At 45.1% G+C, this 53,693-nt stretch overlaps 3 protein-coding genes across 4 annotated transcripts; all 3 read right to left on the bottom strand.

The window, feature by feature from the left end:
- Positions 1-7,686: 7,686 nt before the first annotated feature.
- Positions 7,687-13,738, bottom strand: LOC311116694 (E3 ubiquitin-protein ligase Mdm2-like; the record flags this gene model as incomplete). The annotated part of the gene is made up of 4 exons (XM_084191741.1): positions 13,447-13,738; positions 11,046-11,135; positions 10,851-10,925; positions 7,687-7,820 (listed from the first exon to the last, which is right to left on the bottom strand). Coding segments are annotated over exons 2-4 (287 nt in total), but the record flags the coding sequence as incomplete, so codon positions are not given.
- Positions 13,739-14,003: 265 nt separating this feature from the next.
- LOC311116693 (uncharacterized protein) lies at positions 14,004-15,586 on the bottom strand. Of its 2 annotated transcripts, none has more exons than XM_084191740.1 (3): positions 14,724-15,586; positions 14,421-14,486; positions 14,004-14,294 (listed from the first exon to the last, which is right to left on the bottom strand). In XM_084191740.1, the coding sequence occupies exons 1-3, from the start codon at positions 15,574-15,576 to the stop codon at positions 14,089-14,091; spliced, it is 1,125 nt and encodes a 374-aa protein (XP_084047866.1). In that variant the 5' UTR covers positions 15,577-15,586; the 3' UTR covers positions 14,004-14,088. The 2 variants fall into 2 exon arrangements, with proteins under 2 accessions (XP_084047866.1, XP_084047865.1); XM_084191739.1 differs by having other exon boundaries at positions 14,004-14,297.
- A 187-nt stretch (positions 15,587-15,773) lies between these two features.
- LOC311116696 (uncharacterized protein) lies at positions 15,774-17,218 on the bottom strand (the record flags this gene model as incomplete). The annotated part of the gene is made up of 5 exons (XM_084191742.1): positions 17,023-17,218; positions 16,785-16,881; positions 16,506-16,699; positions 16,109-16,360; positions 15,774-15,810 (listed from the first exon to the last, which is right to left on the bottom strand). Exons 2-5 carry the CDS (start codon positions 16,878-16,880, stop codon positions 15,774-15,776), a joined length of 579 nt encoding a protein of 192 aa, XP_084047868.1. The 5' UTR covers position 16,881; positions 17,023-17,218.
- Between the last annotated feature and the right edge of the window lie 36,475 nt (positions 17,219-53,693).

Consider the following 53,693-nt stretch of genomic DNA (forward strand, 5'->3'; position numbering starts at 1 on the left):
TCTCTCTGCCTCTCCTTTCCTCACTCCTCTCTCCTCTCTCTCTCTCTTTCCTCTCTCTCTCTCTCTCTCTTCTCTCTCTTTCCTCTCTCTCTCTCTCTTTCCTCTCTCTTTCTCTTTCCTCTCTCTCTCTCTCTCTCTCTCTCTCTCTCTCTCTCTCTCTCTCTCTCTCTCTCTCTCTCTCTCTCTCTCTCTCTCTCTCTCTCTCTCTCTCTCTCTCTCTCTCTCTCTCTCTCTCTCTCTCTCTCTCTCTCTCTCTCTCTCTCTCTCTCTCTCCTCTCTCTCTCTCTCTCTCTATCCCCTATCTCTCTCTCTATACTCTCTCTAAGACGTGTGGTAACTCCTTAAGCACCCTGTTTTGGGCCCATTATCATTCCGGACCACGATCTGAGATCTCTTCAAGTCACCATTGAACTCTCTGCCTCTGCTTTGCGTTGTAGAGAACAGGAGAGGAGTGGAGAAGGAGAGGGGTGGAGGAGGAGAGGAGTGGAGTGGAGGAGGAGAGGAGTGGAGAAGGAAAGGGGTGGAGGACGAGGGGAGTGGAGGAGGAGAGGAGTGGAGTGGAGGAGGAGAGGGGTGGAGGAGGAAAGGGGTGGAGGATGAGAGAGTGGAGGGAGGAGAGGAGTGGAGTGGAGGAGGGAGAGGGGGTGGAGGAGGAGAGGGGTGGAGGAGAGGAGTGGAGGAGGAGAGGAGTGGAGAAGGAAAGGGGTGGAGGACGAGAGGAGTGGAGGAGGAGAGGGCCAAGTGCCACTTGATGACAGAGAGAGGTGTTGGAGAGGATAGGGAGCCTAGAGGCTGCACTCTGAGCGCTCCACCACCCTGTTGTTGTTGAACCTGCCTCCTACCAATCCCCATCACCACAACTGACCGACTGACCGGGGCGGCCTGCTCTCAAAAAAGCTACTGATTAAAGACTGTCTGGTGTCAGGCGTAGCGCTCCACTGGAAAAGGCAGGCAGGGTGATTCCGTTTGTGTGCATATGTGTGTGTGTGTCCATCGGAAGAAGCAGGGAGACTTCCTGGTGATGCTGGGGAAGTCACAGCACAGGCCTCTACAAACCAAGCCCAGCCCTGTATCAGTAACCCAGCCCTGTATCAGTAACCCAGCCCTGTATCAGTAACCCAGCCCTGTATCAGTAACCCAGCCCTGTATCAGTAACCAGCCCTGTATCAGTAACCCAGCCCAGCCCTGTATCAGTAACCCAGCCCTGTATCAGTAACCCAGCCCTGTAACAGTACCCAGCCCTGTATCAGTAACCCAGCCCTGTATCAGTAACCCAGCCCTGTATCAGTAACCCAGCCCTGTATCAGTAGCCCAGCCCTGTATCAGTAACCCAGCCCTGTATCAGTAACCCAGCCCTGTATCAGTAACCCAGCCCTGTATCAGTAACCCAGCCCTGTATCAGTAACCCAGCCCTGTATCAGTAACCCAGCCCAGCCCTGTATCAGTAACCCAGCCCTGTATCAGTAACCCAGCCCTGTATCAGTAACCAGCCCTGTATCAGTAACCCAGCCCAGCCCTGTATCAGTAACCCAGCCCTGTATCAGTAACCCAGCCCTGTAACAGTACCCAGCCCTGTATCAGTAACCCAGCCCAGCCCTGTATCAGTAACCCAGCCCTGTATCAGTAACCCAGCCCTGTATCAGTAACCCAGCCCAGCCCTGTATCAGTAACCCAGCCCTGTATCAGTAACCCAGCCCTGTATCAGTAACCCAGCCCTGTATCAGTAACCCAGCCCTGTATCAGTAACCCAGCCCAGTATCAGTAACCCAGCCCAGCCCTATATCAGTAACCCAGCCCAGCCCTGTATCAGTAACCCAGCCCTGTATCAGTAAACCAGCCCTGTATCAGTAACCCAGCCCTGTATCAGTAACCCAGCCCTGTATCAGTAACCCAGCCCTGTATCAGTAAACCAGCCCTGTATCAGTAACCCAGCCCAGCCCTGTATCAGTAACCCAGCCCTGTATCAGTAACCCAGCCCTGTATCAGTAACCCAGCCCTGTATCAGTAACCCAGCCCTGTATCAGTAACCCAGCCCTGTATCAGTAACCCAGCCCAGCCCTGTATCAGTAACCCAGCCCTGTATCAGTAACCCAGCCCTGTATCAGTAACCCAGCCCTGTATCAGTAAACCAGCCCTGTATCAGTAACCCAGCCCAGCCCTGTATCAGTAACCCAGCCCTGTATCAGTAGCCCAGCCCTGTATCAGTAACCCAGCCCTGTATCAGTAACCCAGCCCTGTATCAGTAACCCAGCCCTGTATCAGTAACCCAGCCCTGTATCAGTAACCCAGCCCAGCCCTGTATCAGTAACCCAGCCCTGTATCAGTAAACCAGCCCTGTATCAGTAACCCAGCCCTGTATCAGTAACCCAGCCCTGTATCAGTAACCCAGCCCTGTATCAGTAAACCAGCCCTGTATCCGTAAACCAGCCCTGTATCAGTAACCCAGCCCTGTATCAGTAACCCAGCCCTGTATCAGTAACCCAGCCCTGTATCAGTAACCCAGCCCTGTATCAGTAACCCAGCCCTGTATCAGTAACCCAGCCCTGTATCAGTAACCCAGCCCTGTATCAGTAACCCAGCCCTGTATCAGTAACCCAGCCCTGTATCAGTAACCCAGCCCTGTATCAGTAACCCAGCCCTGTATCAGTAACCCAGCCCTGTATCAGTAACCCAGCCCTGTATCAGTAACCCAGCCCTGTATCAGTAAACCAGCCCTGTATCCGTAACCCAGCCCTGTATCAGTAACCCAGCCCTGTATCAGTAACCCAGACCTGTATCAGTAACCCAGCCCTGTATCAGTAACCCAGCCCTGTATCAGTAACCCAGCCCAGCCCTGTATCAGTAACCCAGCCCTGTATCAGTAACCCAGCCCAGCCCTGTATCAGTAACCCAGCCCAGCCCTGTATCAGTAACCCAGCCCTGTATCAGTAAACCAGCCCTGTATCAGTAACCCAGCCCTGTATCAGTAACCCAGCCCTGTATCAGTAACCCAGCCCTGTATCAGTAACCCAGCCCTGTATCAGTAACCCAGCCCTGTATCAGTAACCCAGCCCTGTATCAGTAACCCAGCCCTGTATCAGTAAACCAGCCCTGTATCCGTAACCCAGCCCTGTATCAGTAACCCAGCCCTGTATCAGTAACCCAGCCCTGTATCAGTAACCCAGCCCTGTATCAGTAACCCAGCCCAGCCCTGTATCAGTAACCCAGCCCTGTATCAGTAACCCAGCCCTGTATCAGTAACCCAGCCCAGCCCTGTATCAGTAACCCAGCCCTGTATCAGTAACCCAGCCCTGTATCAGTAACCCAGCCCTGTATCAGTAACCCAGCCCTGTATCAGTAACCCAGCCCTGTATCAGTAACCCAGCCCTGTATCAGTAAACCAGCCCTGTATCAGTAACCCAGCCCAGCCCTATATCAGTAACCCAGCCCAGCCCTGTATCAGTAACCCAGCCCTGTATCAGTAACCCAGCCCTGTATCAGTAAACCAGCCCTGTATCAGTAAACCAGCCCTGTATCAGTAAACCAGCCCTGTATCAGCAGCCCTGTATCAGTAACCCAGCCCTGTATCAGTAACCCAGCCCTGTATCAGTAACCCAGGCCAGCCCTGTATCAGTAACCCAGCCCTGTATCAGTAACCCAGCCCTGTATCAGTAACCCAGCCCTGTATCAGTAACCCAGCCCTGTATCAGTAACCCAGCCCTGTATCAGTAACCCAGCCCTGTATCAGTAAACCAGCCCTGTATCAGTAACCCAGCCCTGTATCAGTAACCCAGCCCAGCCCTGTATCAGTAACCCAGCCCTGTATCAGTAACCCAGCCCTGTATCAGTAACCCAGCCCAGCCCTGTATCAGCAGCCCTGTATCAGTAACCCAGCCCTGTATCAGTAACCCAGCCCAGCCCTGTATCAGTAACCCAGCCCAGCCCTGTATCAGTAACCCAGCCCTGTATCAGTAACCCAGCCCTGTATCAGTAACCCAGCCCTGTATCAGTAACCCAGCCCTGTATCAGTAACCCAGCCCAGCCCTGTATCAGTAACCCAGCCCTGTATCAGTAACCCAGCCCTGTATCAGTAACCCAGCCCTGTATCAGTAACCCAGCCCTGTATCAGTAACCCAGCCCTGTATCAGTAAACCAGCCCTGTATCAGTAACCCAGCCCTGTATCAGTAACCCAGCCCTGTATCAGTAACCCATCCCTGTATCAGTAACCCAGCCCTGTATCAGTAACCCAGCCCTGTATCAGTAACCCAGCCCTGTATCAGTAAACCAGCCCTGTATCAGTAACCCAGCCCTGTATCAGTAACCCATCCCTGTATCAGTAACCCAGCCCTGTATCAGTAACCCAGCCCTGTATCAGTAACCCAGCCCTGTATCAGTAAACCAGCCCTGTATCAGTAACCCAGCCCTGTATCAGTAACCCAGCCCTGTATCAGTAACCCAGCCCTGTATCAGTAACCCAGCCCAGCCCTGTATCAGTAACCCAGCCCTGTATCAGTAACCCAGCCCTGTATCAGTAACCCAGCCCTGTATCAGTAACCCAGCCCTGTATCAGTAACCCAGCCCTGTATCAGTAACCCAGCCCTGTATCAGTAACCCAGCCCTGTATCAGTAACCCAGCCCTGTATCAGTAAACCAGCCCTGTATCAGTAACCCAGCCCTGTATCAGTAACCCAGCCCTGTATCAGTAACCCAGCCCTGTATCAGTAACCCAGCCCAGCCCTGTATCAGTAACCCAGCCCTGTATCAGTAACCCAGCCCTGTATCAGTAACCCAGCCCTGTATCAGTAACCCAGCCCTGTATCAGTAAACCAGCCCTGTATCAGTAACCCAGCCCTGTATCAGTAACCCAGCCCTGTATCAGTAACCCAGCCCTGTATCAGTAACCCAGCCCTGTATCAGTAACCCAGCCCTGTATCAGTAACCCAGCCCTGTATCAGTACCCCAGCCCTGTATCAGTAACCCAGCCCTGTATCAGTAAACCAGCCCTGTATCAGTAAACCAGCCCTGTATCAGTAAACCAGCCCTGTATCAGTAACCCAGCCCTGTATCAGTAACCCAGTGTGTGTGTTATTGTGAGAGTGTCTGTGTGTGTGTTATTGTGAGAGTGTCTGTGTGTGTGTTATTGTGAGAGTGTCTGTGTGTGTGTTATTGTGAGAGTGTCTGTGTGTGTGTTATTGTGAGAGTGTCTGTGTGTGTGTGTTATTGTGAGAGTGTCTGTGTGTGTGTTATTGTGAGAGTGTCTGTGTGTGTGTTATTGTGAGAGTGTCTGTGTGTGTGTGTTATTGTGAGAGTGTCTGTGTGTGTGTGTTATTGTGAGAGTGTCTGTGTGTGTGTGTTATTGTGAGAGTGTCTGTGTGTGTGTGTTATTGTGAGAGTGTCTGTGTGTGTGTTATTGTGAGAGTGTCTGTGTGTGTGTGTTATTGTGAGAGTGTCTGTGTGTGTGTGTTATTGTGAGAGTGTCTGTGTGTGTGTTATTGTGAGAGTGTCTGTGTGTGTGTTATTGTGAGAGTGTCTGTGTGTGTGTTATTGTGAGAGTGTCTGTGTGTGTGTTATTGTGAGAGTGTCTGTGTGTGTGTGTTATTGTGAGAGTGTCTGTGTGTGTGTTATTGTGAGAGTGTCTGTGTGTGTGTTATTGTGAGAGTGTCTGTGTGTGTGTTATTGTGAGAGTGTCTGTGTGTGTGTTATTGTGAGAGTGTCTGTGTGTGTGTTATTGTGAGAGTGTCTGTGTGTGTGTTATTGTGAGAGTGTCTGTGTGTGTGTTATTGTGAGAGTGTCTGTGTGTGTGTGTTATTGTGAGAGTGTCTGTGTGTGTGTTATTGTGAGAGTGTCTGTGTGTGTGTTATTGTGAGAGTGTCTGTGTGTGTGTTATTGTGAGAGTGTCTGTGTGTGTGTTATTGTGAGAGTGTCTGTGTGTGTGTGTTATTGTGAGAGTGTCTGTGTGTGTGTGTTATTGTGAGAGTGTCTGTGTGTGTGTTATTGTGAGAGTGTCTGTGTGTGTGTGTTATTGTGAGAGTGTCTGTGTGTGTGTTATTGTGAGAGTGTCTGTGTGTGTGTTATTGTGAGAGTGTCTGTGTGTGTGTGTTATTGTGAGAGTGTCTGTGTGTGTGTGTTATTGTGAGAGTGTCTGTTTGTGTGTTATTGTGAGAGTGTCTGTGTGTGTGTTATTGTGAGAGTGTCTGTGTGTGTGTTATTGTGAGAGTGTCTGTGTGTGTGTTATTGTGAGAGTGTCTGTGTGTGTGTTATTGTGAGAGTGTCTGTGTGTGTGTTATTGTGAGAGTGTCTGTGTGTGTGTTATTGTGAGAGTGTCTGTGTGTGTGTTATTGTGAGAGTGTCTGTGTGTGTGTTATTGTGAGAGTGTCTGTGTGTGTGTTATTGTGAGAGTGTCTGTGTGTGTGTTATTGTGAGAGTGTCTGTGTGTGTGTGTTATTGTGAGAGTGTCTGTGTGTGTGTGTTATTGTGAGAGTGTCTGTGTGTTATTGTGAGAGTGTCTGTGTGTGTGTTATTGTGAGAGTGTCTGTGTGTGTGTTATTGTGAGTGTCTGTGTGTGTGTTATTGTGAGAGTGTCTGTGTGTGTGTTATTGTGAGAGTGTCTGTGTGTGTGTTATTGTGAGAGTGTCTGTGTGTGTGTTATTGTGAGAGTGTCTGTGTGTGTGTGTTATTGTGAGAGTGTCTGTGTGTGTGTTATTGTGAGAGTGTCTGTTTGTGTGTTATTGTGAGAGTGTCTGTGTGTGTGTTATTGTGAGAGTGTCTGTGTGTGTGTTATTGTGAGAGTGTCTGTGTGTGTGTTATTGTGAGAGTGTCTGTGTGTGTGTGTTATTGTGAGAGTGTCTGTGTGTGTGTTATTGTGAGAGTGTCTGTGTGTGTGTTATTGTGAGAGTGTCTGTGTGTGTGTTATTGTGAGAGTGTCTGTGTGTGTGTTATTGTGAGAGTGTCTGTGTGTGTGTTATTGTGAGAGTGTCTGTGTGTGTGTTATTGTGAGAGTGTCTGTGTGTGTGTGTTATTGTGAGAGTGTCTGTGTGTGTGTTATTGTGAGAGTGTCTGTGTGTGTGTGTTATTGTGAGAGTGTCTGTGTGTGTGTTATTGTGAGAGTGTCTGTGTGTGTGTTATTGTGAGAGTGTCTGTGTGTGTGTTATTGTGAGAGTGTCTGTGTGTGTGTTATTGTGAGAGTGTCTGTGTGTGTGTTATTGTGAGTGTCTGTGTGTGTGTTATTGTGAGAGTGTCTGTGTGTGTGTTATTGTGAGAGTGTCTGTGTGTTATTGTGAGAGTGTCTGTGTGTGTGTTATTGTGAGAGTGTCTGTGTGTGTGTTATTGTGAGAGTGTCTGTGTGTGTGTTATTGTGAGAGTGTCTGTGTGTGTGTTATTGTGAGAGTGTCTGTGTGTGTGTTATTGTGAGAGTGTCTGTGTGTGTGTTATTGTGAGAGTGTCTGTGTGTGTGTTATTGTGAGAGTGTCTGTGTGTGTGTTATTGTGAGAGTGTCTGTTTGTGTGTTATTGTGAGAGTGTCTGTGTGTGTGTTATTGTGAGATTGTCTGTGTGTGTGTTATTGTGAGAGTGTCTGTGTGTGTGTTATTGTGAGAGTGTCTGTGTGTGTGTTATTGTGAGAGTGTCTGTGTGTGTGTTATTGTGAGAGTGTCTGTGTGTGGCTCTTTGATGGAGAAGCTGTCCACTCCCTGCAGTGTGTCCCCTCACCGTGGCTCTTTAACAGAGAAGCTGTCCACTCCCAGTACAGCCCCCAGTGGGTCGTCAGCACAGTGCACTAGGTGTTGCTGCTTCATGTCATAAAGCTGCTTCTTCATGATGTACTGCCCCAGGTAGAATATCACCTGACAATAGACAGCACAGGGGTCAGAGGTCAACACCACAGCATAACACACAAGAGGAGAGAGAGCGTAACAGGGGTGCTGCCAGAGGTCAAGAGGAGAGAGAGCGTAACAGGGGTGCTGCCAGAGGTCAAGAGGAGAGAGAGCGTAACAGGGGTGCTGCCAGAGGTCAAGAGGAGAGAGAGCGTAACAGGGATGCTGCCAGAGGTCAAGAGGAGAGAGAGCGTAACAGGGGTGCTGCCAGAGGTCAAGAGGAGAGAGAGCGTAACAGGGGTGCTGCCAGAGGTCAAGAGGAGAGAGAGCGTAACAGGGGTGCTGCCAGAGGTCAAGAGGAGAGAGAGCGTAACAGGGGTGCTGCCAGAGGTCAAGAGGAGAGAGAGCGTAACAGGGGTGCTGCCAGAGGTCAAGAGGAGAGAGAGCGTAACAGGGGTGCTGCCAGAGGTCAAGAGGAGAGAGAGCGTAACAGGGGTGCTGCCAGAGGTCAAAAGGAGAGAGAGCGTAACAGGGGTGCTGCCAGAGGTCAAGAGGAGAGAGAGCGTAACAGGGGTGCTGCCAGAGGTCAAGAGGAGAGAGAGCGTAACAGGGGTGCTGCCAGAGGTCAAGAGTAGAAGTCTGGGAATGTCTCAGGATAAGACCGCACCATCAATAGTTCTGTCCCAGTCTAGTTGATACTCTCCATATACTGATCCAGGCAGTTCTGTCTCAGTCTAGTCGATACCCTCTCTCCATATACTGATCCAGCCAGTTCTGTCCCAGTCTAGTCGATACACCTCATCCCATACTGATCCAGGCAGTTCTGTCCCAGTCTAGTCGATACACCTCATCCCATACTGATCCAGACAGTTCTGTCCCAGTCTAGTCGATACCCTCCCTCCATATACTGATCCAGGCAGTTCTGTCCCAGTCTAGTTGATACACCTCATCCCATACTGATCCAGGCAGTTCTGTCTCAGTCTAGTCGATACCCTCTCTCCATATACTGATCCAGGCAGTTCTGTCCCAGTCTAGTCGATACACCTCATCCCATACTGATCCAGGCAGTTCTGTCCCAGTCTAGTCGATACACCTCATCCCATACTGATCCAGCCAGTTCTGTCCCAGTCTAGTTGATACCCTCCCTCCATATACTGATCCAGACAGTTCTGTCCCAGTCTAGTCGATACCCTCTCTCCATATACTGATCCAGGCAGTTCTGTCCCAGTCTAGTCGTTACTCTCCATATACTGATCCAGCCAGTTCTGTCCCAGTCTAGTTGATACACCTCATCCCATACTGATCCAGACAACTCAATAAGAGTATTCTGGGTCCCATTTTAGACAGGCAACTGATAAGACACATGATCACTGTACTGAGTAGAAATATATGACTCCATCCCATATACTTCTCTAGCTGACAGGAGGCTATTGTGATTGATCACTGCCACGAAGGCATCAGTTCCTTATCATAAAAGCAGATTACACAGACTGTAAACATATTCTCCAGCAATCAATGTGGACCAGTTAAACACTCAACACCCTATAAACTAAAGCATCAATGCAGCCTCTCAGTCTGAGATAACTGTCTCCCTGATGAACAACAGAGAGGAAGGAGTCCCAGACTAGTTTGACATTCCAGAGGTCCATTTGAACCCCAGTGAGTCAGAGAGGAAGGAGTCCCAGACTAGTTTGACATCCCAGAGGTCCATTTGAACCCCAGTGAGTCAGAGAGGAAGGAGTCCCAGACTAGTTTGACATTCCAGAGGTCCATTTGAACCCCAGTGAGTCAGAGAGGAAGGAGTCCCAGACTAGTTTGACATCCCAGAGGTCCATTTGAACCCCAGTGAGTCAGAGAGGAAGGAGTCCCAGACTAGTTTGACATTCCAGAGGTCCATTTGAACCCCAGTGAGTCAGAGAGGAAGGAGTCCCAGACTAGTTTGACATTCCAGAGGTCCATTTGAACCCCAGTGAGTCAGAGAGGAAGGAGTCCCAGACTAGTTTGACATCCCAGAGGTCCATTTGAACCCCAGTGAGTCAGAGGAAGGAGTCCCAGACTAGTTTGACATCCCAGAGGTCCATTTGAACCCCAGTGAGTCAGAGAGGAAGGAGTCCCAGACTAGTTTGACATCCCAGAGGTCCATTTGAACCCCAGTGAGTCAGAGAGGAAGGAGTCCCAGACTAGTTTGACATCCCAGAGGTCCATTTGAACCCCAGTGAGTCAGAGAGGAAGGAGTCCCAGACTAGTTTGACATTCCAGAGGTCCATTTGAACCCCAGTGAGTCAGAGAGGAAGTCAAGAGGTGACTGAATGTTCTAACATTCTAACTAAGATAAACACCAATCTCTCTCTCTGACTCAGACTTCCTCACAGACAGATAGACCCCCTGACAATTCTCCCCAAAGCTGTGTGACATGTCTTCAAAACCAAGGGGACCTGCTAGCCAATCATAGCTCACCATTTATGTTTAAAATAAGTAAATGACAGTGCATTTGTATTCTAGTTTAGCAGATGCTCTTATCTAGAGTGACAATCAGTTCATTCAACTAAAGTAGGTAAAACAGTATATCAACAGGAAAAACAACAGAACCAAGACAAAAGCCTTTATATTTTTTGAGAGCATCTACTGTATGTAGTACTTAGTTGATGAAAGCGACAACCAATAGTGAAACTAGTGTAAATCTAACTATGTGGAGAAGAATCCAGAGGCAACACCTACACAACTTCTATACCAGTAGTTTGGCTGCTAACAACACATGAAGAGTAACTATTCCTTCCTTAGAAATGAACTAATATCCACTATTCTAGGAGTAAACTAAGATATACTGCAATTGGAAATTCACAACATCAAATATTTAACTTAATTAAAATATGAGACTAGAAAATATTATGGAAACTGAAAAGTCTGGGATATAATGTCCATTGAGGGTCTTAACGGTTTTCATCTGTCTGCTTCACGCAAACAATAAGTTGATTAACTAAAGTTGAGCCAAAGACGTGTGGTTTCTATATCAGCAGGGTACAGGCAACAAAGACAGCCAGCTGTCAAGTCACTTCATACCTCTTTCATGGTGAAAACGTCTTTGTCTGCACCTGCCTGCTGTAATAAGATGTGCAGTTTCTCTTTTGGTCGTACCTGGGAAAAAATAGCACATAAAACAAAAACGTTATTTTAGATTCAATGTCATTGTAAACAAATATGATGTAAAATGTGTGATAGAGAGAGAGAGGGAGAGCTATTTAAGTTAATACTTACAAGTTTCTCATTGTCCAACGTATTTATTTGGGAACCAGTTATATGCCATTCTGACATTCTCTCACAATTCTCTGCCATTCTGTCTTTCACCTGGTGAAGAGTAGAGCAAAAAATACATTTAAAATGTCAAAGTTAACATGCAATGCCTTATAAAAGTATACAATTACATACACGTCAAGACAAGCTTTGGAAGACAGAAACAAGCTTACCTATCTAAATAAATAGAAGTACTAAAGAGTAGACGTCCCTTATATACACACACACACACATCTCTATAATACACCCTTCATATTCTGTACATAAAGTGCTTCAGCTCGGATGCTAGCAGTAGGAACCACTTCCCCGTCTCCCCGGGATTTAAATAGGCTCGGAAAGACATGTCAGGGCTAGCATTGCTCCGGCTGTTGACGCCGGTGTAGGGCTAGCAGTAGGAACCACTTCCCCGTCTCCCCGGGATTTAAATAGGCTCGGAAAGACATGTCAGGGCTAGCATTGCTCCGGCTGTTGACGCCGGTGTAGGGCTAGCAGTAGGAACCACTTCCCCGTCTCCCCGGGATTTAAATAGGCTCGGAAAGACATGTCAGGGCTAGCATTGCTCCGGCTGTTGACGCCGGTGTAGGGCTAGCAGTAGGAACCACTTCCCCGTCTCCCCGGGATTTAAATAGGCTCGGAAAGACATGTCAGGGCTAGCATTGCTCCGGCTGTTGACGCCGGTGTAGGGCTAGCAGTAGGAACCACTTCCCCGTCTCCCCGGGATTTAAATAGGCTCGGAAAGACATGTCAGGGCTAGCATTGCTCCGGCTGTTGACGCCGGTGTAGGGCTAGCAGTAGGAACCACTTCCCCGTCTCCCCGGGATTTAAATAGGCTCGGAAAGACATGTCAGGGCTAGCATTGCTCCGGCTGTTGACGCCGGTGTAGGGCTAGCAGTAGGAACCACTTCCCCGTCTCCCCGGGATTTAAATAGGCTCGGAAAGACATGTCAGGGCTAGCATTGCTCCGGCTGTTGACGCCGGTGTAGGGCTAGCAGTAGGAACCACTTCCCCGTCTCCCCGGGATTTAAATAGGCTCGGAAAGACATGTCAGGGCTAGCATTGCTCCGGCTGTTGACGCCGGTGTAGGGCTAGCAGTAGGAACCACTTCCCCGTCTCCCCGGGATTTAAATAGGCTCGGAAAGACATGTCAGGGCTAGCATTGCTCCGGCTGTTGACGCCGGTGTAGGGCTAGCAGTAGGAACCACTTCCCCGTCTCCCCGGGATTTAAATAGGCTCGGAAAGACATGTCAGGGCTAGCATTGCTCCGGCTGTTGACGCCGGTGTAGGGCTAGCAGTAGGAACCACTTCCCCGTCTCCCCGGGATTTAAATAGACTCGGAAAGACATGTCAGGGCTAGCATTGCTCCGGCTGTTGACGCCGGTGTAGGGCTAGCAGTAGGAATCACTTCCCCGTTTCCCCGGGATTTAAATAGGCTCGGAAAGACATGTCAGGGCTAGCATTGCTCCGGCTGTTGACGCCGGTGTAGGGCTGAAGCCAGATTACTAACCTCCCTTGACATGTCGAAGCATGACGAGCACACCGCTTTGAGTCACCCACCTAGCGGCCACCCTGCGTCTGTGCACCCCCCTCCACCCTTAGTGCCGAGTTGGATATGCCCGGCATGTCCCAGTTTACTACAGCTCCGCATTATGTAATAATCAGCTGTCAGACTGGAATGGTTGCTTTGTAGGTTCCTGGACTCTTATCTTCCATTTTGTTTTCGATCTTAAAAAATTAGTGTAGGAAATAGGGATTTGGTTAAAGAATCTGGCAATGTCTGTATATATATTTATTTTTTAAAGAAGTGAATGTCCAGGGTTTTCAATAACAAAATCTGGTCACTTATTTCCTTTCACATATTTCTTATTTTCATCCAAATTATTCCAACGGAAAAAATGGTATTTGGGTAAGAAAGGGCTATAAAAAACTGATGCAACTTAAATATATTAATTTAATGAGGGGATTTAATTAAATATTTTAGCACACATGCAGGCTTATAGCTTGACAAAACAGATGAAAAGGAACTGGCTTTTCTAGCTAGCTTGTAAACCAATTCAAGTTACACTAGCAATTTTATTTTCCAATGCATGTAACATTGGGTTAACCACAGTGTATTGATGTATTCTGAATCAAAGACATGTTTACCAATTATGCTAAACTTATTAGCTAGCTTGCCAACATAGCTAGCATCGTTAGCATCGCTAGCACGCTAACCCTTAGCTAGCACGCTAACCCTTAGCTAGCACGCTAACCCTTAGCTAGCACGCTAACCCTTAGCTAGCACGCTAACCCTTAGCTAGCAGTAAATAAGTATAGCGTAGAATCCCGTATTATCGGCATATTCAACAGCGTTTAAGAAATATATTACCTTCAACAGTGTTATCTTGTGATCAAGCCTTCAATGTTTTGTGATTATTGGTGTCGTAAAAATGTTAGCTAACGGGTTAGCAATTAGCAAGTTTGACATTTCATTGGAAATACTACTGTTGTCAGCTTTTGATAAGCTGTTTAGCAAAAAAATACGTCCCGTATTATCGGCATACGGCCCCCAGTTATTGGCCACCTTACTATTTTGTTCAATTACAAGATATATCCGTTTAATTTTGTTGAAAAAAGAGACACCAACCACGTACCCGAAGTGTTTACTAGATAGTTGACTAGTTGGCTAGTCTCCAGGTAAAAAATAATGACTTGCCTGTCAACTTTTCATTGCGTAGCCCGGTGCGCCCTCTTGTGGACTCATAAAAAATGGTTCTTCACCAACATATTCCGTGTTGTAACCAAATGAAATATGAGTATTAATAATTTACATCAAATACACTTTAATTTCAGTTATGTGCATTAACATAAAACAATGAAAACACTGTTGGAGTTTGTGTTGCAGAGGTGCACTTGGAAAGTAAAGGAAGAAATACACAAGATGGGTTCAATAAATATATATATTATATTTTAGACATTTATTTTTTTGAACAAATAAATAATTTCATATGAACACAAACAAAACAAACAATTAAATCTCGACCTCCATCCCTATATTGTCACAAAAATCACAATAAAAATCCAGCTCCACCGCTACCTCTGGATCCCACTGCACACACCTGCAGTGGAACCAGTGCTGGCAAAAGTCACAGCACACCCATGGCACCTCGGATCTACACTCCTGAGAGGAGCTTGCAGGCGGATCACGCTCCCCGCAGCGAGCACAGCAGGTGGTGTCTTCTTTTATAAAAAATTAAATAATAATACAAATTGATTAATATGGTTTTGTAAAATGTAGAAGTTCTTCAACAACAATAGTAATTGATACAACTGAGAGAGCGAGAAAAACAGATTATGAAGTACCTGAGAGTGGTGCCATGGGTGGTGTGACAGATGTGACCGGTGTAGCTTTTCTCTTCCTTTTCTGTGCTGCAGTTTGAGAAAAAGTGGTGTTAGAGAGCATGTTGCATGAAAACCCTTTTCAACTTTTTTACATCAATGCCTCTGGAGGAAGCTGCAGAGGTTTTGGAGGAGGCGGAGATGACTTGAGGGCTGGTGCTATTTACTGTAGATATATAAAGATATATATATATATTTTTTTTACATTGCTGTTTTATAAAACAGATAACAAACAGTCATTTTTTCGTAATTTTAACATGGGTTTACCTGTGGAGGTGGTGGTATTCAAATTTCGGGGGGCAGGGACATCAGACGAGGCTGCTATGGTGGTGTGACCAGGGGAGACGGAGGAGGCAGTTGGTCCAGAGGAGGCCGTGTTGGTGGTGACAGACATGGGGGGTGGTGTGCATCGTGGTGGTGGTGGACAAAACCGCCGACGATGGCTTGGAGGAGCTGGTGTTTGTAATGGTGGGGTTGAGGGGCCGACGATGGTGTGGCCGGGGGAGTAGGCATGTGGCCTTCTTCTGCAGCTGGGGACTCCGGCGGCTCCTACAGGTGTTGCACACTGGGAGGCACTGGCAGTGGTGATGCAGCTGTCAGGAGTGGTTCCAGCAGGGGGTCCAGCAGAGGCGATGGCGTCAATGGTCTCATCCATGGCAGCCCTCTCCTGTGCCCTCTGTGTTCTGAGGGCTGCCCGACGCTCTTTCTCCTCTGCCTCGGCCCTCTCCTTCTCACCCCTCTCCTGCCACTGGCGCGTGTATTCCTCCCCGGTGAGGCATGTGGCGACCACAGGGAGTCTTCTGTATCGGTCCAGCCGATACTTCAGGACAGTAAGGATGTGCCCCAGGTCCTTCGCTATCAGCCCCCCCTCTATTAGGGGGTGCTCTTCTAGAGCTAGGGATAGGACTGGAGCAGCGGCTGGGACTGGGGCAGGGGCTGAGGGTCCTCCTGTGGTCGCTGGGGAGGAGGTGCTGATGGATGGCACATTGCTACTGGTTCCAGTAGAGGCGGTGTTGGGACCCGGTAGGGTCCGAGACGGCATTAAACGGGACCCATCAATGGCTGAAGGGTCAAAAGGGAAGAGGCCACACTTCTTAAACCCTTCCACCACATAGCGCATGTCCTTGCATCGCTGGTACGGGTAGCGGAATACTCTGGCAAATTCTGATTTGTTTACCATGTAGGAGTGGTCAAAATGGCTAAGGTCTCCAGCTACCTTGGAGAACTCAGCCTTTAAAGGGCCAAAGTATGCCACGTCCAGCGGCTGCAGGACATGGGTGCAGTGTGGTGGAAGACAAAGAAGTATAACCCCTTCCCTTAGTGCCACCGCGAGCACTTCCGGGTCCATGTGGCTCTTGTGCCCATCAAAGAGGAGAAGGAGAGGGCGCTCTTTCACTGCATACTTAATGAAGTGCTGAAACCACTTCCTGAACAGGTCCCCGTCAATGTAGCCACTGCTTGACCGTCCATACAAGGCTTGGGGGGGGCCTCCCAGTGTGTAGTGGCCACCGGGGAAACACTTGGGGTAGATGATAAACGGGGGGATGTCCTCCCCAGTTGCATTGAAGCAGGCCAGCACTGTGATGTGCTCCTTGGTCCCCGGAGCCTGCTGGTACACGTGTTTTGCGCCCCGGGGAGCCAGCACTTTGTGCCTGCTCTGGTCGCTACGAAACCCAGACTCATCGCAGTTATAGATTTGTCTGGGTTTCTCCCTCAACCCACTCTCCTCCAAGTGCTTCTCATAAGAAGTGAAGAAGGTGTCCATCGTCGGACGTGTGGCACACTCAGCTCTCCCCCTGTCCAGGGTGTCCGGCCTCCTCATGCTTAGGTTCTTGTGCCTCCTCCTGAACATTTCCCACCACCTCTTCCCCAGTGGTGGGATTGTTTCCCCTGGGTGCCGAAACCTACAATAGAATAGAATATATAATTGTCCATCCAGGATGAAAATGTTTGTTTTGGCATCACCATACACATCCACATTTACATCACACACATTGATAACAGTCAGTCCAGCATTCTACATACATAAACACATAGAACACCAAATACCTGCGGATTTTGTCTGCGTATTTCATCAGCCTCTGTCTGGTGAAGGGGAACCCATGGCTGGCGCAGTAGATACAGTACTGCACCAGAGACTTTTCATCCTCTGGTGCAAGCAATGTGGGTGGTCCACTGCGACAACCATGGGTCACCCGGCCGCTCAGCCTGTCCGCCAGGGTCTGCCGAGGTACACCATGCACCTTGGTAGATAAGAAAAGAAAACTGTTACTAGCAGATAAAATTCACATACATATGGTAATCTCCTAAAAACAAAAGATGCCTAACCTTGGCAGCCTGGCGGATAGCCATCCCTGCCCCGCAGTCCTCCATGGCATGGAACATGTCCACCTCACTCCATTGCTTCCTCTTGACTTTCTCCATGCTGCAGTGGTAAATACATGTAGCTAAATAACTTGGCATACTATACACATTTTAGAAAGATAACTCAATCTGAATATGTATAAACATTTACATTTCAAAGCTAAGGCATTGAAAGGTGAGTGGAACAAAAAGCTTACAGCACCTGTTATTCCCAGGCGGTCTCCTATCCAAGTACTAACCAGGCCCAATCCTGCTTTGCTTCCGAGATCAGACGAGATCAGGCATATTCAGGATGGTATGGCCGTAAGCGCAGGTACAACTCCTAGTACACTATATAAAGACATTAACAAAATTTACCATCGATTCGAATTTCCGTGTAACTTAATGAACCGACTAAAAACAAAGGCTGAATGTACTGCCTATATTTTGAGGGAAACGCACTGTCTATTATTTAAATTGACCAGGGCAGGGCAGCACATACAAACTGTATTTAGTCCAATAAAAATACAGGATATTATTAGGGTGATAAATAAAAGGCAGTTGCTCCATGATACATGTATTTTGAGGGAAACGCACTGACTATTATTTAATTTGATCAGGGCATGACAGGGCAGCACATACAAACTGCATTTAGTCCAATAAAATACATGATATTATTAGGGTGATAAATAAAAGGCAGTTGCTCCATGACACAAGAGCACTTTCTAGTGGAACAAAAAGCTTACAGCACCTGGTATTCCCAGGAGGTCTCCAATCCAAGTACTAACCAGGCCCAATCCTGCGTAGGTTCCGAGATCAGACGAGATCTGGTGTATTCAGGCTGGTATGGCCGTAAGCGAGTAAACAACTCTTGGTACACTATATAAAGACATTAACAAAATTTACCAGCGATTCGAATTTCCGTGCATCTTAATGAACCGACTAATAACAAAGGCTGAATGTACTGCCTATATTTTGAGGGAAACGCTTTGTCTATTATTTAATTTGACCAGGGCAGGGCAGCACATACAAACTGCATTTAGTCAAATAAAAATACATGATATTATTAGGGTGATAAATAAAAGGCAGTTGCTCCATGATACATGTATTTTGAGGGAAACGCACTGACCATTATTTAATTTGATCAGGGCAGGGCAGGGCAGCACATACAAACTGCATTTAGTCCAATAAAAGACATGATATTATTAGGGTGATAAATAAAAGGCAGTTGCTCCATGACACAAGAGCACTCTCTAGTGGAACAAAAAGCTTACAGCACCTGGTATTCCCAGGCGGTCTCCAATACAAATACTAACCAGGCCAGATCCTGCTTAGCTTCCGAGATCGGACGAAATCAGGCATATTCAGGATGGTATGGCCGTAAGCGCAGGAACAACTCTTGGTACACTATATAAAGAAATAAACAAAATGTATCAGTGATTCGTATTTCCATGCAAGTTAATGAACAGACAAAAAACAAAGGCTGAATGTACTGCCTATATTTTTAGGGAAACGCACTGTCTATTATTTAATTTGATCAGGTTAGGACAGCACATACAAACTGCATTTAGTCCAATAAAAATACAGGATATTATTAGGGTGATAAATAAAAGGCAGTTGCTCCATGACACAAGAGCACTCTCTAGTGGAACAAAAAGCTTACAGCACCTGGTATTCCCAGGCGGTCTCCCATCCAAGTACTAACCAGGCACAATCCTGCTTACCTTCCGAGATCAGATGAGATCGGGTGTATTCAGTCAACACAGCAGCCATTGCTAGCTAGCCAACACTACCAGCTAGCTGTACTGTAGTAGCTAAATACAATATCTTTGTGCTAGCTAGCCAACGTTTAATTATTGCTGCGTTATGAAAGAACTAGACACGGACACAAATTATCTGTTTAGTGTGTTAACACACTATTGGTAGTTTGTTGTAACCAAGTATTGGTGCTAAACTGTGTGTTATTGGATGCTAGCATGCTAGTTAGCTATGGCGTCATTGTTAGCTAGCTGAATAAAGTAAGTTGAGTCTATTCCTTGAAACATTGAACCGCTGTAGTTTACAACAATTCTAATTTCTAAAGTGGAAGTTGGGAGAGTTTTATTCGGGTGGTTCACTGAAACAATTATAGTTTCTGAGGTGGAAGTTGGGAGAGTTATATTTGGGAGTTTTTTGGTGAGGGAGGCCCTGCTCTCTCCTTTCCCAGATGTTTAGTTAATTTCATTCCGATCTCCTCTGCATTATTGTAGCCATCTGCTACAGCCTGTCAACTATGCCTCTGCCTATCCCTGTTCTCTCCTCTCCGCACAGGCTACACAAACGCCTCACACCGCATGGCTGCTGCCTCTCTAACCTGGTGGTCCCTGCACGCACCACACACCTGGAGTTCCAGGTCTAAGGCAGCCTCTGGAACTGCCGTTCTGCTGCCAACAAGGCTGACTTCATCCCAGCCTATGCTACCCTCCAGTCCCTCGACTTCCTGGCGCTGACGGAAACATGGATTACCACTGAAAACACTGCTACTCCTACTGCTCTCTCCTCGTCTGACCATGTGTTCTCGCATACCCCGAGAGCATCTGGTCAGAGGGGTGGTGGCACAGGAATCCTCATCCCTCCCAAGTGGTCATTCTCAATTTTTCCCCTAACCCATCTGTCTATCTCCTCATTTCAATTCCACGCTGTCACAGTCACTAGCCCATTTAAGCTTAATATCCTTGTCATCTATCGCCCTCCAGGTTTCCTTGGAGAGTTCATCAATGAGCTTGACGCCTTGATAAGTTGCTTTCCTGAGGATGGCTCACCCCTCACAGTTTTGGGGGATTTCAACCTCCCTACGTCTACATTTGACTCATTTCTCTCTGCCTCCTTCTTTCCAATCCTCTCCTCTTTTGACCTCACCCTCTCACCGTCCCCCCCCTACTCACAAGGCAGGCAATACGCTTGACTTCATCTTTACTAGATGCTGCTCTTCTACTAATCTCACTGCAACTCCCCTCCATGTCTCCGACCACTACTTTGTATCCTTTTCTCTCTCGCTCTCCTCCAACACTACTCACTCTGCCCCTACACAGATGGTAATGCGCCGCCGCAACCTTCGCTCTCTCTCTCCCACTACTCTCTCCTCTTCCATCCTATCATCTCTTCCCTCTGCTAAATCCTTCTCCCTCCAATCTCCTGATTCTGCCTCCTCAACCGTCCTCTCCTCCCTTTCTGCATCCTTTGACTCCCTGTGTCCCCTATCCTCCCGGCCGGCTCGGTCCTCCCCTCCAGCTCCGTGGCTTGATGACTCATTGCGAGCTCACAGAACAGAGAAAACTAAACTCCCTGCCGACCTGGCATCTTTTCACTCCCTCCTCTCTACATTTTCTATATCTGTTTCTGCTGCTAAGGCCACTTTCTACCACTCTAAATTTCAAGCATCTGCCTCTAACCCTAGGAAGCTCTTTGCCACATTCTCCTCACTGTTGAATCCTCCCCCCCACCACCCCCCCTCCTCCCTCTCTGTGGATGACTTCGTCAACCACTTTGAAAAGAAGGTTGACGACATCCGATCCTCGTTTGTTAAGTCTAATGACACTGCTGGTCCTGCTCACACTGCCCTACCCTATGCTTTGACTTCTTTCTCCCCTCTCTCTCCAGATAAAATTTTGCGACTTGTGACTGCAGGCCGCCCAACAACCTGCCCGCTTGACCCCATCCCCTCCTCTCTTCTCCAGACCATCTCCGGTGACCTTCTCCCCTACCTCACCTCGCTGATCAACTCATCCTTGACCGCTGGCTATGTCCCTTCCGTCTTCAAGAGAGCGAGAGTTGCACCCCTTCTCAAAAAACCAACACTCGATCCCACTGATGTCAACAACTACAGACCAGTATCCCTTCTTTCTTTTCTTTCCAAAACTATTGAGCGTGCCATCTTTAGCCAACTCTCTTGCTTTCTCTCTCAGAATGACCTTCTTGATCCAAACCAGTCAGGTTTCAGGACTGGTCATTCAACTGAGACTGCTCTTCTCTGTGTCACGGAGGCTCTCCGCATTGCTAAAGCTAACTCTCTCTCCTCTGCTCTTGTCCTTCTAGACCTGTCTGCTGCCTTTGATACTGTGAACCATCAGATCCTCCTCTCCACACTCTCCGAGCTGGGTATCTCCGGTGCGGCTCACTCCTGGATTGCGTCCTACCTGACCGGTCGCTCCTACCAAGTTGCGTGGTGAGAAGCTGTCTCCGCACCACGTGCTCTCACCACTGGTGTCCCCCAGGGCTCAGTTCTAGGCCCTCTCCTATTCTTCCTATACACCAAGTCACTTGGCTCTGTCATATCCTCACATGGCCTCTCCTATCATTGCTACGTTGACGATACACAACTAATCTTCTCCTTTCCCCCTTCTGATAACCAGGTGGCGAATCGCATCTCTGCATGTCTGGCAGACATATCAGTATGGATGACGGATCACCACCTCAAGCTGAACCCTGGCAAGACGGAGCTGCTCTTCCTCCCGGGGAAGGAATGCCCGTTCCATGATCTCGCCATCACGGTTGACAACTCCGTTGTGTCCTCCTCCCAGAGTGCGAAGAGCCTTGGCGTGACCCTGGACAACACCCTGTCGTTCTCCGCTAACATCAAGGAGGTGACCCGATCCTGCAGGTTCATGCTCTACAACATTCGGAGAGTACGACCCTGCCTTACACAGGAAGCGGCACAGGTCCTAATCCAGGCACTTGTCATCTCCCGTCTGGATTACTGCAACTCGCATTTGGCTGGGCTCCCTGCCTGTGCCATTAAACCCCTACAACTCATCCAGAATGCCGCAGCCCGTCTGGTGTTCAACCTTCCCAAGTTCTCTCACGTCACCCCGCTCCTCCGCACACTCCACTGGCTTCCAGTTGAAGCTCGCATCTGTTACAAGACCATGGTGCTTGCCTATGGAGCTGTGAGGGGAACGGCACCTCCGTACCTTCAGGCTCTGATCAGTCCCTACACCCAAACGAGGGCATTGCGTTCATCCACCTCTGGCCTGCTGGCTCCCCTTCCTCTGCGGAAGCATAGTTCCTGCTCAGCCCAGTCAAAACTGTTCGCTGCTCTGGCACCCCAATGGTGGAACAAGCTCCCTCACGACGCCAGGACAGCGGTGTCACTCACCACCTTCCGGAGACATTTGAAACCCCACATCTTTAAGGAATACCTGGGATAGGATAAAGTAATCCTTCAACCCCCCCCCCCCCAAATTTAAAAAAATAATAATAATACTAATAATAATAATTGTAAAGTGGTTATCACACTGGCTATAGGGTGAATGCACCAATTTGTATGTCGCTCTGGATAATAGTGTCTGCTAAATGACGTAAATGTAATGTAAATGTATGGCCGTAAGCAAGTGAACAACTCTTGGTACACTATATAAAGACATGAACAAAATTTACCAGTGATTCGAATTTCCGTGCATCTTAATGAACCGACTAAAAACAAAGGCTGAATGTACTGCCTACATTTTGAGGGAAACGCTTTGTCTGTTATTTAATTTGACCAGGGCAGCACATACAAACTGCATTTAGTCCAATAAAAATACATGATATTATTAGGGTGATAAATAAAAGGCAGTTGCTCCATGACACAAGAGCACTTTCTAGTGGAACAAAAAGCTTACAGCACCTGGTATTCCCAGGAGGTCTCCAATCCAAGTACTAACCAGGCCCAATCCTGCGTAGGTTCCGAGATCAGACGAGATCTGGTGTATTCAGGCTGGTATGGCCGTAAGCGAGTAAACAACTCTTGGTACACTATATAAAGACATTAACAAAATTTACCAGCGATTCGAATTTCCGTGCATCTTAATGAACCGACTAATAACAAAGGCTGAATGTACTGCCTATATTTTGAGGGAAACGCTTTGTCTATTATTTAATTTGACCAGGGCAGGGCAGCACATACAAACTGCATTTAGTCAAATAAAAATACATGATATTATTAGGGTGATAAATAAAAGGCAGTTGCTCCATGATACATGTATTTTGAGGGAAACGCACTGACCATTATTTAATTTGATCAGGGCAGGGCAGGGCAGCACATACAAACTGCATTTAGTCCAATACAATTACATGGCGCAGTGGTCTAAGGCACTGCATCGCAGTGCTAACTGTGCCACTAGAGATCCTGGTTCGTATCCAGGCTCTGTCGCAGCCGGCCGCGACCGGGAGACTCATGGGCGGCGCACAATTGTCCCAGCGTCGTCCAGGGTAGGGGAGGGAATGGCCGGCAGGGATGTAGCTCTGTTGATAGAGCATGGTGTTTGCAACGCCAGGGTTGTGGGTTTGATTCCCACGGGGGGCCAGTATAAAAAAAATATATATTTATTCACTAACTGTAAGTCGCTCTGGATAAGAGCGTCTGCTAAATGACTAAAAATGTAAATGTAAAATGTAAAAGGCAGTTGCTCCATGACACAAGAGTACTCTCTAGTGGAACAAAAAGCTTACAGCACCTGGTATTCCCAGGCGGTCTCCCATCCAAGTACTAACAAGGCCCGATCATGCTTAGCTTCCGAGATCAGGCATATTCAGGCTGGTATGGCCGTAAGCGCAGAAGCAACTCTTGGTACACTATATAAAGACATAAACAAAATGTATCAGTGAATCGTATTTCCATGCAACTTAATGAACCAACTAAAAACAAAGGCTGAATGTACTGCCTATATTTTCAGGGAAACGCACTGTCTATTATTTAATTTGATCAGATTAGGACAGCACATACAAACTGCATTTAGTCCAATAAAAATACATGATATTATTAGGGTGATAAATAAAAGGCAGTTGCTCTATGAGACATATATTTTGAGGGAAACGCACTGTCTATTATTTAAATTGATCAGGGCAGGGCAGCACATACAAACTGCATTTAGTCCAATAAAAATACAGGATATTATTAGGGTGATAAATAAAAGGCAGTTGCTCCATGACACAAGAGCACTCTCTAGTCGAACAAAAAGCTTTCAGCACCTGATATTCCCAGACGGTTTCCCAGGCAGTGTCCCATCCAAGTTCTAACCAGGCCCAATCCTGCTTAGCTTCCAAGATCAGACGAGATCAGGCATATTCAGGATGGTATGGCCGTAAGCGAAGGAACTACTCTTGGTACAATATATAAAGACATGAACAAAATTTACCAGTGATTCGAATTTCCGTGAAACTTAATGAACCGACTAAAAACAACGGCTGAATGTGCTGCCTATATTTTGAGGGAAACGCTTTGTCTATTATTTAATTTGACCAGGGCAGGGCAGCACATACAAACTGCATTTAGTCCAATAAAAATACATGATATTATTAGGGTGATAAATAAAAGGCAGTTGCTCCATGACACATATATTTTGAGGGAAACGCACTGTCTATTATTTAAATTGATCAGGGCAGGGCAGGGCAGCAAATAAAACTGCATTTAGTCCAATAAAAATTCATGATATTAATAGGGTGATAAATAAAAGGCAGTTGCTCCATGACACAAGAGCACTCTCTAGTGGAACAAAAAATTTACAGCACATGGTATTCCCAGGCGGTCTCCCATCCAAGTACTAACCAGGCCCAATCCTGTTTAGCTTCCGAGATCAGACGACATCGGGTGTATTCAGTCTGGTATGTCCGTAAGCGAGTGAACAACTCTTGGTTCACTATATAAAGACATGAACAAAATTTACCAGTGATTCGAATTTCCATGCAACTTAATGAACCGACTAAAAACAAAGACTGAATGTACTGCCTATATTTTGAGGGAAACACACTGTCTATTATTTAAATTGATCAGAGCAGGGCAGCACATACAAACTGCATTTAGTCCAATAAAAATACATGATATTATTAGGGTGATAAATAAAAGGAAGTTGCTCCATGACACATATATTTTGAGGGAAACGCACTGTCTATTATTTAAATTGATCAGGGCAGGGCAGGGCAGCACATACAAACTGCATTTAGTCCAATAAAATACATAATATTATTATGGTGATAAATAAAAGGCAGTTGCTCCATGACACAAGAGCACTCTCTAGTGGAACAAAAAGCTTGCAGCACCTGGTATTCCCAGGCAGTCTCCCATCCAAGTACTAACCAGGCCCGATCCTGCTTAGCTTCCAAAATCTGACGAGATCAGGCATATTAAGGACGGTACTGCGGTAAGCGCAGGAAAAACTCTTGGTATTCTATATAAAGACATGAATTTTTTTTATCAATGATTCATATTTCCATGCAACATAATGAACAGACGAAAAACAAAGGCTGAATGTACTGCCTATATTTTCAGGAAAATGCACTGTCTATTATTTAATTTGATCAGGTTAGGACAGTACATACAAACTGCATTTAGTCCAATAAAAATACATGATATTATTAGGGTGATAAATAAAAGGCAGTTGCTCCATGACACAAGAGCACTCTCTAGTGGAACAAAAAGCTTACAGCACATGGTATTCCCAGGCTTTCTCCGATCCAAGTACTAACCATGCCCAATCCTGCTTAGCTTCCGAGATCAGATGAGATCGGGTGTATTCAGGCTGGTATGGCCGTAAGCAAGTGAACAACTCTTGGTACACTATATAAAGACATGGACAAAATTTACCAGTGATTCCAATTTCCATGCAACTTAATGAACCGACAAAAAACAACATTTGAATGTGCTGCCTATATTTTGAGGGAAACACTTTGTCTATTATTTAATTTGACCAGGGCAGGGCAGCACATACAAACTGCATTGAGTCCAATAAAAATACAGGATATTATTAGGGTGATAAATAAAAGGCAGTTGCTCCATGACACATATATTCTGAGGGAAACGCACTGTCTATTATTTAAATTGATCAGGGCAGGGCAGGGCAGCACATACAAACTGCATTTAGTCCAATAAAAATAAATGATATTATTAGGGTGATAAATAAAAGGCAGTTGCTCCATGACACATATATTTTGAGGGAAACGCACTGTCTATTATTTAATTTGATCAGGGCAGGGCAGGGCAGCACATAAAACTGCATTTAGTCCAATAAAAATACATGATATTATTAGGGTGATAAATAAAAGTCAGTTGCTCCATGACACAAGAGCACTCTCTAGTGGAACAAAAAGCTTACAGCACATGGTATTCCCAGGCGGTCTCCCATCCAAGTACTAACCAGGCCCAATCCTGTTTAGCTTCCGAGATCAGACGAGATCGGGTGTATTCAGTCTGGTATGGCCGTAAGCGAGTGAACAACTCTTGGTTCACTATATAAAGACATGAACAAAATTTACCAGTGATTCGAATTTCCATGCAACTTAATGAACCGACTAAAAACAAAGGCTGAATGTACTGCCTATATTTTGAGGGAAACACACTGTCTATTATTTAAATTGATCAGGGCAGCACATACAAACTGCATTTAGTCCAATAAAAAGACATGATATTATTAGGTTGATAAATAAAAGGCAGTAGCTCCATGACACATATATTTTGAGGGAAAAGCACTGTCTATTATTTAAATTGATCAGGGCAGGGCAGGGCAGGGCAGCACCTACAAACTGCATTTAGTCCAATAAAATTACATGATATTATTAGGGTGATATATAAAAGGCAGTTGCTCCATGACACAAGAGTACTCTCCAGTGGAAAACCTTTTCCATCCATAATCTACCTCCCGATAAAAGTATTTTTGCACAGTTTTTATTCTCATTGCTTTTCTCTTCACATCCAAATCCACCAATTTCAACCCCCCATCCTTTAAATCCGAGATAAGAGTTGCCCTTGCAATCCTAGTCCCCTTCCCCTCCCATAGGAAATCTGTAACCAAACCATTGAATTCTTTTAACACCCATTGTGGCATATCCAACGAACCTAGAACATAGATACATTTGGATGCCACCAAAGAATTAATCACCACCACCTTCCCCCTCAAGAACAGTTTTCTTGCCTTCCAATAGGATAGAGTATGTTTTATTTTATTCAAAACCCCAGTCCATGTCTCATCTCTCGTCCCTTCTTTATCCACCCCCAAAACCACCCCTAAAGTCTTTATATAACCTTCAGCCTTTTTGAAAGGGAATCCACAGTCCACTTTTTCATCTATCCCCACATACATTATTTCAGATTTTTCAACATTAAGTTTTGCCCCTGATGCCTTGCCATATACCTCAAAACACTCCATTACATTCTTCACACTTTCAACATCTATCACAGTACATGTAGTATCATCCGCATATTGCTGTATAACACTCTCCCCCCCATCCGGTATCCGTATACCTCGAATTAATTTGTTTGCTTTAATCATTGCTGCAAGCGGCTCCACCGATAAACTATAAAGAGCAGCTGATAACGGACATCCCTGCCTAACAGATCTCTCCAGAGGAAAAGAATCTGTTAAAATCCCATTACATTTTACTCTGCTCCTTGCATATCCATTCAGTAATCTAATCCAACCTATCATTCTTTCACCAAACCCAAATTTCCCAAGTGTACGCAGTAAAAAGGAATGATCAACTCTATCAAAAGCCTTATTTAGATCCAAACTCATCACAAACCCCCCTTCCTCCCCCATATGCTTTATCACATCCCTTATTGTTCCCACTGTGTCAGAAATATCCCTCCCTGGTACACTATATCCTTGTGTCTCTGCTATTACTCCTCCCATAACTTTTTTAACTCTATTAGCTAAGACCTTGGCTAAGATCTTATAATCACAATTTAAAAGTGTCAACGGTCGATAATTATCCAAATTTACACGACTCCCTTTATTTTTATACAGTATGGTTAAAACTCCTGTGGCCAGCGACTCTGGCACCACTTGAGTCTTTTCAATATATTCATACAGTTTTCTTAAAATTGGAGCCAACAAATCTGCAAAAGATTTATAAAATTCCGCAGTTAGGCCATCAGACCCCGGACTCCTATTGCAATTAGCATCTAATATGGCCTCCTTAATGTCAGTTAGACTCATATCTTCCTCACACATGTTTTTTTCCCCTTCTGTTAACTTAGTATCCACGTGTTCAAGCACCTTATCCATACAGGAATCATTAACCTCTTCTTTTTTAAATAAGCATTCATAATATCTCTCGACCGTATCCAGAATCCCCACCAAATCATTAACCTTTTCCCCTTTTTCATTAATTAACTCCGTAATATAAATCTTCTCTTGTCTTCTTTTTTCTAAATTCAAGAAAAATGAAGTACACCTTTCCCCCTCTATCGCATATTGCACTCTACTCCTTACAATCGCCGCATTACATTTCTTCTTCTCATATTCATCAAGTGCATCCTTAGCCAGTAAATAATCCTCCACCCCATGACCTTCATCCTTTTCTATACACTCAAGTTCATGTTTAACCTTCTTACGTAGTTCCCTCTCCTTCTTTTTCAAAAAATAATTCCTCTTAACAGCATATTTTATAGTCAATTCCTTACATTTGGTTTTCAGCTCCTCCCACCACAACCCCATATTCACCTCCATTAACTGTTGTCTTTTGGCCTCCCCAATACATTCTGATATCATCTCAATATAATTTTCCTCCTCTAGCAAGCTATTATTTAAACACCACATCCCACCAGATTTAGTATGTGTCCTTACTCCACAAGAAAATACCACCGCCGCATGATCACTAAAAGCTGTAAAAACATACTTAATTTCTTTCATAAAATTCCTTAAACCCTCATTTACTAAAACCAGATCTATTCGCGTCTGTTTCAACTCCCCTAAAACCACCTGCCTTCTAGAAATTCCTCTCTTGTTCGGATTCTCCTCCCTCCATATATCAATCAAACTGTTTTCAAACATAATCTTCCTTAAGACCCCCCTAGATACGTCATTTCTAAAAATAGCTCCCCTTTTCATATCTAATCTATTCATTTTTACATTAAAATCCCCTACTAAAATACAGTTACCGTTGCACCATTTCCCTAATTCTAAAAATTAATTCTTTCGCTCTATCTCAATATTCGGCGCATAAATATTTATAATCCTAAAAACCCTATTCATATATTCAAAATCCAAAATTAAAATCCTCCCATTATTATCATTATATATCTTCTTCACATTTTCTACTACATCCTTCCTTAATAAAATTGCAACCCCACTTGAATTTCCCCTGCCATTGTTAACATAAATAAAATCCCTCCATATTTTTTTAACTCCTAAAACACATGCATTATCCCAGTGCGTCTCTTGAATACATAAAATATCTGAATTCTTCATTTGTACTATTCTATTAAATTTTCCCATAGTTCTCAAACCATTTGCATTTATTGACATTATATTTACCATTCTAATAAATAATAAAATAGTAAAATATAATTTCATTATCCTCTACCTGTTATCCAGTTTCTTTCCTCTTCCCCCCTTTCCCTCTCCATCTTCCCCCCGCTTTCCTCTTCCTGTATCCTTCCCTCGTTCTTTCACTCTTTTCTCCATCATCCGTGTCCGATATCTCCTCCAAGTCCATGTTATCCAGCCAACTCAACTTCTTGTCACCCTCATCCGTTGTGCTCCCCATGTTCATCTCCGTCTCTGGTATTGTCATCGTTGTGCTCCCCGTGTTCATCTCCGTCTCATGTATAGCCGTCGTTGTCGTTTCTGTTATTGTTCTCAAACTCGAACCCCTCTCCATTTCTTCACCCCCCGAGGTACTTGTTAGTACTGTGCTATCCCCCAAAACCTGTGAGTCCCCCGTGCTTCCCCCCAGTCCACCCCCCCCCTCCTCCTGAAAACTCCCTCTTCTTATTTCTGAGTCCATACTACTCCCAATTTCATTCATCTTCTGGTCCTTCTCCCTTCTTCCTTCCTCCGTCTCTCCACTCTCCACCACGTCCTCTCCTCCATCTTCTTCTCCTTCTTGCGACAATACAACTGCTTCCTCGAATAGTGCTTGACTCCCCTCTTCAGCCATACCCTCTCCACAGTTGCACTCCGCCAATCTCTTTCTGCATCCACCACAGAAATTCCTTTCCTTCTCTCCGACACATTCTCTCGCATAGTGTCCTTGCTTGCCACATTTGAAACACTTAAATTCAGGGCAGTCTTTAACTATGTGCCCGGGTTGAATACACAACCGACACACTCTGACCTGATTGTCATGAAGGACCCTAAAATATTCTGCTCCCTCCAACGTCTCAATTCTTGTAGAGTAAGGCAATGATGTCACTTTTTCTGTGAACTTGACTTTGCAAAAACGTGTCCCATCAACCACCTCCGTTCCTGGCCAAACTCTCCTCCTTATCTCCGAAACGGCTTCCACTCCCCATCTAATCAGCTTGTCCAGTATCTCACTATCTTCTACATATACTGGGAGATTCATAAAAGACACCACCAATTCCTTCACATTAACATCTCTCGCCACAATCCTGGTGTCCTTTATCCGTATTCCATCCATTAAACGTTCTTTTCCTTTTCCATTTCTCATCGTAATTTCATACTTCTTTTCTCCTTTCATTCGGCATCCCACCACCTCTCCACACGCCTCCTTAATTGCTCGTAGTAGTTCCATTGTCGTCACCTTGTCATCTCCTTCCAACTCAATTGCCACTGTGTATTCTTTGCCATATTTCCTTCCTTCTTTATCTTCATTTTTCTTCCGTTTCGCCCTTTCATTGTCTTTGTCCATTCCGTTTGTCGTTTCCATGTTGTCCGTCATAGTGCTTCAAAAAAACTCTCCCCCAAGCAGAAAAACTGCAAGGGGGAAAAACTAAAACAAAAAATATATTTCGAAATCCAATTAATTAACAAAAATAGCTCTCTCACAAACACTCTTCAGCAAACACTCACTCACAGCTCAAACCTCGCACCTGTCGTCACTTCTCCAATCAGGATGGGCGTATTCAGGCTGGTATGGCCGTAAGCGAGGGAACAACTCTTGGTACACTATATAAAGTAAATGTGTCACTCACTCTGAAAGGGACACAGAAACTTATCCACTTTGTGACACAAACTGAAGAAGCTCAACCCTTGCTTACATTTCCTATATATATATATATATATATATATATATATATATATATATATGTGTCTTGTGGGGGGGGGGGGGGGGCCTATCCTATGTTGATTTATGACAAGTTCATTGACTAGGAATCCTCATCTCATTCCCAGACCCAGTGTAACCCCTCTTCTCTAGGTAGACTTCCATTAACTCCTCCCACTCCAGGACAGAGTACTTATCTGAGCCATCACCCCTAAAAAGAGGTGGAGCACTAACATCTGACTTCACAACCAGATTCAGCTTGGACGCATCAATAAAGGTTGACCCACACTGCTCAGGCAGGGGAAACTGCTGGGGTTGGTGAGGGGGACGGGCAGGAGAAAGACTTGAAACCCCAGGCTGCAGTAAACTCGCTCTGATAGATTCTCCTATCTCTGAACCAATCTGCTTAATAAGGTCACTAAGCTGACTCGGAGGCGTCCCATTATCACCGAGTACTGTGGATGATGGTACATCAAAAGACAGAGGTGGGATACCCTGGTCAGGTGGAACAAACAGCCTACCCCTCCCAGTGCTTGCAAACTCAGGACTAGCAAACGCTCTACTCCCAGGAGCTGACTGTACAATTGGTGTAAATGGAAGGACACCCCTCCCTCTACCCACACTAAAATCCCCAGCATAACACGGGTGCATTTAGTGCATTCAAATACCCCCCCCAAAAAATGCAATAAACAAATTCATCCAAAACATACAAATAAGCACGAATACCTGTATCTAATGAATATGCTACATTCACTTTCACTGTTTACAGTATATATTCACTTACAGTAAGCCATCAACAAATTCACATGCGCAGGTCGTGCACCTCATCCACATGCACAGCTCCGGCGGTCGGCTTGAGCTGACCAGTCGGCAGGTCACGTAATTAGGACACTGCCACAACTGGAATTCTGATGGTTGGATAATTTTTATTCGACCTGCACACGAAGAGACAACACACAATATGTTAGCTCTTGGTGCAGCCACAGCTCTCGGGCACCTTGCTAGTTGAAGGTCAGGCAAAAGAGAACAGGTGCTGCATGCACACATTCAGTGCCTAACAACACACTATACAATACAAGTAAAATGATATACAACATAATTCTGACAAAATAAATGACATACCTGTACACGAAGAGACAACACACAATAGTTTAGCCCTTGGTGCAGCCACAGCTCTCGGGCACCTGCGTGAGCACATAGACACTCACTCAAACACTGCCCCAAATACTCCCGAGTTACAATAGGTACCCTAATTAGCGAGCTCGGTGAAAGTTGTTAACATACATCTTTATATTGTCCACATTGTAACAAAACCTGTAGTTGCGTAACAGCACTTTGTGTAACTTTACCACAGTTTTATATCGACAAATTACGGCGCCAAGGACAACATACCTTGCTAGTTGAAGGTCAGGCAAAAGAGAACAATAAGAGGGTACATAAATACAGATAACCCGCGATGGACCAAACCAAAATATACACAACTTTTACAATTAGGTGTATTAACAATATAGATACATAAAAATGTTTGTACACCAAAAAATAACATTAGCTATGGAGCTGTAATTAAATAAAGAAACCACATTGAATTACTATTATTATTAACTTTTTAACATCCCCTCTTGACCTGGCCTACTTGAACTGTCCTTGTGTGCAATTTGGTGCATAATCTAGGGGAACAACATCACACTACTACACATATAATTCAAGTCATACCTTTATTGTCATTCATGCTCTTATTTTTAACCGAGTAGTTTTGCAAAAGTGTAACCTGCGTCAATTCTAGGAAATATTGGAATAACGTGCTTAAGAGGACACCTGACACGCACAACAGGATAACACAACAACCACATTTTCAATTGACAATCATTGATTTAAATGGATGTGGTCAATAGATTTGTATAGGCATATATACTAATTTAATTTAACTTGTAAGCCAAGGTTTGATTAGTAGGTCTATGCAACTTGCACCTGGATAACCGCGTCATGAATCGGAACGGGCTCCAACGTCCTCATATACACATTATGACAAAATAAAGATCTTAATCTTTCACGAAATAAAGATATAGAAGAAAACAGGTTCTAGAAACTCAATTTCTCCATGGCAATAGAATGTAAACATGTATGTTGCGCCAAACATAACCAAATATCGCCTACAACTCAATTCTCAGCGCAGCAAATTGGACGATTCCACAGGCATTGATCATTCGCGACTTTAAGTAATTCCTGTTATCTCTAGAGCATCCCGTATATTTATAGCGCTGCATTTCGTCCCCCTCTGACCATGGATAGGATTGGGAGCATTCCTGAGTTCACTTATGGTCCCACTAAGGTAATTTTAGGAGATATTCCTTTTGGCATACTGTAAATGCATGTGCATAATGTACCTAATAAAGCATACTTATTTTAATTATCTTCAAAGGAATTCTGTAGAAGCAGCCTTTATTTTCAGACTCTGCAGGCCTGCTGGGAGGAAGCATATTACAATAAACAGGTAAGATTCATCCCACAAAAACAGTAACCACAGAAAGAAAGAGATAGATTTAATCCCAAAACAAGAGTTTTATTTCAAGACAGTTTAGAGAAGATGGTCATAAGAGTTCTTAATATCACTTGCAAATTGTGAGACATGAGCAGTTGTGAAATGTTACGAGAGGCCCTTCTGAAAGCACATTATATGGTCTTTAGTGGCACGGTCTCACACCTTACCTCATCTTGCAGAAGAAGCTCATGGTCCACTATCTGCTGCTCCAGAGTCGAGGCCAGGTCTCGCCCCATGTCACCATGGAGCACATGAGCGACTGGCTGGTGTCTCAGGGCAAAAAATCCCTTAGGGAGAGGTGAGTACCACGTCAGCTCTCACCTTCACTGCCATTCTCTGTCACCAGCAGCACTCCAGGAGGTGTGGGTAAAATAAACAACAGATAAATAGGAAGCCAGGAAAGTTGAAATGCTTTGTGTTTTATTTGAAGGGTGTGGAAGGAAACCCTGGAGGAGGGGAACGAACTCGCTCGGCTGGTAAGAGAATGAGAGTTAGAGACTTAGACTATCAGTCAGTGAGCTCTTTTCTAGCCTTTCAACAACTAGTTAGTACAGCAGAATATATCTGTTGTGAAATTACACTAATGGGACTTCCTGTTTCCTACGGCAGACCTGGGAAGTAAACACCTGCCTAAAAATGATTGACATGGAGCACAAGGCTGTCTGCAAGCTCCGCCGCTCTATGCACCCCACCTCTCCAGCTGGCGCTGACATGTGAGTTCCATGTACTGCCCCGCATACGGCTTGCTCCATTCATCTACACATCTGGAGCTATGCAGAAAAAAACTAGGGCAGTGTTCTCTGTGTGAACATTGCACATTGTTTAGCTTTCTCTGCTGCTTTTTGTTGATTTCAGCGACCCCAAGGTCCACATCATCATGGAGAGAGCTGTGAGGAGCATTCAGGACAAGCTGTCCAATAAGCCCTGTAGCAACCTGCTCAGCCCATCCCAGGTGGTGGTGGAGCTGGTGCCCAGGATCCTCCTGGCCCTGTGGCTTCAGCCAGAGGAAGGCCATTCAGATCACCCCATCCTCCTAAGCGGGATGGCTGTGAGTATGGTGGTGGCCGTAGGGGAGAAGCTCTCCAGCATGTTGAAGGCCTCTTCTCCTCACACCCCTTTCTCCCGGGCTGCTACTTTTGACTCTGTGAGGTCGATCCTTGGGAGAATCAGCCAGTCCTTCTCCCTGGATGACCTCACAACCCCTTTTTTTATGAGCTCTGTCTGTGCCTTTGTGGCGGACGAGGTGAAAAGCTACTTCCAGCCTACTGCAGACACCCTGCCAGTTCCCCCTGTCCTAGTGGTGGCCGTCTCCGCCACACTACCAGCTGACATCCAAGCAGGTGAGTAGCACTCATAGAGAACACTCTGACATATGCCTTTTGTCATGACATCCTGGTGCCTTGTAGTAGTAAAGCCAATCAGGATTTTAATTGTCACCCCAAACACAGATGCAGACCAGGCTTCTTCCCACCTGGAGGTTGTGGAAATCCCCCATAACACAGAGGCAGACCCAGCTTCTTCCCACCCATTGGTTGTGGACATCACCCCTAACACAGAGTCAGACCCTGCTTCTTCCAACCTGGAGGTTGTGGACATCACCCATAACACAGAGGCAGACCCGGCTTCTTCTCAGCTGGAGGTTGTGGACATCACCCCTAACAAAGAGGCACACCTGGCTTCTTCCCACCTGGAGCTTGTGGACATCACCCCTAACACAGAGTTAGACCCGGCTTCTTCCTATCAGGAGGTTGTGGAAACCACCCCTAACACAGAGACAGACCCGGCTTCTTCCCACCTGGAGCTTGTTGACATCTCCCATAACTCAGAGGCAGACCCAGCATCTTCCCACCTGGAGGTTGTGGACATCACCTCAAACACAGAGGCAGACCCGGCTTCTTCTCACCTGGAGGTTGTGGACATCACCCCTAACAAAGAGGCACACCTTGCTTCTTCCCAACTGGAGGTTGTGGACATCACTCCTAACAAAGAGGCACACCTGGCTTCTTCCCACCAGGAGCTTGTGGACATCACCCCTAACACAGAGGCAGACCCATCTTCTTCCCACCAGGAGGTTATGGAAATCATCCCTAACACAGAGGCAGACCTGGCTGCTTTCCACTTGGAGCTTGTGGACATCACCCCTAACACAGAGGCTAAGAAGGCTTCTACCCACCTGAAGTTTGTGGTCCTCACCCCTAACACAGAGTTAGACCCGGCTTCTTCCTATCAGGAGGTTGTGGAAACCACCCCTAACACAGAGGCAGACCCGGCATCTTCCCACCTGGAGCTTGTGGACATCACCCCAAACAAAGAGGCAGATCCTGCTTCTTCCCACCTGGAGTTTGTGGACATCACCCCTAACACAGATGCAGACCTGGCTTCTTCCCACCTAGAGGTTGTGGACATCACCCCAAACACAGAGGCAGATCCTGCTTCTTCCCACCTGGAGCTTGTGGACATCACCCCTAACACAGAGGCAGACCCGGCTTCTTTCCACCTAGTTGTTGTGGACATAACCTTTAACACAGAGGCAGACCAGGCTTATTCCCAGCTGGAAGTTGTGGAAACCACCCCTAACACAGAGGCAGACCCGGCTTCTTCCCACCTGGAGCTTGTGGACATCACCCCAAACACAGAGGCAGACCCGGCTTCTTCCCACCGTATGGTTGTTGACATCTCCCATAACTCAGAGGCAGACCCAGCATCTTCCCACCTGGAGGTTGTGGACATCACCTCAAACACAGAGGCAGACCCGGCTTCTTCTCACCTGGAGGTTGTGGACATCACCCCTAACAAAGAGGCACACCTTGCTTCTTCCCAACTGGAGGTTGTGGACATCACTCCTAACAAAGAGGCACACCTGGCTTCTTCCCACCAGGAGCTTGTGGACATCACCCCTAACACAGAGGCAGACCCATCTTCTTCCCACCAGGAGGTTATGGAAATCATCCCTAACACAGAGGCAGACCTGGCTGCTTTCCACTTGGAGCTTGTGGACATCACCCCTAACACAGAGGCTAAGAAGGCTTCTACCCACCTGAAGTTTGTGGTCCTCACCCCTAACACAGAGTTAGACCCGGCTTCTTCCTATCAGGAGGTTGTGGAAACCACCCCTAACACAGAGGCAGACCCGGCATCTTCCCACCTGGAGCTTGTGGACATCACCCCAAACAAAGAGGCAGATCCTGCTTCTTCCCACCTGGAGTTTGTGGACATCACCCCTAACACAGATGCAGACCTGGCTTCTTCCCACCTAGAGGTTGTGGACATCACCCCAAACACAGAGGCAGATCCTGCTTCTTCCCACCTGGAGCTTGTGGACATCACCCCTAACACAGAGGCAGACCCGGCTTCTTTCCACCTAGTTGTTGTGGACATAACCTTTAACACAGAGGCAGACCCGGCTTATTCCCAGCTGGAAGTTGTGGAAATCACCCCTAACATAGAGGCAGACCCGGCTTCTTCCCACCGTAAGGTTGTGGACATCACCCCTAATACAGAGGTAGACCCGGCTTCTTCTCACCTGGAGGTTGTGGAAATCACCCCTAACAAAGAGGCAGAACCCGTCTCTTCCCACTTGGAGATTGTATTCGTCACACCTAACACAGAGGCAGAACCCGTCTCGTCCCACTTGGAAGTTGTGGACATCACCCCTTACACAGAGGCAGACCCGGCTTCTACCCACCTGAAGGTTGTGGACATCACCCCTAACACAGAGGCAGATCCGGCTTGTTCTCAGCTGGAGGTTTTGGACCTCACCCCTAACACAGATAAATACCCTGCTTCTTCACTCTTGGAAGTTGCGGACGTCACACCTGAAGAAAAGCCTCTCATGGTGGCCGTCTACGCCACTCTGCCATCTGACATCCAAGCAGGTGAGTAAGACTTATAGAAAGCACTCTGACAGGTGCCGTTCATCATGATAACATGTAAAGTGTTGGTCCCATGTTTCATGAGCTGAAATAAAATATCCCATTCAACTGGCCAGTGTTTAGAACCTACGGTTTGCATTTATTTACATTCTGCCCCACTTTTGTCCCTTTCCAGAGGATGTTGCTGTGGTCACCCTGGACGTCACCCCACACGTCACCAAGGAGGTGACCCTGGATGTTCCATGCAGGGCGAGGAAAGGGGCAGTCCGGCGTTTTTTTTGCAGGCTTTGGAGGGCAGTGTGCTGCTGCGCTTGCCACAAGGAAGAGGAGGAACAATATTAATTATTCATTAGACCAGAAACAGGATTGAACCATAGACCATTAAATTCTTTGCATTATAGTTGCCTTCAATTCTGATTTTCTTCTGTTTAATTCTTAATTAATTTCAGAACATTTCTCTAAACTTTGTGGAGTAGGTTGTATAAATAAGTGGGAAACATCCCAATCCCAATTTTAATGCTTTTAATAATTAACTTATTACATTTTTTTTAGATGTATTATTTGACAAAAAAGTGGAGGGCGCGACCAAAAAACTTTAATCATCATAGAAAACTCTTGCTCACTATGAAAAATGCATTGTTTTATTTAAGCAAAGTTAAAAGATGAACGTTTCCGCCTAGTCTATGACGATATGCAAGTTGTGTTTGCCCAGTTAAAGGGGGACCCAGACTCACCCTGGTTCTTGAGGGTTGCAGACACTGAATAATTATCATTTGAAATAAATGGCACTTTTCAAGTCTTGACTAAAAATCTTTAATGAATATGAATTTAAATACAATTGACTTGAGGATCAGAGCAGGCAGACTGACTGGCTTGCCCTGAAGGCCCTCTACCTCTACCTCTGTGTGGTTAATCTCAGCCAAGAGGTTGTATGGGTTGTCTGTCTCTCTCTGGGTGTGAATCACTATCACTATGACCTCTCGCTCCGCCTGCCCGTTGGCCTGATCACAGGAGCAGGGGTGATGGCATTCGGGGTAACCTCCTCCTCTCCTGTATCTAACCCATCTTTCTGGCTATGAGTTCGACTGAGGTCACTCGTTCTCTCTCCCAGGGTGTTGGATAGTTTCTCCTCCTCTGTGTCTTGTGTATTTTCTACATTGTAGAATAATAGTGAAGTCTTCAAAACTATTAAATAACACATATGGCATCATGTAGTAACCAAAAACGTGTTACACATATCAAAATATATTTCAGATTTGAGATTCTTCAAAGTAGCCACCCTTTGCCTTGAAATGTTCTGAGACCAGGTTGCGCTTTCACCTCCCTCGGTAAGAGGGGAATAAGGCAACCTCAGAGTTACATCCAAGGATACTTTATTGACACACACGGATGAAATGGACATGGAAAGGTAGTGGAATGATAGTGGTCCTGTAATGGACAGATAACAGGGGTAATGAATATGCACAATAACTGATAGCACAAGTAGAGCAACAACGCTATTAACAAAGGAAGGGCTGTATTAATGGCATAATGCTACCTGCGGAGTATTACACAACACAGTAAAACACAGAGAGGCAACTTACAATAGGCAATGGTAGTAACTATAAAGAACAACAAGCAAGAATGATATACATGTTACAAACTCACTTTGTGCACGTACACTATCCCACGGTATCTCTGTGCATTCAAATTGTCATCGATAAAATGCAATTGTGTTCATTGTCCGTAGCTTATGCCTGCCCATACCATAACCCCACTGCCACCATGGAGCATTCACAACGTTGACATCAGCCAACAGCTCGCCCATACGCTGCTTTACAAGTGGTCTGAAGTCGTGAGGCCAGTTAGAAGTACTGCCAAATTCTCTACAGCCGCCTTGGCTTATGGTTGAGAAATTAACATAAACGTATCTGGCAACAGCTCTGGTGGACATTCCTGCAGTCTGTAAGCCAATTGCACGCTGCCTCAAAACTTGAAACATCTGTGCATTGTGTTGTGTGACAAAACTGCACATTTTAGAGTGGCATTTTATTGTCCTCAGCACAAGGTGCACCTGTGTAATTATCATGCTGTTTAATCAGCTTCTTGATATGCCATATTTGTCAGGTGGATGGATTATCTTGGCAAAGGAGAAATGCTTGCTTACAGGGATGTAAACAAATGTGTGTACACAATTTGAGAGAAATAAGCTTTTTGTGCAAATGGAACATTTCTGGGATTTTTATTTCAGCTCATGAAACATGGGACCAACACTTTACATGTTGCGTTTATATTTTTGTTCAGTGTAGTTATTAGGTTGGGAGATTGGGATCCTATCTGGGCTAGCTAAAGCCAACTTCATGGTTAGTAGTATGACAGAGAAAATATAACAAGACAAATTTAAACATCACAAATCTGAGGGGGCAAGTGACCCTGTGCCCCCTTTGGGCATGACGTCTCTGCTATCAACCACATCATTCTGTCTCCGTGAATATTCAAAACAGACACATTCATTCAGGTCTGGTATTGGTCCTACCATATAGATCAGGGATGGACAATTCCAGTCCTTGGGGGTCGGAGGGGTGTCACACTTTTTCCCCATCCCTAGCAAACACAGATGATTAAACTTATTGCATTCTAAACTGAAACCCATGAGCACTTGATTATTAGAGTCAAACGTGTTAGCTGGGGCTGGGGAAAAAGTGTAACACCAATCAGGTCCCGAGGACTGGAGTTGCCCATCCCTGATATAGATGCTCTGTTTGCACGCATCGAGGGATGTGGTGACAGTGGAGACAAGGGAACACACATAAACAGCTTTGTCCTTTTAGAAAGTCATCATAATCCTTACATAAATATGATATGTATGCAAGAAATGCAGAGCCACTTCCAAAAACATATTGACAGAGTCTAGTATCTAGTAATCTAATCAATTCGTTTTCAACCCCTTTGTTATGGCAAGTGTAAATAAGCTCAGGAGTAAAAATGTGCTTAACAAGTCACATAATCAGTTAGATGTACTCACTATGTGTGCAATAATAGTGATTTTTGAACGAATACATAATCTCTGTACCCCACACATGCAATGATCTATTAGGTCCCTCAGTCGAGCAGTGAATTTCAAACATAGATTCAACCATGAAGACCAGGGAGGTTTTCCAATGCCTCGCAAAGAAGGGCACCTTTTGGTAGATGGGTACAAATAAAGCAGACATTGAATATTCCTTTGAGCATGGTGAAGTTATTAATTATGCTTTGGATGGTGTATCAATACACCCAGTCACCACAAAAATACAGGTGTCCATCCTAACTCAGCTGCCAGAGAGGAAGGAAAACGCTCAGGGATTTCACCATGAGGCCAATTGTGACTTTAAAACAGTTAGAAAGTTTAATGCTTTGATAGGAGAAAACTGAGGATGAATCATCAACATTGTAGTTACTCCACAATACTAACCTAATTGACAGAGTATGCACTCACTAACTGTAAGTCGCTCTGGATAAGAGCGTCTGCTAAATGACTAAAATGTAAATGTAAAAGAAGGAAACCTGTACATGCATTGTGTTTGCAATAAGGCACTAAAGTAAAACTGCAAATAATGTGGCAAAGAAATGAACTTAATGCCCTGAATACAAAGCCTAATGTTTGGGGCAAATCCAACACAACACATCACTGAGTACCACTCTTCATATTTCCAAGCATGGTGGTGGCTGCATCATGTTATGGGTATGCATGTCATTGGCAAGGACTAGATACTTTTTTAGGATAAAAATAAACGGCATAGAGCTAAGTACAGGCAGATTCCTAGAGGAAAACCTGGTTCAGTCTGCTTTCCAACAGACACTGGGAGACAAATTCCCTCTTCAGCAGGACAATAACCTAAAACACAAGGCCAAATATTCACTGGAGTTGCTTACCAAGACGACATTGAATGTTTCTGAGTGGCTTAGTTACAGTTTTGACTTAATTCGGCTTGAAAACCTATGGCAAAAAAAAAATGTCTGTCTATATATTGTATAATGCATATATTTTACAATCCAGTTGTGCAAAGCTCTTGGAGATTTATCAAGTAAGACACAGCTTTAATCGACTCAGGGGTGGGAATACTTATGTAAATGAGATATTTCTGTATGTAATTTCCAATACATTTGCAAAAATTTCAAAAGCGTGTTTTCAATTTGTCATTATGGGGTATTGTGTGTAGCTGCGTGAGAGAAAATGTTATAATTGAATCCATTTTGAATTCAGGCTGTAAGAAAGCAACATGTGGAATAAGTTAAGGGGTATGAATACTTTCTGAATGCACTGTATATCTGCAAGAAAGTGATAAATAAGTGACTGTTTGAAAGGGGGTCATATAATGTCACGCTCGTCTACGAGAGAGGACCAATGCGCAGCGTTGAAGGTGAACATAATATATATTTATTAACTGATCAACACGATCAAAACAATAACCAACGATGCGTGACGTCTAAGGTTACAACACGAACAAACCTTAACGGAACAAGAAACCACAACACAAAGTGAAAAGACCGATAGTTAAATATGGCTCCCAGTCAGAGACAACCAGCTGACACTCGTTGCCTCTGATTGGGAGTCACTCAGGCCAACATAGATATACAAACATAGACTTACACACCCTGGCTCAACATAACATAGTCCCCAGAGCCAGGGCGTGACATATAAACATTGCCTTATTTATATTTTTACATATAACATAAAGTTAATTTTGTCTGAAATAGTCATGCTAAAATGGGCGTCGTTTCTCAGACCAAATTTCCATTCTGGCTCAAACAAAGCAATCGGATCATGCTCCAGTCAAAAACAGCTATAGGGAAAGCCTATACATTGTCCAATCTCCTTCCACACATTGATTTCATCTTATTCAGAAAAAAACAAACTTGAAATTAAGTGTTGTTTCAGTGTCTTGTTGCAGGTTGTGCAATGTTCAAAAGTGTGTGAGAGAAAAAGCATTAACTTGTGTGTGTGGTGTCAAGTGTGGATGGTCCTATGTATGCAAATAGCCGAGATTGGATATTTCAGCACCATGGACAGCAGCGACATTGGGATAGCGAGATCTGTAATTCAGCAACACATGACACTGGATAGTGGCTGTCTCAGGTGAAGTTGGCATTGGGAAAATCCCATCTAATGGGAAACGAGGCATAGGAGGCAAAAAGACTGAAGGAGAAGACTCCCACAGGAACTCTTGGCTTAACTGTTCTGTCACATTCATTTCAAATGTTACATTTTTCGATTTGTAAATAAAAGGGAACACATCTGCAAATAATGTAAACTGACTTTTCTAACTACACTGTACAGCTTTAGTGTGTCTGTGTGTCATAGGTACAACTGCAAGCAATTCGCTTCTCAAATCCTTCTCAAATGTCTGTTTAATGTGAGAAATAAAATAAATGAAAACAATAAAATGAAAAACAACTGTTAGACTAATGATTAACTAACTAAGGCTCCTCTGTCCTCCACTCGTTACCTGTATTAATGGAACCTGTTTGAACTTGTTATCAGTATAAAAGACACCTGTCCACAACCTCAAACAGTCACACTCCAAACTCCACTATGGCCAAGACCAAAGAGCTGTCAAAGGACACCAGAAACAAAATTGTAGACCTGCACCAGGCTGGGAAGACTGAATCTGCAATAGGTAAGCAGCTTGGTTTGAAGAAATCAACTGTGGGAGCAATTATTAGGAAATGGAAGACATACAAGACCACTGATAATCTCCCTCGATATGGGGCTCCACGCAAGATCTCACCCCGTGGGGTCAAAATGATCACAAGAACGGTGAGCAAAAATCCCAGAACCACACGGGGGGACCTAGTGAATGACCTGCAGAGAGCTGGGACCAAAGTAACAAAGCCTACCATCAGTAACACACTACGCCGCCAGGGACTCAAATCCTGCAGTGCGAGATGTGTCCCCCTGCTTAAGCCAGTACATATCCAGGCCCGTCTGAAGTTTGCTAGAGTGCATTTGGATGATCCAGAAGAGGATTGGGAGAATGTCATATGGTCAGATGAAACCAAAATATAACTTTTTGGTAAAAACTCAACTCATCGTGTTTGGAGGACAAAGAATGCTGAGTTGCATCCAAAGAACACCATACCTACTGTGAAGCATGGGGGTGGAAACATCATGCTTTGGGGCTGTTTTTCTGCAAAGGGACCAGGACGACTGATCCGTGTAAAGGAAAGAATGAATGGGGCCATGTATCGTGAGATTTTGAGTGAAAACCTCCTTCCATCAGCAAGGGCATTGAAGATGAAACGTGGCTGGGTCTTTCAGCATGACAATGATCCCAAACACACCGCCTGGGCAACGAAGGAGTGGCTTCGTAAGAAGCATTTCAAGGTCCTGGAGTGGCCTAGCCACTCTCCAGATCTCAACCCCATAGAAAATCTTTGGAGGGAGTTGAAAGTCCGTGTTGCCCAGCGACAGCCCCAAAACATCACTGCTCTAGAGGAGATCTGCATGGAGGAATGGGCCAAAATACCAGCAACAGTGTGTGAAAACCTTGTGAAGACTTACAGAAAACGTTTGACCTGTGTCATTGCCAACAAAGGGTATATAACAAAGTATTGAGAAACTTTTGTTATTGACCAAATACTTATTTTCCACCATAATTTGCAAATAAATTCATTAAAAATCCTACAATGTGATTTTCTGGATTTTTTTTCTAATTTTGTCTGTCATAGTTGACGTGTACCTATGATGAAAATTACAGGCCTCTCTCATCTTTTTAAGTGGGAGAACTTGCACAATTGGTGGCTGACTAAATACTTTTTTTCCCCACTGTACATACATACATATACACATACACATATATATATACATACATATATACACATACACATATATACATACATATACACATACACACACACACACCATTACACATCACTATTATTAAAATACCAGTGGCATTAAAATAAAGGATAGTTGTAAACAAATTAATAAGAATGGCCCAAAAAATAAGTACAAAGCAATCTGCAACCCTGTGTCTGTGTGTGTGCGTGTGTGCGTGCGTGTGAATGAAAGGGTCTGTTTATCCCAGTAGTATGCATATTAGATGCAGTAGTTGGCGCACCTCTCCAATCTCTGATAGTTCTAGGTGTCTTTTGCCAGAGGTTACCTCAGCATATGTAGGCTGATGATCTGAATGATACATGGTGTGGACTGCATCATGTGGTGTACTTCTCTGAAGGACAGTGTTCTGCCCGACCCTGGAGTAGTGGGCAGTGCTGTGTTGTGATGGGCCAGGTCTAGTAGAGCTGTGTTGTGATGGGCCGGGTCTAGTAGAGCTGTGTTGTGATGGGCCAGGTCTAGTAGAGCTGTGTTGTGATGGGACGGGTCTGGTCGTGCTGTCCTGAGGCGGGTCTGGTCTGGTAAATCTGTGCTGTGTTGGGCCTGGTCTTGTAGAGCTGTGCTGTAATAAGCTGTGTCTGGCTATTCTCTCTTGGGGATGGTGGGGGTACTGTTGTTTCAGAAGGTGGGGCGGGGGGAGGGGGGGGGGGGGGGGGAGGGGGGGGGGGGCTCTGTTGCTGAGGTGATGGGTGTGTGGGTCCCTGCCAAGTGTTGCATCCTTTAGGTCTTTGGCAAAGGTTCTGATACTGTCCTGATCAAGAAGTACATTATCGTATAAATGTTCACATGTCAGAGTGGGGTGGTGAGCCGTTGAGCAGTGAGGCACAGTCCACAGTGATCTGTTGATTTATTTTTTCGATCAACTTTCCTGGGAAGTGTGGATGATGACGTTGTCGGGGGTGTCAATCCTGGTCTGACTGAGTAGCTGCATTGCACTCTCAGTTGTAGGACACCAGAACTTATACACCTGGTGTCTAGGGAATAATCTTTCCTGGACTAAGAACTTCCCATTTGAATCAATAATGATTGCAGTTGTGGGTGACTGTCTGGGTGGAGCAGACTGGGAGACTGGTATTCTGACCTGGGCTGGAGCAGACTGGGAGACTGGTATTCTGACCTGGGCTGGAGCAGACTGGGAGGCTGGTTGGCTGACCTGGGCTGGAGCAGACTGGGTGGCTGGTTGGCTGACCTGGGTTGGAGCAGACTGGTTTGCTGGTTGGCTGACCTGGGTTGGAGCACACTGTGCTGGAGCAGACTGGGAAGCAGGTAGGCTGACCTGGGCTAGAGCAGAGTGGGATGCTGGTTGGCTGATCTGGACTGGAGCAGACTGGTAGGCGGGTGCAGTGTCATCAGGCTGTGTGGTGGAGGCCATGCTGGTCTCAGGTTCTGCTTGTGTTGTACCAGGCTGGTGGACATGTTCTCTAGATGCAGAGGACATATTGACTAGCTGCTGGTTGAGGGTCTCAATGTACCTCTCTCTTTGTTCTAGCTCCTTTCTTGTTGTGCTCAGATGGTCTCTGAGGTCATCATTTGTCTGATTGAACTGTTTCATCTCTTCTTTTAGTTTCTGGACAGTGTCCTCCTCCCTCTCTTTGAATTATATGACCTCTGCTTCAATTAGAGAGAGGGTGTTGTGGAAACATTGCATAGCAGGTGTTCTTGGTGTCGTAGGCATGTCCTTGGCTTTGTCTGCTGCAGGTGAGGTAGGTAGAGGGACACTGAGGGCTTCTTGCTGTGTCACAGAGACCGTTGGGGCCTGCTTTTCTCCATCTCCCTCATTGACTTTTTCCTCAGTTTCTGAGATGAGTTTAGCTTCTGCTTTTAGGGTAGCAAACATATTCTCAAAATCCTGGAGGCTTGAATCATTGCCTTGTATCAATACAGTTCCATTATTATATAAGTTTACTGTTTAATACGTGTTGCTCTTGTCAGCTTCTTCAAAAATGCTGATCTGACATCCTTGGCTGATGCCTCTCTTTTTTGAGAAAGGGAAATTGTTGCAAATAACCCTTTTTCATATGTGCCCTTGTTTGGTATTAAATATTACATTTGCTCTTGTTTTGCAACTGGTAAGATCTGCAAACAGGCATTCATGGTTCTGTTCCATCATCAAACCTTTGAAACTTTTCTTAGCTTTCTCCGTCTGGATGTCTGGTGGGTAAACAATTTCACACAATGTTGCAATAGAAGCGTTGTTTCTTGTATTATTCTCTCTTGTGTCTTTTAGAGGACTGTTTTACTTTGATGTCATTTGTCTTCTGTCCTTATTTTGTCTTATTTTGTCTTTCTTTTCTTCAGTTAACTAGATATTCTTTGTTAGCTAGCTAGCTTCTTCCAGGAGAGTCCCTAGCAACTGCTTAGCAACTGGTAAACAATTCAGCTAGCTAAGATAACTACAGTTTTATGAAAAATAGTTACTTTTTCAAAAGCCTTTCTTCTTTGTTTGTTGCTTGTTTTGTCTCTTATTCAGTCTTGCAGTTTTCTTTTGGTTTTTTTCCGATGTACTTCACTCTAAAAACTCATTTTTTCATTAGCTGCTGCTCTATTTGAAATTTTTTGAATAGTATCTCTCTCTCTCTCTCTTGCCATCTCTCTCTCTCTCTCCCTCTCCCTCTCCCTCTCCCTCTCCCCCTCTCTCTCTCTCTCTCTCTCTCTCTCTCTCTCTCTCTCAATCGCCATCTCTCTCTCTCTTTCTCTCTTTCTCTCTCTCTCGCCATCTCTCTCTCTCTCTCTCTCTCTCTTTTTCTCTCTCTCTCTCTCTCTGTCTCTCTCTCCAGTCTCTATCTCTCCAGTCTCTCTCTCTCTCTCTAGAGACTGGAGAGAGATAGACTGGAGAGAGATAGACTGGAGAGAGAGAGAGTGAGAGAGAGTGTGAGAGAGAGAGAGAGAGAGAGAGAGAGAGAGAGAGAGAGAGAGAGAGAGAGATACTATCTTACTCAAACTTGATCTTTATCCATAGATTACACATTGATTTTGGATTTTAGATTAATCCATAGATTAAAGTCCATACCAGACAATAGAATGGTTCAAGAGTGCGTCTGTTCATACCACTAAACTGTTTAATGAGCACTAGGTGGCAGTGTTTCATCGTGTTTGTTTGTAATATAGTGTGTGTTACAGTTTTTTTTTGTTTTATTTCACCTTTATTTAACCAGGTAAGCCAGTTGAGAACAAGTTCTCATTTACAACTGCGACCTGGCCAAGATAAAGCAAAGCAGTGCGATAAAAACAACAACAACACAGAGTTACATATGGGATAAACAAAATGTACAGTCAATAACACAATAGAAAATCTATATACAGTGTGTGCAAATGTAGTAAGTTATGGAGGTAAGGCAATAAATAGGCCATAGTGCAAAATAATTACAATTTAGTATTAACACTGGAGTGATAGATGTGCAGAAGATGATGTCAGTTACTTGTTGCCTGTCCAAAATTGTAATCAGTAACGTAACTTTTGGATTACCCAAACTCAGTAATGTAATCTGATTACTTTCAGTTACATTTTGATTACTGTCCCCTTAAGAGGCATTAGAAGAACACAAAAAGGATCCATCAAACGCATTTGGTGTGTCATCATAGTGGTCTCTGATTGGTGGTCATCATTTGGTGTGTCATCATAGTGGTCTCTGATTGGTGGTCATCATTTGGTGTGTCATCATAGTGGTCTCTGATTGGTGGTCATCATTTGGTGTGTCATCATAGTGGTCTCTGATTGGTGGTCATCATTTGGTGTGTCATCATAGTGGTCTCTGATTGGTGGTCATCATTTGGTGTGTCATCATAGTGGTCTCTGATTGGTGGTCATCATTTGGTGTGTCATCATAGAGGTCTCTGATTGGTGGTCATCATTTGGTGTGTCATCATAGAGGTCTCTGATTGGTGGTCATCATTTGTTGTGTCATCATAGTGGTCTCTGACTGGTGGTCCGTCCGTCCGTCCGCCCGCCCGCCCGCCCGCCCGTCCGTCCGTCCGTGCGTGCGTGTTTAACACTCTGCACCCTCAGCAGTAAAGTGAAATATTATGACTCCAGTTCTGAGAAGATGAGACTTTGTATCCCAGAGCTGATGTCTTTACAATATCCCTCCTGTCATCTGTCTGACATCACTTTCAATTTCCTTTTCAGTCTTTTTGTAGTGTAGTCCTATTCTATTACCCCAGTGATATCTGAGACGTGCTGAGAGCTAGTCACATAGTAAAGGAGACATACAGTTGAAGTCGGAAGTTGACATACACTTAGGTTGGAGTCATTAAAACTCGTTTTTCAACAACTCCACAAATTTCATGTTAACAAACTATAGTTTTGGCAAGTCGGTTAGGACATCTAATTTGTGCATGACACAAGTAATTTTTCCAACAATTGTTTACAGACTGATTATTTCACTTATAATTCACTGTATCACAATTCCAGTTGGTCAGAAGTTTACATACACTAAGTTGATTGTGCCTTTAAACAGCTTGGAAAATTCCAGAAAATGGCTTTAGACGCTTCTGATAGGCTAATTGACATTGTTTGAGTCAATTGGAGGTGTACCTGTGGATATATTTCCAGGCCTACCTTCAAACTCTGTGCCACTTTGCTTGACATCATGGGAAAATCAAAAGAAATCAGCCAAGACCTCAAAAAAAAAATGTGTAGACGTACACAAGTATGGTTCATCCTTGGGAGCAATTTCCAAACATCTGAAGGTACCACGTTCATCTGTACAAACAATAGTACGTAAGTATAAACACCATGGGACCACGCAGCCGTCATACCGCTCAGGAAGGAGACGCGTTCTGTCTCCTAGAGATGAACGTACTTTGGTGCGAAAAATGCAAATAAATCCCAGAACAACAGTAAAGGACCTTGTGAAGATGCTGGAGGAAACAGGTACAAAAGGTACTGAAAGGTCAATCAGCAAGGAAGAAGCCACTGCTCCAAAACCGCCATAGAAAAGCCAGACTACGGTTTGCAACTGCATATGGGGACAAAGATCGTACTTTTTGGAGAAATGTCCTCTGGTCTGATGAAACAAAAATAGAACTGTTTGGCCATAATGACCATTGTTATGTTTGGAGGAAAAAGGGGGTTGCTTGCAAGTCGAAGATCACCCTCCCAACCGTGAAGCACGGGGGTGGCAGCATCATGCTGTGGGGGTGATTTTCCAAGCTGTTTAAAGGCATCTGGGGAGATGGCGCCGGAGAAGATGGCTGCCGTTTTACAGCCCTCTAACCAATTGTACTATAATGTGTGTTTTTTCGCGTTATTTGTAATTTATTCTGTACATAATGTTTCTGTCATCGTCTCTTATAACCAGAAAGAGCTTCTGGATATCAGGATAGCGATTACTCACCTCATATTGGACGAAGATTTTTTCTTCAACGAGTCGGACGCGAAGGATATCCTACAGACACCCGACAAGGACCAAATCCCCGTCATTCGCAGGAGAAAGAGACGGAGATATCGTGGACGTAGGTCAGGGTGCCTTGTAAGAATCCGACGGCGAGCAAGTAAACTGCCTCTTCAATCAATCCTATTAGCCAATGTTCAATCATTTGAAAATAAATTAGAAGACCTACGATTACGGTTATCCTACCAACGGGACATTAAAAACTGTAATATCTTATGTTTCACCAAGTCGTGGCTGAACGACGACATGGACAACATACAGCTGACGGGATATACGCTACATCGGCAGGAAAGAGCGGCTGACTCCGGTAAGACAAGGGGTGGCGGTCTGTGTATATTTGTAAACAACAGCTGGTGCACAAAATCAAATACTAAGGAAGTCTTGAGGTTTTGCTTGCAAACGCCATGCTCTATCAACTGAGCTACATCCCTGCCGGCCATTCCCTCCCCTACCCTGGACGACGCTGGGCCAATTGTGCGTCGCCCATGAGTCTCCCGGTCGCGGCCGGCTGCGACAGAGCCTGGATTCATAGAAAGTGTTACAAATGTTCTCCTGTCATCTTATAGGAGATCCATTCATGGATTTAGTTATGGCTTGAGAATGTGACTGGTCTACGGAGTTCTCCTTTATGTCTGTCTTTGTATGTGACAACAACTTTTCTGTATTATGTGTATTTCCACAATCAATAATCATAAACGGTACTTCACTATGAATACTTTTGACTATGTGGTTTGAAGTACTTTACCGTTATCTTGCACATACATGAAGACTACTATAGACAGAAATCAATGCAGTAATGTTTTATTAAATAAAGGCTCTGATTAAAATATAATATTAATAAAATCAGGCATTTGGCTAATTCTTCTTCCCAGAAGCTCCTCTGAATGGTTTGGAGATGGCTCTGGAGAGAGCGTGTAACACCCTGACTATGAGTGGGCGTTTACGGGACTGGGACTCCTGGGGAGCAGGGGCCGGTGTGGTTGTCAGGTCCTCCTTGGGAGGGGAAGTGGATGGAACCTCTGGAACCTCACACTCAGCATCTGTCATAAGAACATTTCATAATCAGAAAATGAATGTGTGTGTTTGTGTCTGTCCGTCTGCCTGCCTGCCTGTCCGTCTGCCTGCCTGTCCGTCTGCCTGCCTGTCTGCCTGCCTGTCCGTCTGCCTGCCTGTCCGTCTGCCTGCCTGCCTGTCTGTCTGTCTGTCTGCCTGCCCGTCCGTCTGCCTGTCCGTCTGTCTGCCTGTCTGTCTGTCTGTCTGCCTGCCTGTCTGTCTGCCTGTCCGTCTGCCTGTCTGTCTGTCTGTCTGTCTGTCCGTCCGTCTGCCTGCCTGCCTGCCTGCCTGTCTGTCTGTCTGCCTGCCCGTCCGTCTGCCTGTATCTGTTGTCACTGTTTTAACAAGCTTGTCATAGGGTGATACATCAATATGACATTATCGATGCTTATCACTTACCCTGTGAAATATGAGTCTCTCTGAGACGTTTGGTAGGCAGTGCATCCTGTTTAGGGTGGCTCTTCGGTTCCCCTTTTGTCTTGAACAGCTGTTGACAAAACACATCAGGACAACTGAGCCTGTGTAAAATACAGAGTGTGCATCCCAAAAGGCACCCTATTCGCTACGTAAGGCACTACTTTTGAAAAGGGCCCATAGAGCGCTGGTAAAAAGTAGTGCACTATATAGGGAATAGGGTGCCATTTGGGACATAGCCATTGACTCTCTCCCATGTGTATTAGGATTGCATTACAGCGTCCTCACTCAACCTCCTAAAGACAATGACAACAGTTTTGTTCTAATGCTGAGAGACAATAGGGGTGTAGTGAATCTGTAGGGTAAAATTCAGCCCTGCCTTACAGATGTAATCTCAAAACACAGAGCACCCTACCTTAATCATGATCTTTGGAAACTTATGCATTTTCGGTAGGAAACGCCACTTCCTGTTACGCAGACGCGTAATGGACTGCGTTGTAGCCCTGATTGTCCCTGATCCCTGGGTTAGCGTCGTTTCGCAGCAAATATTCCAGACACCTAGAGGTCAGAGGTCAAGAGTTCACTAATCATTATACCAACATCAAGACAGACAGATAAGCAAGCAGAGACACTTTCCCAAAGGAGACGTGGCCAAGCTTTCACACTGCAGATTTTAACACTAGTATGCATTCAAACACGGCCAACAACATACTCTAGACTACAATGAAATGTGAAAGGTCATGGCACCACAACATACTCTCCAGACTACAGTGAAATGTGAAAGGTCATGGCACCACAACATACTCTCCAGACTACAGTGAAATGTGAAAGGTCATGGCACCACAACATACTCTCCAGACTACAATGAAATGTGAAAGGTCATGGCACCACAACACACACAACAGTAAGAGAGGTGTGAGACGTACTTTCCGTCTGTGTCGGAGGCAGCAGCGTAGTGGAGCGGGGTGCAACCCCTTTTATCCAGATCGTTCACACTGGCCCCAGACCCCACCAAGGCAAACAGACACTGGTAGTTACAATTGGCTGCCGCATAATGCAGAGGACTCCTAGAAGAACGCACAGAAACCATTCAACATCAACAACAGAAACAGCTTATTGGAGCTGTATAACATTTACATTTTACATTTACGTCATTTAGCAGACACTCTTATCCAGTGCGACTTACAGGAGCAATTAGGGTTAAGTGCCTTTCTGCAGGGCACATAGATTTTTCACCTAGTCGGCTAGGGGATTCGAACCAGCAACCTTTCGGTTACTGACCCAACGCTCTTAACCGCTAGGCTACCTGCCGCCCAATATTTCCCATAATAATTCCTATATGCCCCTATACTATATTCCCCATTATCATAAAGATCACATATGAAAGTTATTTGATGCCACAGACAGACCTTCCGAAGCTGTCCTTTCTGTTGAAGTCTGCCCCTGTGTTGAGCAGCAGATTCAGACAGTCCAGGTTCCTGGTAACAAGATATCAAGTTCAGAAAGGCTCTCGTACATCTGAGCTATCAGGTGGATGGTAACAAGATATCAAGTTCAGAAAGGCTCTCGTACATCTGAGCTATCAGGTGGATGGTAACAAGATATCAAGTTCAGAAAGGCTATCGTACATCTGAGCTATCAGGTGGATGGTAACAAGATATCAAGTTCAGAAAGGCTCTCGTACATCTGAGCTATCAGGTGGATGGTAACAAGATATCTAGTTCAGAAAGGCTCTCGTACATCTGAGCTATCAGGTGGATGGTAACAAGATATCAAGTTCAGAAAGGCTCTCATTCATCTGAGCTATCAGGTGGACGGTAACAAGATATCAAGTTCAGAAAGGCTCTCGTTCATCTGAGCTATCAGGTGGATGGTAAAAAGATATCAAGTTCAGAAAGGCTCTCGTACATCTGAGCTATCAGGTGGATGGTAACAAGATATCAAGCTCAGAAAGGCTCTCGTACATCTGAGCTATCAGGTGGATGGTAACAAGATATCAAGTTCAGAAAGGCTCTCGTACATCTGAGCTATCAGGTGGATGGTAACAAGATATCAAGTTCAGAAAGGCTCTCGTACATCTGAGCTATCAGGTGGATGGTAACAAGATATCAAGTTCAGAAAGGCTCTCGTACATCTGAGCTATCAGGTGGATGGTAAAAAGATATCAAGTTCAGAAAGGCTCTCGTACATCTGAGCTATCAGGTGGATGGTAACAAGATATCAAGTTCAGAAAGGCTCTCGTACATCTGAGCTATCAGGTGGATGGTAACAAGATATCAAGTTCAGAAAGGCTATCGTACATCTGAGCTATCAGGTGGATGGTAACAAGATATCAAGTTCAGAAAGGCTCTCGTACATCTGAGCTATCAGGTGGATGGTAACAAGATATCTAGTTCAGAAAGGCTCTCGTACATCTGAGCTATCAGGTGGATGGTAACAAGATATCAAGTTCAGAAAGGCTCTCGTTCATCTGAGCTATCAGGTGGACGGTAACAAGATATCAAGTTCAGAAAGGCTCTCGTTCATCTGAGCTATCAGGTGGATGGTAAAAAGATATCAAGTTCAGAAAGGCTCTCGTACATCTGAGCTATCAGGTGGATGGTAACAAGATATCAAGCTCAGAAAGGCTCTCGTACATCTGAGCTATCAGGTGGATGGTAACAAGATATCAAGTTCAGAAAGGCTCTCGTACATCTGAGCTATCAGGTGGATGGTAACAAGATATCAAGTTCAGAAAGGCTCTCGTACATCTGAGCTATCAGGTGGATGGTAACAAGATATCAAGTTCAGAAAGGCTCTCGTACA

The sequence above is a fragment of the Coregonus lavaretus genome (assembly GCF_964263955.1).
Source record: "Coregonus lavaretus genome assembly, contig: HAP1_SCAFFOLD_706, whole genome shotgun sequence".
Lineage (NCBI taxonomy): Eukaryota > Metazoa > Chordata > Actinopteri > Salmoniformes > Salmonidae > Coregonus > Coregonus lavaretus.

Bases quoted from the DNA above. Each gene is read 5' to 3' on its own strand.
- LOC311116693 (XM_084191739.1), bottom strand. From the start codon at position 15,576: ATGCGCTATGTGGTGGAAGGGTTTAAGAAGTGTGGCCTCTTCCCTTTT. The intron at 14,487-14,723 runs GTAAACCCATGT...CTCAAACTGCAG, and splicing joins GAATACCACCACCTCCACAG to CACAGAAAAGGAAGAGAAAA. The intron at 14,298-14,420 runs GTACTTCATAAT...TTTTTATAAAAG, and splicing joins ACCCATGGCACCACTCTCAG to AAGACACCACCTGCTGTGCT.